Raw genomic sequence first — 62,555 nt, 5'->3', positions numbered from 1 at the left:
GCTGGATCTCATCAATATCAGGGTCTAGTGCTGTATATTATAAAGACATTTCAGAGGGCTGGATCTCATCAATATCAGGGTCTAGTGCTGTATATTATAAAGACATTTCAGAGGGCTGGATCTCATCAATATCAGGGTCTAGTGCTGTATATTATAAAGACATTTCAGAGGGCTGGATCTCATCAATATCAGGGTCATCATTTCAGAGGGCTGGATATCAGGGTCTAGTGCTGTATATTATAAAGACATTTCAGTGAGGGACATTTCAGTGGATCTCATCAATATCAGGGTCTAGTGCTGTATATTATAAAGACATTTCAGAGGGCTGGATCTCATCAGGGGTCTAGTGCTGTATATTATAAAGGCATTTCAGAGGGCTGTATCTCATCAATATCAGGGTCTAGTGCTATATATTATAAAGACATTTCAGAGGGCTGGATCTCATCAATATCAGGGTCTAGTGCTGTATATTATAAAGACATTTCAGAGGGCCATATCGCATCAATATCAGGGTCTAGTGCTGTATATTATAAAGATATTTCAGGGGGCTGGATCTCATCAGTATCAGGGTCTAGTGCTATATATTATAAAGACATTTCAGAGGGCTGGATCAGGGTCTAGTGCTGTATATTATAAAGACATTTCAGAGGGCATCTCATCAATATCAGGGTCTAGTGCTGTATATTATAAAGACATTTCAGAGGGCTGGATCTCATCAATATCAGGGTCTAGTGCTGTATATTATAAAGACATTTCAGAGGGCTGTATCTCATCAATATCAGGGTCTAGTGCTGTATATTATAAAGACATTTCAGAGGGCTGGATCTCATCAATATCAGGGTCTAGTGCTGTATATTATAAAGACATTTCAGAGGGCTGTGATCTCATCAATATCAGGGTCTAGTGCTGTGTATTATAAAGACATTTCAGAGGGCTGTATCTCATCAATATCAGGGTCTAGTGCTGTATATTATAAAGACATTTCAGAGGGCTGTATATCATCAATATCAGGGTCTAGTGCTGTATATTATAAAGACATTTCAGAGGGCTGTATCTCATCAATATCAGGGTCTAGTGCTGTATATTATAAAGACATTTCAGAGGGCTGGATCTCATCAATATCAGGGTCTAGTGCTATATATTATAAAGACATTTCAGAGGGCTGTATCTCATCAATATCAGGGTCTAGTGCTGTATATTATAAAGACATTTCAGAGGGCTGGATCTCATCAATATCAGGGTCTAGTGCTGTATATTATAAAGACATTTCAGAGGGCTGTATCTCATCAATATCAGGGTCTAGTGCTGTATATTATAAAGATATTTCAGGGGGCTGGATCTCCTCAGTATCAGGGTCTAGTGCTATATATTATAAAGACATTTCAGAGGGCCGTATCGCATCAATATCAGGGTCTAGTTCTATGTATTATAAAGACATTTCAGAGGGCTGTACCTCATCAATATCAGGGTCTAGTGCTGTATATTATAAAGATATTTCAGAGGGCCGTATCGCATCAATATCAGGGTCTAGTGCTGTATATTATAAAGACATTTCAGAGGGCTGTATCTCATCAATATCAGGGTCTAGTGCTGTATATTATAAAGACATTTCAGGGGGCCGTATCTCATCAATATCAGGGTCTAGTGCTGTATATTATAAAGACATTTCAGAGGGCTGGATCTCATCAATATCAGGGTCTAGTGCTGTATATTATAAAGATATTTCAGAGGGCCGTATCGCATCAATATCAGGGTCTAGTGCTGTATATTATAAAGACATTTCAGAGGGCGGTATCACATCAATATCAGGGTTGGACTGCTATATATATATTATACAAAAAGGCGGACTCACTAATGTATCATACGGTCAGTTAAAAAGCCTGGCTACTAAGCACCTTTGAAACTCAAGGGTCGATTCAAGCAAGCTCTGGTATAGTTGGAGCTCAATAAAGCTGCAGGTATTTCTCCGTTCCACTAGGTGGCGCCCCAGAAAATGTCCTCTCACTTTAGTACAAGCTGGTTGTTGATGTAGTGACGTATGTCAAAGGCGCCGAGTTCTGCACAGCCCCAGTGAGACAAGAGGCACGGAAAGCGGATACAAGAGTATTGTTAATTGTTTTGTTTTTAAAGTAAACTTTTAGCGTGTTATAACAATGGAAGAAGACTATTATCACAGCTCGGCAGAGTGGAACGGGCAAGACGGATCTCTGGTGAGAGATAGGCACTCGTGTTTAATGAATACGAAGTCGACTTTTTGTTTAGTTTCTGTTTTGTTGTTCGTATGACGTTGTCCCTGTGTTTGTACACGCGCGGACTACATCAACGAGACATTTTATTGCTGTTCTGATGACGTGACACATCAAAAGTGGCAGTTTATTGTATTTTGTAATCATAACAACAATATGCTTATAGCCGGATTTAAAAAACAACTCGAGTAAAGTAACTCGTATTATTTTACTCTTATTGTAACCTTTACTGAGTTTTAATTTAGCCCCTTGCAAAAGTTTCTAAAGTGAATTTTTCTAGAGTTTTACCAAACTCTGCAGATTACTGTAGGGACGCTTGAGTACAGTGCATAGCAGCGCCAGTGAAGACACGCGAGCATTGACGGTTCGCTGTCCCTGTGCTTCTGTTAGGACGATGGGTACGTGGACGGGGAGGCTGATGGGAAGATTCAGGACGAATGTATGCAGAAGTTCTCCAGCCGGGATTATATCATGGAACCCAGCATCTTTACCTCCTTAAAGACGTGAGTATGCATCTCAAAGAATGGCTAGTTTCACAGATCCATTACTTTATCTAAATTAGTATGTGTTATTTCAAGATTAGGGCTAAACCTGGGTCTGTGAAACTAGCCTGGCTGAGGATGGAGAGCATAAGCAGCTAGTTTCACAGATGTCGATTACCTCTACTACAGCTAATCGTGGTCTGTGAAACTAGCCGCTTTGTCCTCCCTCCTGGGCCACTGTGAAGAGGCTGTGCTCTAAACCCCATGCTCATGATTGTGTGTTCAATGCTGCACAGATACTTCCAGGCTGGTGGGTCCCCAGAACGTGTTATCCAGCTTCTGTCTGAGAACTACACCGCAGTGGCACAGACTGTCAACCTGCTGGCAGAGTGGCTCATTCAGATGGGTAGGAGGCTTCATTCATCCCCTCTGCCTACAGGATAGAGACTAACTGGCAGCTGCTGTCTCCTGTGCAGTTTAGTGTTTAGCTGATCAGGTGGTTAACCATCAGCACTGTGCTGCGTATCCCCTGCATGTTGGAGTGAGTGTGGAATATCTCCAGGGAGCTTTGGGATTTGTTGATAATGTTTTATGTAAGGGTTGTAGTCTGTATGCAGTTGCACATTTAGATAGAAATACTGTAAATTGAGAACTTGCATAGATTTTCAATTTGAGAAATGCTTGCTTACTGTTCAAGCAGGCTTTTTAGTCACCTCTAATTCGGCAGTCGACTGCAGTATATTGTTTAGGGCTTGCAATATGATTGTCAAGATGAGTCATTCAGGTCTCTTCAATGTACTTTTTGTTGTTATTATTATTATTATTATTTGTGTTTCTTTGGTGTTGCTGAGCGTGTTCTTGTATAAGATCTCCAGAGCTCGCTGCTCTTTCGGTTCTGATGGAGATTCTTTTTGTTTGTTTGTATTCTTTAGGAGTGGAGCCGGCCCAGGTTCAGGAGAGAGTGGAGAACCACCTGAAAACCCTGCTGATAAAACACTTCGACCCTCAGAAGGCTGACTCCATCTTCACAGTGGAGGGAGAGGTGAGGCTCAATTGAATTCCTTATTACAAAACCAAACGCAGAACCATCTGAACAGCGAAGAACTGTTTTCAGAGAGGCCCGAGTTAGGTTGTGTTAATGTGGTTAAAGCAGTTTTCTTCAGCACTGAGAGTGGGGTTTGTTGTATTTTGTGAGTATTTGAAATGCACTGTTTCAATGTTGATAAGCTTAGGTAGAGCCATCGCCCAGTCCATAACATTCCACGTTTTGTTTCCCCCAGACCCCTGCGTGGCTGGAGCAGATGATTGCTCACACGACCTGGCGAGATCTCTTCTACAAGCTAGCTGAAGCTCACCCAGACTGCTTGATGTTAAACTTCACTGTCAAGGTACTTCTGCTTTGAAGAGAACTAACTGTGTTGGCCATTAGCACTGCCATCTTGAAAAGCTTGGAGGAAGACGTTGCATCTCATTATCCTGCCTAATGATGTGATAAAAAAAAACAAAGTGATTTGCATGTTTCCCAGTGTCCAGACATGGCTTTCCACCACAATATGCTGTTTGTGTTCTTCTTAATAAAGTAAGCACGTTGCAGACATGTGAATCTGGAGTTCAGTTACTGAGGCATGCGTTTTGTTGCTGGCAGCTCATCTCAGACGCTGGGTACCAAGGAGAAATAACCAGCGTCTCCACAGCCTGCCAGCAGCTGGAGGTGTTCTCCAGAGTGCTGCGGACTTCGCTGGCCACTCTGCTGGACGGAGGAGAGGAGAACCTGGAAAAGAACCTCCCGGAGTTCACAGTGAGGCACACATCTGTTAGGCGCACTGCAGTCGTCATATTTTAACAGCAGGGATTCCACCCCAAGGAGGTGTTAATGTCGTGCTTACAGAGAGGAGTCACAGAAGAGCTGTAGGATACTTGTTAGTTTGAGGTTCCTAACCCTACCATTGAAGGATTCAGCAGGCAAACCGCATTCGATCCTCACTTCGTTCTGTGTAATTGATTGATTGTAGATTGCAGCTCTGTAGTGTTGTGTGTGTTTCTGCTCTTGTAGAAGATGGTGTGCCACGGGGAACACACCTACCTATTTGCCCAGTCCATGATGTCAATACTGGCCCAGGAGGAACAAGGAGGCTCTGCAGTGCGCAGGATCGCTCAGGAGGTCCAGAAATCTGCTCATGAAAGGTACCCTGGAGCAAACCATCGTCACTTCTAGAGACGTGACAGATTGTTTGCCCTTCGGTTGTCCCCTCGAGGTGCTATTGTGCAAGGGGTAAATAAGAGTAGTTTTAGAAAATAGAAATGATTAGAAGCATCTTTGAGTTCCGCAGTTAACCTCATATACGGGAGAACAGAGTGCGTTTCTGCAACACATGCACTTGGTGAATATACTCCACAGTGTAATTATAACGATATATGAAATGTCCCAGATTGGGTTGTCCTCTGCTAAACTGAGCGGCGGGAGCTGTTTCTCGATGCCACGGGTGATAGCGTTTGTGGTAATGATGGCACGGATGGTGACGGTGCTGCTGTTACTTGCAGGGGGCATGATGCCAGCCAGATCACTCTGGCTCTAGGAACAGCCGCTGCCTACCCTCGTGCGTGCCAGGCACTCGGAGCCATGCTGTCCAAAGGAGCCCTGAACCCGGCTGACATCACCGTCCTCTTCAAGATGTTCACCAGCATGGACCCTCCCCCCGTGGAGCTGGTGAGAGCTCAGTGAGCAGTCTTGCAGTCCTGTTGCATTTAGAACTATAGGAACATAATTAGATCTTTTATTTAACATCATGTGTTCCATAGAAACTATAAAATGATATCAAAGTGTCTACCGGAAGCCATAATAGTAGTACAGTGTTTCATGATAGATTCCAGAAATGTCACATTTTTTTTCAGTTTGTTAGTTTTTTGTTATGGAAATCTACAAAGCGGTGTGTAATTCAATATGTTACATTATAGCTGTACAATGATGTAGATATAATAATCTGAGGTCACTTTAAAACTATCTGCAATTTTAATTTAACTACAGTTCTGTTTTCTAGAGCCCTTAATTCCGAGCCCTTGGCTGTGTTTCTCCTGTCTGTCTGTCTGTCTCCCCTTCCTCCACAGATCCGGGTCCCAGCCTTCCTCGATCTCTTCATGCAGTCCCTCTTCAAACCAGGTGCGAAAATCAACCAGGACCACAAGCACAAGTACATCCACATCCTCGCCTACGCAGCCAGTGTGGTGGAGACCTGGAAGAAGGTATGAGAGAGAGAGAGAGGCAGAGAGAGAACACCCTCCTCTACAAACCACTCCATACTACAGGGAAAATTGCACCTTTTTGTTTTCAGAAAGCACAGTAACTTAAATAAGATTCGATTGTTTAAGATAAGAGTTGTTTGTTACTACAGGACGTTTGAAACAGTAACAGCTTGCAGCTTGACTTGAAGACTTTGATCAATAGGGGCCCATTGTCTTTTTAATATTTCTGTTGGTGAAAATTGGATTTTGAGCGCTCTTAATAAATCTGGCCCATTAAGTTGTATGTGATCAAGATAAGAGACTACTTAAATTCCCATGTGTTGCAGTTGGCTGTGGATTTGAACCCTGTCTGTTTTTTTTGTCTGTTTTATTTTTTTTCTCAAAGAACAAACGAATGAACATCAACAAGGACGAGCTGAAGTCCACCTCGAAGGCCATTGAGACAGTCCATAACCTGTGCTGCAATGAGAACAAGGGGGCCACAGAGCTGGTGGCTGAGCTCAGCACACTGTACCAGTGCATCAGGTGAGCCGGGCTGTGCCTTCACCTGCAAGGACCCTGCACTGCCTGGGTCAGAGCCCTGTACCAGAGCATCAGCTGGGCTGTGCCTTCACCTGCAGGGACCCTGCACTGCCTGGGTCAGAGCCCTGTACCAGCGCATCCAGTGAACCAGGCTATGCTTCACCTGCAGGGACCCTGCACTGCCTGGGTCAGAGTCCTGTACCAGAGCATCAGCTGGGCTGTGCCTTCACCTGCAGGGACCCTGCACTGCCTGGGTCAGAGTCCTGTACCAGAGCATCAGCTGGGCTGTGCCTTCACCTGCAGGGACCCTGCACTGCCTGGGTCAGAGGCATGTACCAGTGCATCAGGTGAACCAGGCTGTTCCTTCACCTGCAGGGACCCTACACTGCCTGGGTCAGAGCCCTGTATCAGTGCATCAGGTGAGCTGGGCTGTGCCTTCACCTGCAGGGACCCTACACTGCCTGGGTCAGAGCCCTGTATCAGTGCATCAGGTGAGCCGGGCTGTGCCTTCACCTGCAGGGACCCTGCACTGCCTGGGTCAGAGGCATGGAGAGTCACAGCTCCGCTTACCACCTGTGCAGCTTTACTTTTTACTGAAAGCAGGTCTTTTACTTTTTAACAACTGAAGTTTGGCGTCAGAGTTCTTGCTCATGGGCAAAGCAACTTGCTTTCCACCGTCTGATCAGAAGCTGCTTCAAACTCTGTCTGCTTTAGAGGAGTAATAATCTTTGAAGACATTCTACAATATAGTATTGGGTGTCTTGTACACAGTCTTATCAATACACAGTTGATTGATTGAATACAGCATTAACTGTCTCTCTATCGGCAATGCTGTGGTTTTAGGTTCCCAGTGGTGGCGATGGGCGTGTTGAAGTGGGTTGACTGGACAGTTTCCGAGCCTCGCTATTTCCAGCTCCAGACAGACCACACTCCTGTACACTTGGCCTTGTTGGATGAGGTACATCTCCACCGTTTCTTACACATGGGTCATATGTATACATAAATGGCACGCAATAGGAAAGCATCATTAGAATATATCTCCTTCACACCTGCCTGCATGTTGCCCGGCCTATTGGACAGGTTGCAGAGAGTGGCCCTTCCTGCTCGCTGGGCTTGATGCCCTTGGGCTGCTAATCAAAATGCTGAGCCAGGCCCATGGCGGTGCTCTTGGACGTGTTCTGGAATGTTTTCTCACGCTGCGTTGTTTACAGCCCGCCCTGTGATTTTATGTTTAACAATCGGGAATCCCTTCTTCTTCCTCAGATCAGTACCTGTCACCAGCTCCTGCACCCCCAGGTCCTGCAGCTCCTCATCAAGCTCTTTGAGACGGAGCACTCGCAGCTCGACGTCATGGAGCAGGTAAGGACCCTCGGGGTACACACAGTACCGCTCCACAGGGACTCCTCCCGCTCCAGTAAGGGCTCAGCTTGCATAGCAGACTGGTGTACCAATAACCTGGCAAAACAGAGTGTAGACACTGCAAACATCATAATAATAATGACCATAGTAATGTCATTATTCCTCATTGAGGCTCATTATAACCTGCAGAACAGAGAGTAGACACTGCAAATATAGTAATGACCAGAGTGATGTCATTATTTTTCATTGAGGCCTGTTCTGTTGTTGCCAGTGTGGTGATTGGTAAGCAGCAGTGAGGTTACAAGCTGCTCTGCCTGTGTAGTAAAACTGCTCAAGAGAAGCAAATCCCCCAGGAGGCTCGTTATATATGGCACGTGCTGGAAACCTTGTGTTTGTGCAGATGGAGCTGAAGAAGACCCTGCTGGACAGGATGGTTCATTTGCTGAGCAGAGGCTACGTTCTGCCGGTGGTCGGCTATATCCGCAAGTGCCTGGAGAAACTGAACACGGACATCTCTCTCATCAGATACTTTGTGACTGAGGTGGGTGCTTCTTCCAGACTCTCGTATGAAGGGCAGGGAATCATTTAAAACCCATTGAGTCGCAGTTTGGGCTGTTCCAGGTTTTTCCTGTGAGCCTTCGTTGTTAACTACCTGTGCAAGCCGTGTGCGATTTGTCTGATTCAGCTTGCACTGAAAGCTGTGCTGGCTCAGCCTGCTGTGCAACGGGAGGGAGTCTTAAGTTCTACCCATTTCTGCATTTCTGATGGCTCCATTCGTTTTACTGTTACAAATTGTTTGGTTTGTCACTGGCTTCCTGTTTTTACTCCAGGTACTGGATGTGATCGCTCCTCCTTATACATCAGACTTTGTGCAGCTGTTCCTGCCCATTTTAGAGAACGACAGTATTGCCGGCACCATTAAAACAGAGGGGGAGTGTGATCCTGTCGCAGAGTTTATAGGTAAGAGCTGTACTGCAGTGTGGCTGGAACATTTTACATTACACCTGAGGGGGCTGTCTGCACACCCAGCAACAGAAATACAATGCAGAGGTCTGTACTACACTTACACGTTGAACTGTGTTCCTGACACCTGCTTATCCACTTACCATGGGACCTGTACTAGCCTGTCTCTATTCAGAATTGCCTGACCAAAACTGAAAGAAACTGTGCAGACACATTTCTGTTACAAGAGGTTATGTGAAATGCTGTGATTATGTACATGTACTTCACAACTAGACTGCATTCCTTCTATTTCAGCACACTGTAAATCTAACTTCATCATGATGAACTGACCTGGATAAAAGAGCCGTGGAGCCAGCCTTGTTTTCTCTCAGTGCGTAACTCACGCTGGAGTAAGTCAGTGATTTTCAAGGTGGAATACAACATGATGACTTTGCTCCAGCCGCCACTGGGACAGGGTGGGTTAAGACAGATCCATGGTCATGCGAGTGGGACTCTTCGTGAGGTCAATGTGAGTGGGAGAGACTCTTCCTAGACCAAAACACACTGAGAGCTTTGGAATGCACAAGGAAAGAATGTGCAACAGCAAGTCCTTTCTTTTTTATTTGTTTCAGATGTCAATTTAGATGTAAATTGATTTATGCCTGTAATATAAATGTGGGCCCGTTCTGTACAGTTGGAGGGGGAATAAAAAAAAAAAAAAAAAAAAAACACTTCCTCATTGGTTCGTCTGGGGTCCTTTCTTAGTCACAAAAACGGTCACTTGTTTTTATAAAGAAAGACTCTTCCGCAGTAATATTTTTAGATTTTACTCAGATGCAATTGTCTTATAATCAAACATAATTCAGATATATTCTTTACAAAATATATATATATATATTGCATAATTTCATTTTGTAATCAGTGCACCAGGGGGAGAGCCCCCATTGTAGTTTCATCCTTCGTTGTTATTCCATTAACTAGACCTGGATGTCCTGTTCCTGAAGTCTATTTGATTTTATAATACAAGCAGCATAGCGATTGTCACTTTACCTGTCCGTCATTCCAGGGGCTTCCAGTACATTTTTCTGATCCAAATGAGACTGGAGGTAACCCATAGCTAACAGCACGCTGTAAATGCTCATTGGTTTACAGAATTGTAATTCAGTGCTTATTGGAATCTGTTAACAGTGAGATGTGATACAAACAGTATAATTTCCATGAAAGCAGTTGTGTAGAGTCTCTAAGACAGCAGAGCTACTGCATGGAAATGTAACAAGACAACAATTAACATGTTACATGATGAGAAATACATGTATTATTATAGCAAATTATAAAGAAAAAACCTTCTGTGGAAAAGCACTTTGACATTTCATTAAAAAAAAAAAAAAAGCTTAGCAACTGACCACTGCCATTCAGAAACTTCAAAGGAGCACACTAGTCCCCTAGTGATACAGTGCACACACTGTTCTGAGTGGAGTTCCCTTTCATTACTGCACTGCATGGCTGTCCTTAGAAGTCATTAAAAAAAAAAACACCTTAAAAAGATATGTTTTAATTATGTACCTGCATAATCATTTCTAAAATCTTAGCAAGTGTTTCTAAATGTAATTGGCAGGCACTACAGGATCCCCATAGGCGCAGTCTTCCTCGATAGCCAGGTTATACTCATTCCCTTTGCCATCTTTGTAAGCACTGGTGACGATTCTCAGCCAGCCTTTCTCACCCTGCAGAGAGAGAGATTGTTAAAGTGGGGTCTCACTTTAACTCGACAGGATAAACCCTTGTAAGATGCAGTATATTGCTCCAGTCACATCTGTGCAGGGTGGCTTCAGTTAAGTGTGAATTATTGCTGTGCCACTAAGTTTTAAAGTACAACAACAGCATTGACAGAAAGATTTCATTGAATTCAGGTAGGAGAGTGAAACCTCTCATGGACACGGTCCTGCTTCCTAGCTCCACTGACTATGAATTGTTTTAGCGGGGAATTCAGACATACCCACGGCTCGCCCCAGGAATTGCGGACAATCCAAAATTCATCTCCGTTTTCATCCAGCCCCCAGCCTGCCACTGACACAATGTGGGTGATGAAGGGATGAGGGTTGTACTCTGTGTAAAGCCCTCCTGTGTAGGCATCCAGCTGCTTCGTTGCCATAATACCACAGCTAAAAATAAAGGCATGAAAAAGACAGGAGGGGCTTACTTACATGACGGGAGACTGCTTTACTAAGCTCTGTGCTGTGGCGAGAGTATGCAATGACATGTTTACTGCAGCCGCTTCAAAACCAACGAGATGAATAACCCTGGGATCAAGCCGAGAGCAGGAACATGCATTCTTTTCTTGCGGTCATGTGGTTTGTGCATGCGTACACTGAGCCATCGAGAGTGGAAAGCAACACTTGAAACACTAACAACACAACGCTGCAGAAAAGCATTCACTACTGACCTACTTGGGTGGGAACATTTGTTCATTAAAGTTCATGAATGCCAGCCAGCCTGTCGCTGCTACCTGATGGGGCCCCTGGCGTAGATCTCTGCCATCATCTTGTCCCTGCCGCTCACAGCTCCGTAGTCGTCCACCTTCCACAGGGTGTAGTTCTTGATGACATTGCACACTCCGAAGGTAGTGCACGTACCACACTGATTGAAGGGGGTGCAGTCTAAGAACAGATAAGCAGGTTTCTCTCATTTTCCTTCATTATTTCATTGTGTCTTACCTCTTTTCTAGCTCTCCAATTAGTTCAAATATATTAACTCTTTCATGTGTGAAATACTGAAAATAGCTACAAAACACCAAACATTTGAAGTGATTCTGGATGCCTTGTTTGACTCCCCCCCCCCCACTGTTTTAAAGGGAAAATATGGCATCCTTCTATGAAGTCAGAGTGCATTTGCATCATCCATAAAGACTTACCCATCCCCACATGAAGACCCGTGCATGAAAGAATTAAAGACGGTTATATAATTAGTTTGCTGCAGTGCGTCGTGGAGGTGCTGCACTAGGTAAACACCACAAAAACAGAAAGGAAGATCTGATTTAACCAGCATAGGGCTTTTAAAAATCTGAGCTAAACTTTGAATTGCCTGTGATCACACACACACACACACACACACACACAGATGGGTTGCATCACTCATTCTGTACAGATTCAGATGTGTAACACGCATGCACACACACACACACATTCCCGTTTCCTAAACAGGTTGTTGGTGTCCTGTGGAAAGCACGTGACTCGCACCCTGGTCTTTGGCCTGGTAGTTGTTGCAGGTCTCGTCTGGGATCCCATGGCTGTGTGCGTACTCCCACACCCCCGAGTGATCGCCCCCCTCACACGAGCCTGCCTGTCCACAGTCAATGACGTTCTGCACAGAGATGTACGCAGAGGGCCAAGCACCTTTCCGCTTGATGTTGATACGGTCTGGTAGGGAGAGGAATGAAAGAGAGTTAGTTACAGGGCCACAAGCAACTGCCATTTACCGGCTGCAGTGTAACATTTTAGGTGGCTGTAAATTACCATCAGACACAATGTGCATATAAAGGTATTGCTAGCACGCTAACATGCATGCATTTAGTATGTGCAATTGCAGTAGGACAGCCACAGGGAGGCGCTACCTGCTAAGGCGCTGGTGCTGCCGTGGGCCCAGCAGGATCCGCAGTACTGGGGGATGTGCTGGTTCCGGGTGGTGCTGACGTAATTCTTGCCGTCGATGTTCCTCCAGTCCCAGGCTTTGGGCAGCTCGTCCATATTGAGATACTCATGAGGGCGGGGGGCAGTGCTGAGTTTCAGGAGTAAAGAACACTGTATTTAGTACAAAGCGATAAGCAGTACAGTTAGGCAGTTTGCTGTAGTGGGATAAGCTTCAGGAAAAAGCCATACAGCCACACTCACTTTTACAAGGGCTCAATAAATGTATTTAACAGTAACCCTAATGTAACGCTTCTTGGTTTATGTATTTTTAGGTGACATCCCCCCCCCCCCCCCCCCCCGCTCAATATGAAATACCCTTGTGAGCAGTCCACTCATGTTAATGTAGTGTTTTTGGGAAGTCCCGTTCTTATTGTTTGCATAGGGGTCTATGTTTGGGAACACTTGTGATGCTACGGGATTGTTTGTGGCATTAAGCTGTGTGGAATTGCTGTACTGCAGTGTGCCAGTCTGACAGCCTCTTGTAACTGAAGGCGGTTTGTGTTACATCAGAAGATCAGGTCAAGTGAAATGCATTTCCTCAGCAGACAAGCTCGAACTTATAAATAAGAATAAAAGACAGTTACTGGAATGGAAGGTGCATAACCGTGAAAGGCACACCTGAAGCCTTTTTGTCATGAGACTGACATCATGTGACAGACAGGGCTGCACTGGCATGATATAAAACAAACGGATGAACTGAAACCCGCTTTCCTTGAACTGGGGTCACAGCGCCTTCTGAGCCTGGATCCAAAATAAAACGTTGCAGTCCAGCGTTGAAAGGCAGCCGCGGACTGTCCCAGCCCCTTGTTCTGCACGCCTCGGCTTTCACCAGCACTGTTACACCCGCACAGTGCCCCACGGATTCGTGCAGATCGCAAGCAAGCTGTATGAAACCTTTACCATAGCCGAAGGCGGCCTCTTCCCAGATGGTATTGATTACACCTCACACGCCCAAACTTGTTTTTAAAATTATATATATGACAATTTCTAAAACTACTGGCCTGTATTTAGTCAATACTATTTAAGAAAGCTACCGCTACTTGTGTTGTCGGCTCATAGATAAACTAAATCTTTAAATAATTAAATTCAGCGCCCATTCCGGTCCCCGAGGCACGAAAGTCATACCAACAATGATCTTTATAGCGCTTTCCTGTTTAATGATCGTGAACTGCTGTACTTGTGTAACTAACCACGGCACATACCTGACTCCAAACGGGTTTTTTCTTACTGTTGGCTTGTAGCAGGGTCGGTCCTCGTTGAAATACCGGCCGCCAGAAACACAGGAGACGAGACACAACGCTAACAGCAACAGCAGCCTCGCCATGTTGCAGATCATGCAATCATATGAGCGATCAGCAGATCGAGCTGACATTTAACTACTTACTAGAGGACATGATTCATAATTACCACAGCAACTTCCTCTTAAAGGTACATGCTTCCTTTTTTTTTTTCAGAAGACAAACATTTTCAGCTTTTTTTTTTTTTTCCCACAATGCTGTTCTTTCTAGTTATTGGCGGCGGTGACACAAGCAGTCCGAAATGTAAACGTTTGATTGAATCTGTTTCTAAGGCAGTAGTACACTACCCTTTGAGTTGTTCGGTTATTTCTGAAAGTCACTTAATGAAGGTACAAATGCAATGTTTTTTTTTTTTCTTTAAAATCCTATTTAAAACAATTCTGCATTGGAAGATCCACATGTCACGCAAGAGGAGACACTATGATTTCCAAACATGAGGAATCTGGATACCAGCTATAATAATTATCATAATAATAATAATAATAATAATAATAATAATACCCAGAACACCATAACCTTAGTTAATAACGTGACCCAAGCTTGTTTAAACACTGGTGAGGGATGTTCACAGGTATAGTTCATCATAATTGTGTGTGCAGGATACCTGAATTCCTATAAGGAAACGTGTATGCTATTATCAGATACCCTCACCCACAGCTAAAGTCTGACATGCAAGTCTCATCATTACAATTGGAGAAGCACTTCTTTCTGTGGTTGTGTGCAAGTCCCTGAAGGGGTGTGTACAGAGGGGTCAGGAACAGATTGCTACAGCACAGCTGTTCACTGCTAATAGTATCTAGACGCACACAAGGTTGCTAAAGTCAGTTTAGAAGGGAAGTGGAAGCAATCTTCTGGAAATCCTGCAACAGCAACAAGAAGATAACATGAACAAATAACTACAATACAGATGAGCCCGGTGCTTCATGGCATTTATTCCCTGCAAGGTCAGTTCAAACATTCAACTGTGGACTTGGCAGACTTCACTCAACTGCTCCTTCCAGCATTCTAGCTATTGTTTGTCCTTTTGCTCCATTAAGGTTTCCAGCTTGAATTATACAGTTAAAAAAAAAAAAACTATTCTCCATACCAGATGACTTGGCAAGTGTAAAGCCTGACTAAGTCAGCAAAAAGGAATGATTTGGTAAATGACAAACCTCTACTAATGTCTCAGACCTGTGCCGAGCTTTATTACACCAACCCTCCTTGTTTATTTCATTTTTATAGTTATACAACTTTCTCTGGTTAAACAGCCACAGCTAAAATGTTTTTTCCCCCTGCTTAGAGATTAACGATCCCCCCACGGTTTAAAAATCTTCCTATGCTCCTTTTACAGGTCTTCCACTTCCAGAAGTGACACACGTGCATCAGCATTGCTCTCTTTTTTCTTAACCCTTATAATAAAGGACCCAGATCACATGAAAAACTGCTTTTTATTTTTGATCTAGTTGTATAAATGTAGGATGAAGGTCTGATCAGTGCATTTCAATACAGAGAAGATGATCACAGACGTGTGAAGAGCGGCTAGACCAGTCTCCTGCGCTTGGAATCGCGCTCCATCGTCTCACACTGAGCGTCTGCTTCGTGTCCCAGTGGAGACACCAGGTTCAGCATGGGGTCCTCCGATGCACGGCCAAACAGAGCCAAGAGAAATGCCACCCCGAAGCCTGTGGCTCGCTCCCCCTGGGGCGATAGAGGAAGACAAGCGAGAGGCGCTCAGGATACAGGCACGAAACACGAGCATGGCAAGGGAACTCTCATCACAGCAATATAAAAAGAACACAAGCACAACGAAACAGTGATGTTGCAGCGGCTTGCTGGAAATACTTACAGTGTGCACTGGGGATGCGATGTCAACATGCACCCACACGCCAGGCCAATCAAAACCAATGTGGGAGGCAATGAACAGGCCGGCACAGGAGCTCTGAGCATTCTCCCGGTCCTGTGAAATACAAATGGAAAACACATTACAACAACACAGACAAAACAGCGTGGGGTTACTGAAAACCACATTGCAACAACACACACAAAGCAGCGTCGGGTTACTGGGAAACACATTGCAACAACACACACAAAGCAGCGTCGGGTTACTGGGAAACACATTGCAACAACACACACAAAGCAGCGTCGGGTTACTGGGAAACACATTGCAACAACACACACAAAGCAGCGTCGGGTTACTGGGAAACACATTGCAACAACACACACAAAGCAGCGTCGGGTTACTGGGAAACACATTGCAACAACACACACAAAGCAGCGCCGGGTTACTGGGAAACACATTGCAACAACACACACAAAGCAGCGTCGGGTTACTTGCATCAAAGCAGGCAGAAGAAATACAAATAAAAACAGCCCTTTGTTACCGCTCTGCATGTGGAACCAGGAATGCATTGCACTATTTGATGCGGTACTGAAAACTTGCCACAAAACTTGTGAGAAATCGGGTCATTTGTTTAGGAATGAGATTTCCCCCTGGTTAAATGTTACAAGAACTAACATGTAATAATAAACCTACAGCCACAGAGTTCTTCATGTCCGCGACAGCGGAGGTGAACTCGCTGAAGTGCAGTTCAGGACAGTAGACCAGCGGGTGAGCCAGGTCTCCACTGCTGCGGCCGGCTTTGACACAGGCTGCTTCCCACTCCTCACTGTTAGTCATCACGGCTGCGTGGTACTTTCCAGTGGAGATACCCTGGAAACACAGAACAAACCCCATTCAACGTGTTCCTTCAATTCTAATGCAAACAGCTTTCTTTGCAACAAACCCAACCCGTGAAGTGGGACTGTCAGGACTGGAGCCAGTGTAAACTCCAAAAGGGCAAACATTACAGAATGGAACCGAGCGAGGATACAGAGTTTTTAGAAACTGGACAAAAAATAAATTCTGCAGTCATTATTAAAGGAGCTGAGAAAGTATAGCTGACAAGAGCACATGTAGGATCACATGACATTTACAGACAATGCACTCGTGACAGCAGCCCCGCCCCTCTCCACTCTCTCTATGCTGTATGGACTCTGCCTCTATGCAGCTTCCAATACCTGAGCTCCTGTGAGTGTAGCTATGTCCAGGATGATATCAGCACAGAGGTCCTTGCTGGAATAGGCGACCCCATCAGACAGCACCAGACGCCCCTCAGCATCTGTGTTGTTAATCTCCACAGTCCTGAGCAGGAGAGGGAACAAACAGTAAGCCCCCGAGTGCTACAGAAATAGAGTGAGGGATTAAAACCTATTTCTGTAGACCTGGGTGAGAGAGTGAGGGATTAAAACCTCTCACCCAGGTCTACAGAAATAGGTTTTAATCCCTCACCCTCTCACCCAGGTCTACAGAAATAGGTTTTAATCCCTCACTCTCTAACCCAGGTCTACAGAAATAGGTTTTAATCCCTCATCCTCTCACCCAGGTCTACAGAAATTGCATACAAGTTCCTTTGAGAAGCATCATCTCAAATTACCAGGCTGTGCATTTTTTTCTTACCCAGGTACAATCCTGAAGGCTTCATTGCTATTTATATTATTTTTGTATTGCTTACTTTCCTGAGTAGAGACGGTGGATATCATCAGGACGTGTTGCATTAGGGCCCACGGCATTCTCTGCCAAGCAGAACACAGCATGGAGATTGTCTTTGAAGCCCTGGAGGAGGGAGAGAAAACAGCACAGCTACTGCTAGCCCATATACAACTACCTAATGCATGAAATAGCATCTCACAGCAATCACAATGCTGTGGTCTGGTACACACCGGGTACAATTCCTCAACCACAATACTCCCTCAAACGCACAAATCTCTCTGTACCACTGAATCATAGACATGACAAATTGTGATGCTCCAGGCTGCGACTAAAATGGCTGCAAATGCGACACCAGAAACAGTTTTTTCAGGGTTAGGCACAACACCGATGCCTCTCCCTTTAAAAGCATGTGTCAACACTGATGAATGAGACACAACGTCTGTCTGAATATAACAAAATGCACACGACAAGTTTTAATACACTGAAGTGCGAGAAGGATGGGAACAATTTGATCGAATACAAATGCTCGTAATTGCAGAAAGGTGCTAAACCCATCAGAATACAAGAAGCCCAGCTTCAACAGCTGTGATGGGGACCAAGCGTGTGTCAGCACACCTGTGTAAAAATGTAGCTTAAAATAAACCAGTTGCATTTAAGAAATGTTGAACAGCAGAAAATAAAAATACACTTCAGGTGCCATTAATGAAATGCCCTGGAAACTTACAATAAAGAAAATAATGAATAAAGGTTTATAATGCTGCAAAAAGCCCAACAATTAAACAAAGGTTACCGTACCAAGTCGAAAAAAAAAACGTCTCTGTGAACTCCAATAAACCAACGTCATCTTTCCCCAGTCAAAATCGTAGACCGCCGAAATAAAGTTCTGAGACAACACAAACTGATTTTTTTCATCTTTTGCATCTTGCATCCCAGATATAATAGATTTAGGTACATTGCTTACCGTCAGGAGTTTGAACGCCATTCACTAAATTTAGCTCTCAGATTGTGCCAATGAAAATATCTCAAATATATGGCAATGTGCTTGCTGTGGTGTATTTAATATTATAAATATAGCAGAACAAACTCACTGCCGTTTAAACTGAAAAATAAACGGACTCCACTAACACCGAGCATGGGAGCTGCAGCATGCTGTCAGATCAGGACTCCACTAACACCGAGCATGGGAGCTGCAGCATGCTGTCAGATCAGGACTCCACTAACACCGAGCATGGGAGCTGCAGCATGCTGTCAGATCAGGACTCCACTAACACCGAGCATGGGAGCTGCAGCATGCTGTCAGATCAGGACTCCACTAACACCGAGCATGGGAGCTGCAGCATGCTGTCAGATCAGGACTCCACTAACACCGAGCATGAGAGCTGCAGCATGCTGTCAGATCAGGACTCCACTAACAATGAGCATGGGAGCTGAAGCATGCTGTCAGATCTGGACTTGCTGTCTCCATATTGGACACAATTAAAGTCGCGGTCACCAATTCCACACACAACACTTACACAACATTTAAAATATAAACATGCAGAGTTAAGTGCAGTCATCAGCTGCATAGATTAACCATTCAGCAGAATGAGGCAACAAACCTGGTTGTAATGGGGCGGGTCTTGGTTTTACAGCAGCCGTTTAAGATTGCACATAGTTACTGGTACAGCTGGTGGTCCCTGCTGGAAACACTGGTACTTGAGATGAAAAGGTTGAAATCCACTGCTTCAGAAGATGTGTGTGATTTTTACTAACACTTACTTGCTTTATGGCAGCTTTGAATGCCCCAAGAACAGCAGCAGCCCCTCCACAGTCTCGCTTCATCCCAGGCATGGATGTCTGTAACCCAGAGTAGACTGAGGGTTACCACTGCCCCAGCAGTACAGGCGTGAAGGCCATAGCAATCAGTTGTTTCATCTCTACCTGACTACAGTGACACCACACCACTACCAACTGTGCTTAACAGGGAACCCTGATATAGGCAAGAGCCATGCCTTCATACCTTCCCTTTAATGCTCAGTCCGCCAGTGTCATAGACGATCCCTTTCCCGACCCAGGCGATCGTCTGTGTGGCGCCCTCTGGTGTGTGGCTGAGAACTGCAAGGGCAGGGGGATGTTCGGCAGCTTTGCCAACGCCATAGATCCCTACAAAGACAGTTATCCATTTGAGAGGAATGCAGTTGTAGGAGTTTCTTATTGAAACATTACGAAAGACCCATTTACGACGGTTTCATTACCTCCAAACCCTTTCTTTTTCAGCTCTTCTCCACGGATTACAGTGGGCACGATTCCCAGCTCGCTCCCGACCGCCTTGATTTCCTTCATTTAAAAAAGAAACAAAAAATGGTACAAGGGAGCCTCGAGACCACCTGCAGATTCACCGGGTATTTAAAATGACGTGTGCTGTGCATGTAAAGCAAGATGGCTCACCTCCAGGAAGTGATCTGTATTCATCTCATTGCAGGGCGTGTCTACGATACGTGCAGCCAGTCTCACGCCATCAGCAGCACTTGCCAGACACTGTGTAGATTATAAAAACAAAAATGACCACTTGCATCTTAAACACATCTGCACTACCACTATCACAACAGAAAATGCTAAATGCTTGCTTTTTTTTTTTTTTCCCCACCTTATGGTATTGTAGTTGTAACCTAGAATTAACAGGGATGGAAATATGACTCCCATTGCATAGCAGTTTGATCTATTTCTGGTTTTACTGCTTTGCACTGATGCAGAGTTTGGGATTTGAGCTGTGTACCTCCAGCGTGGAAGCGTCCACGGGCCCGCCATCCTGCCCCACGATGATAAACTCCACCGCGACGACGCGCTTGTCCGTTTTCTTGGTGGCGCTGGAGCGGCGGGTGAAGAGGGGGAAGGCCCTGGCGATGGCACAGGCCGAGGCAAACACCTCCGAGCGCTCGCAAACCATCTGCAGGACAGTAAGCACAAAGAGCTGAACAAAACCGCAAAGCCTTTCCTGTTTCCAAATCTGAAGCAGGATCATGCCACAGAAAGTGGGTAAGCAAACTGAACGACAGAGACTGCAATCCAGCTCCCAGGACTGAATGACTGGTATGGCACTCACCACGATGCAGCGGCTGGCTCCCCCGGGAAGGCAGTTGCGGATGAGCCTCGTGAGGAACTGTGCCGCCGACGGGCTGTTGTGCCGGCTCACCCGCGAGGGCATGGCTGCCACGGTCGCGTAGTTCAGGTACAGGGAGCAGTTATCCGTAGGGTTTGGGTTCAACGCGCTGAGCGCAGACTGCCATGTCTATAAGAGGAAGATATTAAATGATATATATATATACAGCTCTGGAAAAAAGACCACTGCAAAATTATCAGTTTCTCTGGTTTTACTATTTATAGGTATGTGTTTGGGTAAAATGAACATTTTTGTTTTATTCTATAAACTACTGACAACATTTCTCCCAAATTCCAAATAAAAATATTGTCATTTAGAACATTTATTTGCAGTAAATGACAACTGGTCAAAATAACAAAAAAGATGCAGTGTTGTCAAACCTCGAATAATGTAAAGAAAATAAGTTCAGATTCATTTTTAAACAACACAATACTAATGTTTTAACTTAGGAAGAGTTCAGAAATCAATGTTTGGTGGAATAACCCTGATTTTCAAGTACAGCTTTCATGCGTCTTGGCATGCTCTCCACCAGTCTTTCACATTGATGTTGGCTGACTTTATGCCACTCCTGGTGCAAAAATTCAAGCAGCTTGGCTTTGTTTGATGGCTAATGACCATCCATGTTCCTCTTGATCACATTCCAGAGGTTTTCAATGGGATTCAGGTCTGGAGATTGGGCTTGCCATGACAGGGTCTTGATCTGGTGGTCCTCCATCCACACCTTGATTGACCTGGCTGTGTGGCATGGAGCATTGTCCTGCTGGAAAAACCAATCCTCAGAGCTGGGGAACACTGTCAGAGCAGAAGGAAGCAAGTTTTCTTCCAGGACAACCTTGTACTTGGCTTGATTCATGCGCCCTTCACAAAGACAAATCTGCCCGATTCCAGCCTTGCTGAAGCACCCCCAGATGAGTCCAATTTTCAGCTTTGCCCAACACCTGGTCGTCTAATGGTTAGACGGAGACCTGGAGAGGCCTACAAGCCACAGTGTCTCACACCCACTGTGAAATGTGGTGGAGGATCAGTGATGATCTGGGGGTGCTTCAGCAAGGCTGGAATCGGGCAGCTTTGGCATGAATCAAGCCAAGTACAAGGTTGTCCTGGAAAAAAACTTGCTTCCTTGTGCTCTGACAATGTTCCCCAGCTCTGAGGATTGGTTTTTCCAGCAGGACAATGCTCCATGCCACACAGCCAGGTCAATCAAGGTGTGGATGGAGGACCACCAGATCAAGACCCTGTCATGGCCAGCCCAATCTCCAGACCTGAACCCCACTGAAAACCTCTGGAATGTGATCAAGAGGAACATGGATGGTCATTAGCCATCAAACAAAGCCGAGCTGCTTGAATTTTTGCACCAGGAGTGGCATAAAGTAACCCAACATCAATGTGAAAGACTGGTGGAGAGCATGCCAAGACGCATGAAAGCTGTGCTTGAAAATCAGGGTTATTCCACCAAATATTGATTTCTGAACTCTTCCTAAGTTAAAACATTAGTATTGTGTTGTTTAAAAATGAATCTGAACTTATTTTCTTTGCATTATTCGAGGTCTGACAACACTGCATCTTTTTTGTTATTTTGACCAGTTGTCATTTTCTGCAAATAAATGCTCTAAATGACAATATTTTTATTTGGAATTTGGGAGAAATGTTGTCAGTAGTTTATAGAATAAAACAAAAATGTTCATTTTACCCAAACACATACCTATAAATAGTAAAACCAGAGAAACTGATAATTTTGCAGTGGTCTCTTAATTTTTTCCAGAGCTGTATATATATATATATATATATATATATATATATATATATATATATATATATATATATATATTAGTGCCTTGCAAAAGTATTCAGACCCCTGACCAATTCTCTCATATTACTGAATTACAAATTGTACATTGAAATTTCATTCTGTTTGATATTTTATTTTTAAACATTGAAACTCAGAATCAATTATTTGAGAATCAATTATTGTAAGGTGACATTGGTTTTATGTTGGGAAATATTTTTAAGAAAAATAAAAAACTGAAATATCTTGCTTGCATAATTATTCAGCCCGTGCTGTGGAAGCTCCCAGTTTGCACGATGAAAGAAATTGCCCTTACGAGGACACAATTACCTTACCATTGGCCTCCACCTGTGAACCATTAAAAGTTGCTGTCACATTTTCTGGATAAAAACCCCACTGTTGAAGGACCATTGGTAAAGCTGTGAATCTGAAGGAAAATGATGACCAATGAGCATTCTACAGAAGTTAGAGATAAAGTAATACAAATGCATAGATTAGGGAAAGGGTACAAAATAATATCCAAGTGTTTGGATATCCCAGTGAGCACAGTTGGATCAATAATCAGGAAGTGGAATCAGGAAGTGGAAGCTGCATCACACCACCCACGCACTGCCAAGAAAAGGCTGTCCCTCAAAACTCAGCGCTCAAACAAGAAGGAGACTTGTGAGAGAAGCCACAGAGAGGCCAACAATCACTTTGAAGGAGCTACAGAGTTCAGTGGCTGGGAGTGGAGTAATGGTGCACCAGTCAACCATATCAAGAGCTCTGCATAACACTGGCCTGTATGGGAGGGTGGGAAAAAAGAAGCTGTTACTCAAAAAGCACCATCTGAAAGCATGTCTGGAGTTTGCCAGAAAGCATGAGAGTGACCGAGCTGCGATGTGGGAAAAGGTTTTGTGGTCAGATGAGACCAAGATAGAGCTTTTTGGCCAAAACTCAAAGCGCTACGTGTGGCGCAAACCTAACACTGCCCACGCCTCAAGACACACCATCCCTACAGTGAGGTATGGTGGTGGCAGCATCATGCTGTGTGGATGCTTCTCATCAGCAGGGACTGGGCATCTTGTTACAAATGAAGGAAGAATGGATGGAGCAAAATACAAGAAAATACTGCAAGAGAATCTGCTTCAGTCCGCTAAAAAACTGAAGCTTGGGAGGAAATTCACCTTTCAGCAGGACAATGATCCCAAGCACAAGGCCAAAGCAACATTGGAGTGGCTCAAGAACAAAAATGTGAATGTCCTACAGTGGCCCAGTCAAAGTCCTGATCTCAATCCCATTGCGAATCTGTGGCACTATTTGAAAATTGCGGTCCACAAGCGTCGTCCAACCAACCTGAACAACCTGGAGCAAATCTGCCATGAAGAATGGGCCAAAATCACTCGAACACTGTGTGCAAAGCTGGTACATACTTACCCCAAAAGACTTAAAGCTGTTATTGCAGCGCAAGGTGGCTCTACCAAATATTAATGTGTGGGGGCTGAATACTTTTGCAAGCAAGATATTTCAGTTTTTTATTTTTCTTAAAAATATTTCCCAACATAAAACCAATATCACCTTACAAAAATTGATTTTGAGTTTAAGTGTTTTAAAATAAAATATTGAACAGAACGAAATTTCAATGTACCATTTGTAATTCAGTAATATGAGAGAATTGGTCAGGGGTCTGAATACTTTTGCAAGGCACTGTATATTATAGGTGGTTGTTGTGTACTGTAGGGATGGAAGCAGGACTCCTATTGCACAGCAGTTTCACCCATTCCATGTTTTAATATGAGCTTGATTATCTCCAGCGTATAGGTAACAAGCTCAGGTGCGTCTTATTAAACTCATAATAAAACCAGGAATGGATCTAACTGCTATGCAATGGGAGTCTTATATCCATCCCAGTTACTGTACATGTTAAAAGCACTAATCTTGCTTCAGCTAAAGTCGTAATCATCGTCTGTTTCATTAGGAATGATTGTCTACAAACAAATGCAACACCATTAGGTGGGTCAAACGTATATATAATCTACCACAACAGTGATAACAAGTGATTGAATCCTCCGCTGAGCTGATGTTACACTGCAGTTTACAACTCTGTGTAAAGTACAAAGCGATATGCACTTTGCTGAGTGGCTTCTCCCACACCCTGCAACCAATTGTCAATTTGTGTCAGCAAAAGCCTCTTTGAATGTTTCACAGCAGCAATAAAGTTTCCACACAAACATAACTAAAATATATTGCACTGACTTTCAAGAGAAACATTAACTGCACTGAAGGAGCTCTGCACTGAACACTCAGCTCCACCTGGGGGTGCACTGAAGGAGCTCTGCACTGAACACTCAGCTCCACCTGGGGGTGCACTGAAGGAGCTCTGCACTGAACACTCAGCTCCACCTGGGGGTGCACTGAAGGAGCTCTGCACTGAACACTCAGCTCCACCTGGGGGTGCACTGAAGGAGCTCTGCACTCAACACTCAGCTCCACCTGGGGGTGCACTGAAGGAGCTCTGCACTCAACACTCAGCTCCACCTGGGGGTGCACTGAAGGAGCTCTGCACTCAACACTCAGCTCCACCTGGGGATGCACTGAAGGATCTCTGCACTGAACACTCAGCTCCACCTGGGGGTGCACTGAAGGAGCTCTGCACTCAACACTCAGCTCCACCTGGGGGTGCACTGAAGGAGCTCTGCACTCAACACTCAGCTCCACCTGGGGGTGCACTGAAGGAGCTCTGCACTCAACACTCACCTCCACCTGGATGCGTCCTGTTTGTGTAAAGCCTTAATTTTAATGAAAGCTAGGCTTGTTCACAGCTCAATACAAATCTATGACAAAAAAATCATAAATCATAGAGCAATTCCCTTTGCTGAAACAGACTTGCAACAGGGAGATGCAGCTTCTACAGATCACATGCCAGGGCTTCCTATTCCTGTCACATATATCAGCATGGTGTAAGTTTGCAGGTGCTGCTGTTACCTGCATTGACAAAACAGCTCACACAGGCAACAGCATGCTCCCACACCCAGTGTGTAACAGTCAGACGATAAGAAGGGAATACTAGGAATCTGGTGCACTGCAGAAATAAACTAGAACGCTAAATAATAGATGTGAAAATAATACCACAATGAGGAGGCGTGGTTTTGTTCTAGTTTTAAATGATCAGTTCCTGGTGTAAGATTACTGTAATCCCTAAATACAAAAAGAAATAAAACGCACACTGTACAGTAATCCTGGCAACTGTACGCATTAATAATAATGATCAGCACCATATTCAAGAACCAAATGGGAATATTTATACAGTGGAATCAGACAAATGTATTTACTATATCGGGAATATATCGACACAGGTTAATATTTATAAAGCCGTGCAATTAAAAAAAACAAAAAACAAAACAAAACACGCAAACTGGTTCTTTTCAAACAATACTTCCCCTCTTTCCAAAACATACAAATAAACAAACACACGACACCAAGCTATAATGCACCCGAAAGCATGCCCTCCTATCCACTGTATTTAACGGGGGGCGGGTCTTTTCTGTTCTGTAATGATGTATGTAGGCAGAGGCAGCCCCGGTCTGTTTTCGTTTGCAATATCAATATGTGTCCACCGCCCCTCTTACCTCTTGAGAGACTGCAGGCTGTAGCTTTCCCTTCACCTGCGCCCAGGTGACCCGCTGCAGATTCGGCAGCTGGCCCAAGATTAGGACGAAGCGGTTTTGGGGCTCCGAGTCTCCGGCACTGGCACGAAACTCCAACGATACATTCGCCATCTTCACGCCGCCAGGCAGCGCAGAGCCTTCCAGTCACTCACTGTCAATCACACTCACGGAAACACAAGCACAGCGCAGTCTCTATCGCGGGAAGTGGCGCGCTGCGCGTCTCCTCCTCTCTGCCAAAAGAAGAGGGCGAAGTGTCTCGCAATTTTAGCCGCAGGCAAGCGTGTAGATAAAAGTACCATGTGACTTATTATTAATTACTTTTTTCCCCCCGTAAAAGAAAGTTGCTAGCCTGGGGTTGGTCGCACCTGTTAAACTGGGTTGCTTTGCAAAAAATAGGTTTACTGTCTGTAATGTGGGAGGTCCAGGCATTCTGAGGCACTCCCTGTCAAACAGTTTATTATGCTTGGGTGTTTAGTCTCACTAAACATGTCACAACAGACTCTCGTGCAATTGGTAAAAAAAATATCAGAACCACAACATTGCCTTGGTAAAATATTTCAGATGCTATGAATATGCCTAATTAAATCATACAAAATCATTGATGCCGGTCCAGTACAGCGCTGATAAGTTTTATCAGTCAGGGTCCGTAGGAACAAACCCAGTTTGCAAGTGCTTGCAGGAGCAACACAAGAGTTTCCCCCACTCTGCTGTTCCAGTTATCTTTATCATAATTGTTTGGAAATTTTGGTTCAGGTATATATTCAGATTTAATCCCAGGCTGTGTGCTTAAAGAGATTATATTATAGATTAACAGTATTGTTAGCATGTGCGCACACACACACACATTGTGTTCAGTCATGTCGACGGTTAGTAAAATATCTGCTGTGCTTGGATTTCAATCTGGATTTAAAATCTTTACAACACCGGGCATTGCTGTCTTTAGTGCATGAAAACTGCACATCTTACTATTTTAAATAAACCCTTTTTAATCACATTGTTTTTAAAAAAACAAAAGTATGTTGTAATGTATTGGTGTCAGTCCAATGAAATGAACCCTACAGGTACTAGGTGCCGTCCACCACAACAAGCTGGAACCGTGAGCATTTATCATTTGCACTTACACTGGTTCAGCAAAATCAGTCTATAGAAGACAGTTCATATAAATAATCTATACAGTGAATGGGAACATCAGACACAGAGTGCATGTGTGGAACATATTATTTTGAAATAGCGGTACAGCACACTTCACACACATGAACCATGCATATGTGACTGGAGATCAGACACAAGGAACATGGGGCCCAGACGGTCAATACAATGGACTGCAGTCTGAACTTGTTACTTCATTATACAGTAAGTGAATGAGACACATTATTCATGCTGTGCTTGTTCAAAGCATTTATTCATGCTGCACTATCCCCTTGGTCAGTACTGTCATACAAAATTTGTTTTAAATAAACACACAGGAATTCAAAGGGGTTTTTAACATTATGCTTTGTTACGAATCTTTAACAGCATTTGGAAAAAAGATAGTGCACTTTTATACATGATAGATTTACAGGATAATCGAGAATAAATCATTCTAACATCATTATTATTATTATTATTATTATTATTATTATTATTATTATATATATTTTATTTTTAGAGATCCCAATTTTTTTCTGTTGAAGACAGAAGCAAAGCTTTTCATTTTTTAAAAACAGGCCCACAAAAACAACAACACTACATAAATATACAGGGAAGACAATCAACACACACACACACACACACACACACATCTAAATGTGTCCTCATACTGTCCTTTATAGCTCAGTGGAATATGTGTATTAAGTTCAACATGATTCAGTTAGGTGTTCAATAGACTCCTGATTTATAATCACTCAGATATTTTCAAATATCTCTACCTAGCACACTTCAACATCCACTGAACACAGTATTCTATCCTTCTAAAAACCAGTAGCCCCCACTCCTGTTGCTCTCGTAAGAGCACACCTGGGTCCCTTAAAAACCGTTCAGAGAAACACCAAGGGGCTCCAGATAAAGCATTATGACTTCGCCCATCTGACACCAGTGAAACACCCACACCATACAGTCTGAGATTAACACGACACACAACGGTGCTGTAGAAACACACACAGCACTGTGCTTCACAAACAAATCTACATTAATTGCACAGATGATGGCTGTCTTGTTACAAAACATGCATTTGCTAGATACAGTTCTCAGATTTGTAAGTTTTGTTAAACAGAGTACTGGGCTAGATTCTCAAAGCTCTTTACTTTGCAACAAACAACATTCCAGTAGTTCTTGTTTGTTTTAGAATTGCAAGTGGAGTTTTTTCCGTTAGAAACATTATGGCAATTTTTCTTTTTTTGGAGTAAATAGCTTTGAGAACTTGTGTCCACTACAAACTCGTGATACACCAGCTGCTGCTGACAGAATGTGCTTTTGCTGCACCACGCACAGCGAGACTCGCAAGGATGCATTGAATGGAACCCTGCTTTGACTGAACCAAACGACAAGCGCATTCGGCAGACTAGGGTCACAGCACCAGAGCATCAAAACACATGCTTTCAGATAGGAGTGATCATTTAATAATAACAACATCCCACTACTTTCAAACTTCTAAAGTACTTTCTATTAAAATAAATTAAATATTACAAGTAAGTTGCAGGCTTTATAAATCAGTTTATTTTACTGCAGAATTACCCTTTGAAGGATAGGCACTTCTGAGAAGGAGCCTCTTAATAACCCACCCAGCGGGCGACCATATTGTGGGTGCATTCCAAGACAATGGAAGCGACTGGTGTTGAGACCCTTATTGGACACAATCCTATTCCCCCACTCCCATTCCCCAACAAATGCGGGTTTGAAACGGTCAAACGCTGAAGTGGAACTCTGAATAGATTAGAGCAGGAGTTCACTATCCAATCCGTTACAGTGGCCTGCAGTATGGTACTGTACATTGAACAGGCAGTGTTAATCTTGGGTACCCTTCAATACTGTGTAGTGCTTCTATTCAAATCCCTGGAATGGGCTCCAGTAACTCAGATGAATGTCATTGTATCTGTGCAGTGCGCTCGCCAATTCATTCGTTCACTCAAACCTGTTTTCCATTACATTGGGGGCAGTGTTTCTATGGATGGGCTTGCAGCCTGTGATTCTGATAAATCAAACAGTGTTTAGGCAAAGCATTGTTTTTATGGCTACGTACTTGGAAATGCCCCAGGTTTCATGCACTAGAGTTTCCAGAGTCTATAGGTTCATTGCACAGACCAACGACGCAAACAGTATGGGTTAGATAAATTCAATCAAGGCAGCTTTAGGGAAGGGTAGGGGGAGGGGGTCAGGCTCGTCACTAGCGACGCATGCCAAGGGATATACACGATTACCTAAATTTCACTCCAATTAGCACAACAATAAGAACGATCACGATAACGAACAGGATTAAAATGACCAGCATCTTGCGGTTCTTCTTCTGGTATTGCTCTGCCTGTAAAGAAAAGAAAACAGAAATAGTGTTTTCATACAGGCACGTTGCATTATTTTCAGGTCTAGGGTACGTTGAAAACACACAAACACACAGATCTCTCATACTCTTTATACCTTCTGTAACTGTTTGAAACCCTCTTCTGTTTTGACGCATGCCTGCTCAACATTGAAGTCAATTCTGTCCAGGACGGTCCCCTATGAAAAAGCAGTAAAGTATTAAGTATTTATTTATACATTTTAATTCCAGGGTAGATACAAAAAGTGCCCATAAATGAAAAAAAAAAAAAAAAAAAAAAAAAAAAAACAATGTAAGGTGTAACACTTTGGGCAAGTCATAAAAAAAATATACGACTGCTGGCAAGCCCAAAACGTTTTGATGATCAAACCTCTGCTATCGATTGATTACTCGTATCAGCTTGACAAGCGGACGATCATAATGGATGGCTGTACTGGATCTAGTTCAGTCCTGGTGTGTGTTCCAACCCTGTTGTAAATGGTTTAATGAATCCCCCCCCCCCCCTGCCCCCGGGACCCTGGAGTAGCTCATTACATCACGTTACAGCTGGAGTGAAATAGCCTGATCTAACACTTACTTGTTCAACCACCATTCCAGCCAGGTCCCTGAAGATCTCGTTGAGGTCGGAGATGGACTGCACTATCTGCCTGATCTCTCGTTCCCGCTCCTCCACCATCACTGTGTTTTGCTTCACTTGGACAAGCTGTTCATCTGTGAACCCCTGGTCAACACAACAGATTAAACACAGGTTACGAGTTTCATAGGTAAGTTACACAATGTCATCAGCTGCAACGTGCAAAATATCACCTTTGATTAGACTAGGTCACTACAAGATGAACTGTGTGTTTTATCACATTCCTTAAGTTGCTCCTGCAAACATATATAATTCCTTTAGTCTAAATCATTTGGCAATTTAGTATTTATTTTCAAGATTTTAAGTTACAAAACTGGAAATAAACCTTAAGTAAAATAATCATGTTTATTTTAAATTCATATCTAGGAAAAGTTAAAAGTTAAAACAGGTTCAATACACTCTGTCTTTTTAAAGTTTCAATCCCCAGAGCAGCTCACCCGGTCATAAACAGCAGTGTCTTCTGCGTCATCCATCAGCGGTACTGAAGTATCGAAGAAATGCTTTGACCTCTCCTCCCGATTCTTCATACCTGGAAACAACAAACAAACACGATCTAGACCCCCACTGACCATTTCAGGGATGGAAATTACATTGCATAGCGGTTTCATCCATTCCTGATTTTACTATGAGTTTAATAAGGCACACCTGAGCTTGTCACCTATACACTGTGGCTAACCAAGCTCGTTGTAATACCAGGAATGTGCAAAACTGCTACACAATAGGAATCGTCTTTCGATCCCTGCAGTTCTGCAAGATTTGCAGCAGGTTGAGAGTACAAGACTTAAAAATGTAAGATGACAGAAATCCAGCCGAGATAACCAGTTCAGCCTCCGTTTTGCTGGCCTCCTCACGAGACACTCACGTTTCAGGTAGTTGGACTGCGTGTGCCTGAAGTTGATGGAGAGATCCTGCAGGGACTGGGCGAGGGACGAGACCACATTGCGAAGTAGGCGCTCCTCTTGCTCTGTGCAGTGCCTGGAGCGGCTCTGGATACCCGTCACGGCGCGCTGGCAGCGGTGAAACATCTACCACAGAGAGATCGACTTACATTAGCAGCTGTCATACGCTGCAGTCTAATATAGTCTATGCTGGAAACAGTGGAATGCTGTGAGAAAATGCACGGCAACAAGTCGTATTGAGGAAGCTGTTTAATAGTTCTGGGAATAAATGTTTTCCCTGGGTTTTGCACTAAATAGGTACTGTTGTCATTTCATGAAACCGGAGGGATGTGTCCTCAATATATATATTATATACCATTTAATTTACAAAGCTGGGCTTTTTACTAGGCATGGCAACCAGTTTGTTTCTATGGAACTGCAATATAAACTCAGTCGAAGAGTTCAAGGCACATTGTTTTAATTTGACCCTCTACTGTTCAACACTGAGAAGCTTTTGCATAAACACTTACTTACAACGGCCGGTTTCACAGACCCCGATTAACAACAGCCTTGAACCACCTTACCTACCGGGGCGCTGTGACACCAGCCTTGCAAGATGCCTGCTGACAGACTGATCTGCGCAGTACCTGCGTGATCTCCTGTGTGGTGATCTCGATGGCGTGCTCCGCCTCGCTGCTGTCGTCCAGGGTGGGGCGGTTCATGTGCTTGTCGTGAAGGCTGGCCAGCTCCTTCATCTTCTGCTTTATCCTGGTGACGTCATACTGGATCTAACAGGGCGTTTAAGAACAAGCAGACAGATTCGTACCAGAGACGCTTTATTCTACAACAAAACAAAAACCACCCCCCCAAACCCCTTTAAAAAGTGTCGTCGTTTGTCGTATACTGTCTGCATAGTAAACAATTTACAATAACGACAGGAAGAGGATATTGCAAGGCAATTCATTGTTTTCCCCGAATAACTCATGATGATGATGACACTAATAATAACTCTTACAGAAACTGCTTATAAAATGGGAACGGCATGGTATAAAGAATTTATTACAGGAGTGACATGTTTTTTATTTGATGGTTCTTTATGCTTGATATCCTACCTCGTCCACCCCATCCACCCACTTGGGAGGCAGGCGCTTCGTGACCCCAATCGCAGCCTCGGGGTCCAAGCTAATCCCAGACACCAGAGCCATCCGGTCATCGGCAAGCTGCAAACACAACAGGGGGAGAGACACAAGGCATTGGCAGGAAGGGTGGCTTCAAAAAAACCTGCCTGTCATCCTAGTATACTTGACATGGTTTTACATTTTACACAGCACAGCGTTGCCACACTAAACGGGGAAAAGAAGCAAAAAGGATCATGAAAGGAAAGGAATCTGCAGCCCCTGTAAGAAGCTATTTCAATACATGACGAGACATGGGAAATGACACATGATATCGCTGTAGAAAACACCTAAAGCTGGCTCTTTCAAAAGGTGAAGTGAAGTGGTAATCCCAAACACAGCTGATGAATGCAGCCAGCATGGCAACAGCAATATTAAATACAGGTTAAGATGAGAAAAAGGAGAAGAAATGAAGACTGTTTTAAATCAAGGGAGAGCTTGCAGTAAACAATGCAGTCTGGATACAGGAGAATGCAAAGGTTAAAGATGATTGGCCAGTACCTCATCCAGCTCCTGCAAGGTGATTGGTGGAATCCAGCAGCCCCATCCAGGTGAAAAAGCAAGAGAGAAAAGGGACAGTGCAGTGAGATCAGTGCAAGCAGGGTCAAGTGTACCACAAGTATAATACAACTGTGGAGGTGAACATCATGTAAAATAAGAGTGGCAGAAAACCACACTGAAACACTATACAGCACAAGCACACATTCAAACTACCAGTTAACAGCACTGAGAACACATTCAGAACCGGCAGGGTTATAGTCAACAGTAACAGCAGGTACCGCTCATCAATACTGAAAACCTGATCCTCTTTACATCAAATTGCAAATGCAAATTCTGCTCCAGTATGACAATCTCATGCAAAGGACTGACAGCACTGCAGGTGTATAACACAGCTGAAACACAAGCAACACAACCATGCACATAAAGAACACAGATATACTAAATAACCAACCATGCACATTAAGCACACAGACATAACCATGCACATAAAGAACACAGATATAACACATAACCAACCGTGCACATAAAGAACACTGAACACGCCCTGTGCTCTGTTCTTGTAGCGATTCCTTTGTCAAATTATATCTATCTATCTATCTATCTATATATATATATATATATATATATATATATATATATATATATATATATATTGTACATGTGTTCTACAGTAGTAAATGGTTATATAACACACACGCACTGCAAGTCAAAGTATTTAAATGCAACAGATTAAAAAAATAATAATAATGAAATCAATCAAACAAACAAACGGTTGTGAATGATGCTGATTATATTAGACTCACCGCAGCATTGCTACGTAAACTCAGAGGATTGGCGGAGTAACTACTCACTTGCTCAACCAACATCTGGCGGTTTTGGATGGCATTGTTCCGCATTAACAAGAACTCGTCGGTCAGACGCCGGGTTGCCATGATCCCCCTGTACTGTACAGTACTTACAATGCGCCACTGCCGTTTATACTCGCAACAAGCAGCTATGCACCGCCCGGACAAACTACACAAACCGGCCGGCAACCCTAGGCAGTCTGCACTGGAAATGTCTTTTTATATTGTCTCTAGAAAGAAAAGCATCGCGGAGTCATGCTGTTCTTAAACATTGAAAAAAAACAACACCACGTAAACACAGAACGAAACGAAGCACTGCTTCCTCCCAGCTGCGGTCATTCCGGATGTATCTGGCGCTATGTTCGGAACATATCCGCGCTGTGCGTCTGGATAAGACGTCGTCTTGTCTTTTTTTTATTTTTTATTCAGCGCTGATGAATCAATCGTTCCGCGACGCTCTTGTCCAAAAATAAGTGAACTGTAGCGTAGATCTGACCTTTCTTTCTTTTTTTAACTTTATTCAGAAAATACACTATAAAAAAAACGGCTTTTTATTGATACAAGCTATGCTTATTTATTTATTTATTTGCATTCCATTTTACATTTGAAATAGCGTGCTCCTGTAAAAAGTGGGTCCTTATTTTAGATTTATTCCTAAGTGTAACACGAATACAAACTGGATATGAACAGGTAAGATTTATATCAGGGAGTTTGCAAACATTTCGCGAAGGCTACACTAAACTGGTCCTCAAACTGGTCTATTATTCAGATTGCAAAGTACATTGTTCAGGTGTTTAGTTTTTTCAGGAAATGAGAGAAGCAAAGGTTCATTAAAAAAAGAAAAGAAAACGTGTATCATTTGATTAACAGCTAGTTCAGCCGTTACGAACATAAAAAATTAAAAATAAAACTGATAAAACTACTGTACGGCAATCTCATAAACATATATCTTATCACGTATTGCCTGTAGGGGGTGATCGTTTGCTTTCAATGGTAATAATACCGGCAGTTCCCCACACGGCCTCGGGTGTCAGAAGAGGACACCAAAACCTGTTTGTTTTCACTAACTCATGCATGTGAGGTTATCTTACATGTTTGCCTGCCTGCAATGGATCAGCAAGTAATTGGGCGAGATTCAATTTGCACAGTAATTTTGCAACCCTCCCACGCTTTTTCAATGGCTACAGTATGTATTTACCATAGTTTACTGTGGTTTGCCATTTTGTCTAAATCCATTACCATATACAGTATATACACTCACACACACACACACTGAACCAAGTAAATACAGTATAATCATAAATCTCGAAAAACTACTCACTTCTAAATCTTTTGTAGTCATTTTTGTATTACTTTAGTATAAATACATGTTAATTTGGATTCATATGTTGTTTTTTTCTGACTTTATGTGAACGAAAAGACACATTTGCCCGTTTTCCCACTGGAAATAGTGATATTTTGAAATATCACTGTCCTGGTCACAAAAGCAAAGTCTGTGGGGAATAATAGCCATTTGCTATACTTTTGAGGCATAAGCAATTAGGAAATAACACTTACTACCCAGGAACAAAAATTGTGTTACATAGTGTTATCATTAATGAGTTCATGGATCCCTGTACCCCTCCCTGCAATTCAAACACACCTGCCACGAGAAGCCTTCGCTCGCAGATAACACTTCTGAATATTGACACCCCTGTCTTCCCTTTGACTAATGGGATCACAAATCATTTAAATTGCAGCTGACCCTGGAGGTTGCAGTAGGAATCCGATAAGGCGAGCATGAGAAAGCCCAGGTAGATGCACACCACAGTGAGGGGAGTGTTTATTAACACCAGTGTTATTTTAAAAGTACAGGTGAAACCCGAGCTGAGTGACATCATGGGACCCCTGCACTGCACAGGAGCCCCCGAGCAATGTGGAGGCCTGTCATTCGCACAGGTGCTGGGGACCGCTGCGCTGTGGCAGCTACACACTGCTGTCCATGGCAGGAGCCATCAGCCGCATGCACTTTCCAATTTGAAGCATTCCATTTTCCCACTAAAATATGAAGCTGGTTGTGGCAGAGCAAAGCTCTGCCCTTTTTAAATTGGCAAGGATGGGGTTAATTTCCCCTACCTGCCTGGGTTTATTATGTTCAGGTGGCTGGGGTTGATTAGTTGATTAGGTTAATTAACGATCAATCAGCGCCCAGCCACCTGACAAAAGGAGGCCTCTGCTTCTCATTTGGGAGGAGGAAGCTGAGGAAGCAGGTTTGGGTTTGGGTTTGGGTTTGGGTTTGGGTTTGGGTAATTTGAATCCAGTGAAGGCATTGCCCAGCCTGGAAACCTTGTTTTTGTAAGCTTGTTTTTGAATTGGGTTTTTTTTGTGTTTAAATCCCTTTATTTTGCCATTGTGCACTTTAATTTTGTGTTATTTATAATAAAATTAGTATTTTTTTGAACTGCAGACTGTCTCTGGGCCTCTATCCACTCGGCAGCCTGCCACACTGGTGCACACTTATATACAGTCTGGCTGGTTTCACAGACCCTGATTAGCTCCATCCTAATGTTACATTAAGGAAGGGGGTTCAAGATTAATCTGGTTCAGTGAAATCAGCCATTAGAATAAGAGATTGTTTTTAAGTAAAGATAATCAGTCTGCAATAAAATGAATTCACGCATTTCAATGTGAAGTTCGATACATTATTCATATTCTATAGACACACACACACATTCATGTTATTGTATGCAGATATACGTACGTACGCCAATGTTAAGAAACATCCCTTTAGTTTTATACAATTATACAGTCATAAATCTGCACAACTGCCCCTCACACACACAAGAAGAGTAGTGCAGATGCAGTGCTGCAGCCAAAGCACTATGCTTACCCTTAAGGGTCTATAATATCAATGAAATGCAGCAGCAGTTGGGAAGTTAAGACTTTCTAGAGGGTGTGTAGAGTCGTAGACGAGGCGGTGAGGTTGCAGAATTCACAAAAGGAGTAGTTAATATAAGATGCTGTGATTGCCCCGCTGGCAGTCCAGTAGACTTGAGGTCATGTCATGTCTGTGGGACCCGCCTCCCCTCAGTTCAGAAGCTTTGCATTTCTTCTTTTGAACAGTAAGTCATTCTCCTGGGCAATCCTGAGGCTGTCAGAAATGCACCTGTGAAAACAGTGAACAGCGGGATTGAGCCCAGTGAATGGTGCAGTTTAATCTCTCTGTTTCATCAACACAGCGGTTTGCTCTGCTCCCTCTCCACACGCCCAGGATCTGTCGAAACCCCATGAGCAGAGTGCAGCTCAAAACGAGACAGAATCCTCTGTCACACTGTCACGACGTGCTACCGCTGCCTCCTGTGCACTGCGCAGTGCTGGAAACACAGCAGCAGTTTGCTCTCTGAAGGTCATGTCTCTAAAGACACGGGTCATTTTGGTAGTTAGTAACCAAAGTGTATACAGTGACCCAGAATATGTTCATAAACAGATCAGAATAAATGTGGTTGTGTTCAAATAAATTGCTTTTGCAAAAGGAAGCAGCGAGTGTGCTGTAGACGTTTGGTTGCAGGATGCTCCTGTGGCTTTTCGTTAGTCTACTGTACCATTAAATGGTTTTAGTTATGGAGCAACACATCAAGTCACCCTGAAGCTTGCTAACACCACTTCATCCTTTCTTCTAATTCAACATGTTTTCACATGGAGTATAATGCAAACGGAAATGAAGCTTCTGTTTGCAATAAGCACAGATTTCAGCTGTGTTTATTAAACCAGGACAGAACCCTCAAAATACACATCTCATTTCAGGAGGGTCCTGGCAGAAAGGATTGCCTTGTTCCAACTATTGTATTAGTCCTTGGTGTGTGTCTCTTTTAAAAGGTGGTCACCCTACCCTTACCCTTGTACAGAGTAGCTCTGGGTACCAGTGTCACTGTACTTCATCAATACCAGCTCCCTCTCACCTGATAGTATCAGAGCTCCCTGGTCGTTCACCCGTGTTTGTTTTGGAAGCATGATATCCGGGGAATGTCTCTGTTCCCACTTTGCTTAATTTACCTGCATCTTCCAGCCATGCTGGTGTTCCCACAGCATAACACATTTCCCTCTGTGAAGAGAAGATCCGATGAGTTGATCAGGATATGTCGCAGTTATTTGCGCTCCCTGCTGACTTCTGCTTTGAAATGTTTAGCAGTTAACACACTGTCCGTCACTGAATGTGTTGACAGTCTTTTTGGGACCACCCAGGTCCTGTCCATCAGTCTGGACTGTGACATGTTGCGGGACCTTTATCTTTTACCAGGCACGACCCAGACACCGCAGTCTCTGTATGCTGATGCCTTTTAACTCCAGAGACCTGGCTGTAACACAACCTGAAGATGCTGACAATGAGCCAGTACTCTCTGCAGCTGCCCCAGATATGCCAGTGACCTGGGTGGAGAAGCCAGGAGCTGACCATGCAAACTCCCAGTCCCAGGCTAGCTGGGGTGGGGGTGGGGGTCATGTTTAGATATCAGCTTGGGTTTCAGTGTGTAACCTATGACCCTCTGACCCAAACCCTCACCCTTGAGCCCTGAACCTGTGACCCCGACAAACACGCTGCTTGCACACCTGGAGAACAATAATCTTCCTGTGAGCTTATCCACTCCATCCTGCTACACAACCCGAGTGTACATGGGCTCCTGAGAGGAGCAGACCTTTAGAAAGAGGCATAGCCAGGGCAAAGGACAAAGAGAGTGGGAATGAGGACATAACTGGTCCTCATCCAGAACCAAGGAACAGGCATGCTGCTTATTTATTACAACAAAACCTGCAGAGATTGTACACAGTCCCCGAACTTTTGTACTTCCTGCGGTAATATTTACAGGGAGTATTAAAATATTAAAAGCACGCATGCTTTGGTATTTCACCTACCAGCATTTCACTAGTAATACTATCAGTTTCAGTGAGTGGTCTGGTATGTTGAGAAAAGGTAAACCTTGAAAAATCAATAACTCAACATCGTGCTTTTAACTCGACAGTCTTGCCTGGATTAGGAGCACAGTGTCAACACACAGTAACTTAAAACTACATGTAAAGACCCCTGACCCCAAACACCAGGAGAAATGAGCAGAACCTGCCTTTTGAAGGTTTTAACCTGTGCCAGCAGGCTTTGATCTTCTGTGAAGCTGTCTAGTTTTGTTTTGCGTCCTCCACACAGCTGCTTCCCTTGGTTCTGCAGACACTGAGTGACACTGCCCAGCGAGCTAGGAGGGCTAATGCTCTCATCCTCGTTAATCACACTGCTGTGGTACAGTACACTCGCACACCAGCTATTCATTTGGTTTTGTTTTCACAGTAACAGTGTAGCTGGTCTTTTGAATAGTAAATGGATATGGGTTGAAAAACCTGACAGGCTCAATTTGAAGATGATAAAGCGTTCGGGGCAGTCACACGCACTGGAGTGCGTAAAGCCATTGTAACGCAGAAATAAAATCCAGTAATGACAGCGTTTTTTCATTTTTGCCGGCACACAGACTTGCTTCAGGTTATCTCCCATGTTTCTCCGAACAGATCGGAGAAAACTGTTACGTATCTTTTTTTGCCAAGAAGACTTGAGAAAGACAAAGTCGCACATATTCCTCTTGTCGTCTGTTTTGTCCATCAGTCAGTAACACGAACTGAAGAGATCTTAGGGCATACTGAGCCACCCTTTTTATGCTAGGGTTCTATACAGTGTGGCAATAACGAGAAAAAGAACCTAGATTAGGTGAGTAGGTTCTTGGTGGATCATCTGGCGAATCAGAATGTTAGGGGTAGAGTTCAGAACCGACAGGTCAAGGGTTAGGGGTTAAGGCATCTGTCTTTCATTTTGGAATGTTGAGCTGCTTCAGATAATGGTCCCATTAGAATGCAGGGGCGCATACCGTGATATGAAGGGGCTCTAGGGTTAGAGAAACTCTACAGATCTATCAGTAATGACCCCTGCCTATTATTAAAGGTAGAAAGACATTATAACAACAAAGAAAAATGAGGCCAAGTGGACACTCACACTAAAAAATAGACATTTAGTTGAAACCTTGCTGTCTGTACCGGGGTTTAGCTTCTCTGTTTAGGTGGAGGTGATAGACGTGCCAATCAGGAGGTCAAGTCAGCTGATTGTTTTTAATCTGAACCTCCTCCCGACAGCGCCAGAGCCAGGACAAGGGGATCAGTCCAGCACTGTGCACACCCAGCTCACACACAACAGTGCACTGCTTATAAGAGAACAGCAGATACTGGCCTGCCAACAGGATAACACCAACACACACCATTAGAATGCAAGCCCAAGCAAAAGGCTGACTCATCTTGGAAGTATTTTCGCTCAGTTTCAGCCCAAAAGCCTCCGTTTTAGCTAATGGATATTGTGGATTCAAAACATTTTCACAGGCAAGCAGGGGGAGGTAGGGTGCTCCTCTGCCACCCTGTCTCAGGCCAGTTTTGATTGGCACACTGCATTTCACACAGACCCGACCCCTCAGCTGTGATTGATGTCCTTCACTGGGATTTACAGGCTCTGTGCAGCAAGCAAGCGCCTCCATCCTTTTCTCATACCCTGTGATTTATTTGAACAAACCTGGATCCCTGAGCTGTGGGATCGGAACCAAGGTCCCAGAGGCCAGCGCTTTAAACCTACACCCACCTTCTCTAGTGAATCAAAGTCCATTCTCCTCAGACGGCTGGAGTGTAACCCGGGAGAGGGGGGGTGTAAACTGAAAAGCAGCTGGAAAAATCAAGATTTCTGCACAGCCTCTAATAATATACCATGTTGGTACAAATCCAATGTTCTGGAGAAAAGCAGAGCCTTTGTGGGGAGATAGATTACACATAATGTCAGACCACACATGTGCTGCCCAGTACAGTAGTCACCTGGGGGCCCCACAATGAAACGGGCTGACCAGTGCTGTTCTTGGTACGTGAAAGGAGGGATTGCCATATTGCTTGTGGATGGGTGGGTGGTTTCAGGATAAAGTTGTGCTTGTGACTTAATGCCTCGGAACAGACTCAAGGCCCATACTTGAAGCTGGCACGTGGAGCTCTTCTTGAAAGCTGTGATAATGCACGGACAATCAAGGTAGTGAAAGACTGCAAGCTGAAAGGGGTGCAGCTGTCCTGCGAACGATTAGGGAGAAGATTACTGGAGGACAGTCTGTCAAGAGACCTGTTGAGCAGACTGCCTCCCACGTGGAAAAACGATCTATCTATGTATATATACAGATATATAGCAACTCGAATGAAAGCGGCCTCATTCCCAGTGGTATGGGTTGGGTTATATAGACCCTTTAAATACTGATACCGTATGAAGAGGCAGCATGCTGTATCATGCTATATTGTGTTGAGAGCAGCTTTTGAAGCAGCACTGTAACAGAGCGCTTTCCCAGGTATTTTTTAAAACAAATGCCTGTATTTGAGAATGCGTGCCCAGAGGGAAAGGCATCTCACTCTTATGGGTGTTCGTTGATTTTTGCTTCTGAGTGTGATTTCACTTTTCAAAGGCACCCTGCATATTCCCGGGTTTCCTGAAGCACATCAATCATGTTTGAGAGCTCCATTAATTAAGCGTTCCTCTCTGCGCAAGTTTAGAGAAAGCACAGCCCCCCCCCCTCCCCCCCGCCATTTAGCAGGGTCATGCCAAGTTCCACCATGTTTGTGGTTCAAGCTGGAGGGTACATACGCGGGTAATTTTAGCCCAAAATAAAGTTTCTATTTTTTTTTTTTGTGACTCTGCTGATTCACATCTTGAGCTGTAACATAAAGAGGGCAACAGTCATCAAATACTAATGCCAAGAGAAATTCCAATTTGGGGAATACACTATGCAGAAGAGAAACAAACTAGAGACTGGAAAATAACTGAGCAAAGAGGAAAAAGTTAACAAGCAGAATATCCAGAGCGAGCAGAAACAGAGCTGATAGGGGGGAGACAGATTAGATTAAGAGATGGGATGCTTGTTTTCACAAGGATTTGCTGCAAAGGAGCTGTTGTGCTTGCTTTGGCTCACCAGAAGCTTTGTGATGCTGAACTTGCTGGACACTTTTTCCTTTGTTTTCATGACAATTTTGTGGTATTTGTAAAAATGATGCTGCATTTATTCCCTGTGAGTGCAAAAGCAATAAAACCCAAATCAGAGGGAGAGGGATTCTGGTAATCCCTGATGTGAAGGGTAGGCTTGTTCTAGAATAAGCAATGCCAGTGCCACAGCCTGCATGTTAACAACACGAGGGCTGCAAGGACATCAGAACAACCTTGTGCTCAAACAATCCACCAGATTTAAACACGCTTCCACAGATACATGCATTCTACCAGAAACACTAAAAAAATAAGCTCTATTGAAGCACCCTCTTGCAGAATTGCTGCCTTATCTAAGTCCAGGCTCTGAAGCACTTTAATAAGAGGCCATTAATCAGATGGGGAAGGGGCTGCATGATTAGTAAAGCTGTTCTGGCAGACTCGGAAGAGTGCTTTTCTAGTTGCGGTGCCATTACTGTTCCTTTGTAATCACTAATAGATTACATGGGGTAATTGGTTTCAGTTAATGGGCTGCTCTGGGGGTTGGTAACAGTGCTGAGAAGCAGTGTAACTGAAAGGGGGAGAGATTTGCGATCTCTGCAGCTGTTGCAGAGAAAGCTGGACCTGCACAGGGAGGGACACTCAGCAGTGAGCTCACAGGAAAGCTTGCATTTAGATAAAGACAAGAGTGATATATGGAGGGGGAAGGGGGAAGGGGGAAGGGGGAAGGTAGGGGAAAAACAGGCATCAACATTTGGTGATTCTTTTTTATTTCTTTTTTTAGAAACTTGAAAATGTTAGTGAATATGTGTTGTATTAGAAAATGAATCATCCATAACTTCCATCAGAATTCTAAGGAAAAAAACTCTAAGAAACGTAACAGGGCTAGCGCCTTCTTCAGCGTGCAAAATAAACTCCAGCGAGGGAAACTCAAAGGGGCTTTAAAAGCACCACCCTCTTCATTTACACATACAAGATTCTGAAGCCGCGTTTCACCATGAATGTAATGCTTTGAAATGTTCTGTCTGCTCCGGCACATTTATTTCCACTTTGAGGCGTTTTTTTTTTTTTTTAAATCTGTTTCCTTATCACTCCTTACCTGTCGTCGCTCTCCGCAGACCTTCCCTCACGTTATCACCTGCCTCTCACTAATCCAGCCCCCCCCCCCATTAACCAGCACCAGGGCCTCATTATCTGGAGTTTCCAGGGCTTTGAACTTAATGAGTGTGTGTCTTTCACTTTGGGGTGGTCTACCACAGGCAGAGTTCAGACTGCGATCTGCGTATCTAATCTCACATTCATACTGACTTAAAACCCCACACTGAAGCAGCTTTAACGGTTGAGTGCTTAAAAAGGTTCTGTTTTTATGAATACAATACAGTTGTACATGTATTAAAATTGTTATGCTTTACTGTTGTTAATGTTCTTTCCATTTTTTAAGGAAGCCGCTGAGAAGTAATAACGACACCTGTGTAATTATAGTGTCATCAAATCCCCGATTACAAAGAAGCTATTCACTTGCCCCATCATCGTGCGATTGAGCAATCACCGGGGCGTTACTATTATTATTATTTAACTTAAGAAAGAAAAAATCTCACCTGTTATGTAACTTCTCTCAAAACACACTTCACTTAAATTCAGACACCGTGATCAACAACATAGAGCAGCGCAGCTGTCAGAGAGAGAGAGAGGCTCTACAAACACCTGGATATCTTTTACAGGAACGTGAATGTTTTGCTCAGACTCGCAGATTCCAGTGACAGTCAAAGAGTAGCAGCTTTCAATATACAGAAACAAAAACAAAGCGCCCTCTCGGATTTCATAAACACACTGAGGCAGCATGCTCCCGCTCTCCCTGAACTAGGACAAAGGCAATCCCTCCTGCACACGCTTTTAAAAATAGCACCAAACTGTCATCTTTAACGGCTTCATGTCTTGTATGTTTTAGCTGCTCACCCGCCCTCTAAAACATTGTTAACAATAGCGGTTATTTTCTTTGGCTGGTATCCTGGTATGACCTGACAATGTGAGTAAATGGTTTAAAATGCCAACGTGGACCGCAGCAGGAAGGCTGGGGAATGTTAAACTAACGCTTGCCGATGTGACTCTATACACAGACAGCCAGCAGGAACAATCGGGATTTGCCAAAAAGACCTTATTTTTAAATGGAATTAGATTGTTTGAATGCTCAGGAGCTCTATAGCACGTGCCTCTCTTGCTTCAAGGTTGGGAGCTGCTGATGGTGTTGCAAAGGGACAGACGGCCAGCTCATTGCCAGGTGTGGTGGGTACAGTGCATGCCAGGTCTGGTGGGTACAGTGCATGCCAGGTGTGGTGGGTACAGAGCATGCGCTGGGGAAGAACCTGCCCTGGGGCACTTTTGGACTGCAATGTTTGAGTTCTACACTCGCAGGGCTTTTGAAGCGAGTGATTTATAGTTCCCATGCTCTCAGGGACTCGCTTAATGACGTGGAACAGTGGGCTGTGGCCGTCTCTCGCTGCTGCCTCAGGAAGGGTCCTAAAGGTATAGGTTCCACTGGTCAGGTTCCTTTGACAGGACTGACAGGATAACGGAATTTCAGTGACAGCTTGACCAACCCGTGAATTAAAAACTTGGGTAGACCTTAGCGTTTAACTTGCACAAAAATAGATGAAACTAAATAAACAATCAGAATGAAAGCCCCCTGCCTTTAAGGGGTGTTGGGCAGCGTTGGTGCTAACTGGAGATTCCCGATGCCCTGTTTAGAAAGTTATACCGAGCTGAAAGCTTTGGGTCTTGCTAACAAGGTCCTACTCCCCGCCACACGTGCGGACCACTCAAGCTGCCAGGCCAGCGACAGGAGATTTATGCCAGTATTCACGCTGCCCCTTCCTGCAGCTGTTGGCTTCTCAGTGAGCTTGGCTTGGAAAGCCTCCCCATGTCTGTGGGTGTGCACTGAAACCCTGATACCTGCTTGGGAGACACCAGGGTAACTGATACACCAGCTGGTACACTGAACACTTGTCGTGGAACATTCTTCCTAGTCAAGCAAGCCTGCCCAGCGATACACCACGCTGCTTCGCAACTGTGCCAAACTTATGGAGTCCAGTAAGGTGAACCTGACCAGTCCAGAGACGCCTCTGATTTGACTGAAAGCATTTATTTAGGGCAACCTTGAGAGCCTGCTGCTTGCTTGTCAGCACAGGAGACCTGCTGCAGTACAGGGTGAGGAGAGGAAGAGCGTTTAATGAGACCTCGGGGTCAGATCCCTTAGTCTTTTTAACCCAGAACTTTAAAATAAATAAAGCTCAAGAGACAAATGTTTCAGACAAAAAGCTTCACAGAAATCTGACGCTTTGCTTGACTTATAAAGTTTGGCATGCTGTTTGGGATCTTAAAGTTCTCATACAGGACCCTAGTTTTAGGATCCTTTAATAAAGTAATAATAAAGTTGGTCGACACACACCTAATCGGAGGTTGTGTGGTCCAGTGGTTGAAGAAAAGGGCTTGAAACCAGGAGGTCCTCGGTTCAAATCCCAGCTCAGTCACTGACTGACTCACTGTGTGTGACCCGGAGCAAGTCACTTAACCTCCTTGTGCTCTGTCTTTCAGTGAGACGTTATTGTGAGTGACTCTGCAGCTGGTGCATAGTTCACACACCCTAATCTCTGTAAGTCGCCTTGGATAAAGACGTCTGCTAAATAAACAAATAATAATAAGCATAATTCAAGGTCCTAGAGTATCATTTCCTAGATCATCAGCTCTTCTTCTGAGGTGACAACCTGGACAAAAGTGATTGAGCACGTTGCTCCATTTCTGGCTACACCGTGAAGATTGCAGTGAGGCAATGATACCCATCGTGGACAGATAACTGACCGTGGCAACAGTTAGTGCGCTGAGCCAAAGGCCAGTGCACCTCGGTGCCAGCCTGCCCCCCAGGGGTTCTGCTTTGAGGACTGCAAGGCTGGCTGGCTGCTCTCCCTAGAAGCGTGATTCGATTTGCAGGTGGTCGGGGTTTCAGTTGTTTTTTATGTCCCTCTCGTCTGGAAGCCTTCCGAGAGATATATGGGAGTCTGAAGGCTTAGGGTCTCACCTGTGTTCATTTAAGCCATGGCTGTGCTTCCCAGGGACTGTTAGCATCAAGAAGTTCCCTATTTAAAACAGAGCCCTGTTCACTTAACTAGCCAGCAGAGCTTAGGAGGACTTTCAATAGATGGCGCTGAAGCTTTTTATTGGGTGTGGATTTTTTTTGTTTCAGCTTTATAACACCTAAAAAGTAGCTGACAGTGTTTCGTTACCGTATTCAAACAAGTACTTTTACTAAGCAATTAATCATACTGCGGGAGATCCTTCTGCAGAAGGCAACAGTTATAACAAACCATTGCAATTAACAAGGATGTGCAGTGTAAGACCTCTATTTATAGTGGGATGCGCTCCTGCATGATAACAGCATTGGGGTGCCGGCCGCTCTACGCGATTCAGACTGAGCCATCTCTACTGAGGGCTGAAACTCCTTCAAGCACTGCGGATATTACCAAGACTCTCCAGCAATGTCAGCCAACACTGTGCCCACACAATCTCCAATCTCAACACTCCATCATACTGCAATCGCACAATCTCCAATCTCAACACTCCATCATACTGCAATCACACGATCTCCAATCTCAACACTCCATCATACTGCAATCACACGATCTCCAATCTCAACACTCCATCATACTGCAATCACACGATCTCCAATCTCAACACTCCATCACACTGCAATCACACGATCGCCAATCTCAACACTCCATCACACTGCAATCACACGATCGCCAATCTCAACACTCCATCACACTGGGCCCACATGATCGTCAATCTCAACACTCCATCACACTGGGCCCACATGATCGTCAATCTCAACACTCCATCACACTGCGCCCACACGATCGCCAATCTCAACACTCCATCACACTGCGCCCACAAGATCGCCAGTCTCAACACTCCATCACACTGCGCCCACAAGATCGCCAGTCTCAACACTCCATCACACTGCGCCCACAAGATCGCCAATCTCAACACTCCATCACACTGCGCCCACAAGCCCACAACACTCCATCACACTGATCGCCAGTCTCAACACTCCATCACACTGCGCCCACAAGATCGCCAGTCTCAACACTCCATCACACTGCGCCCACAAGATCGCCAATCTCAACACTCCATCACACTGCGCCCACACGATCGCCAATCTCAACACTCCATCACACTGCGCCCACAAGATCGCCAATCTCAACACTCCATCACACTGCGCCCACAAGATCGCCAATCTCAACACTCCATCACACTGCGCCCACAAGATCGCCAATCTCAACACTCCATCACACTGCGCCCACAAGATCGCCAATCTCAACACTCCATCACACTGCTCCCACACGATCGCCAATCTCAACACTCCATCACACTGCTCCCACAAGATCGCCAATCTCAACACTCCATCACACTGCGCCCACACGATCGCCAATCTCAACACTCCATCACACTGCGCCCACAAGATCGCCAATCTCAACACTCCATCACACTGCGCCCACAAGATCGCCAATCTCAACACTCCATCACACTGTGCCCACACGCCAGTCTCAACACTCCATCACACTGCCCACAAGATCGCCACTCAACACTCCATCACACTGCCCACAAGATCGCCAGTCTCAACACTCCATCACACTGTGCCCACAAGATCGCCAGTCTCAACACTCCATCACACTGAGCCCACAAGATCGCCAATCTCAACACTCCATCACACTGCGCCCACAAGATCGCCAATCTCAACACTCCATCACACTGCGCCCACAAGATCGCCAATCTCAACACTCCATCACACTGCCCACAAGATCGCCAATCTCAACACTCCATCACACTGCGCCCATTAGATCGCCAAACTCAGTCCATGCTCGCTTAGATTAAGGGCTTGATATGAGCCACTAACAGGCTATGCTTGTGTGATTTATAACTTGTTAATACAGTAATTTTTGGGTTATTTTGGTGGCTATAAATAACAGACAGTTGCGAATACTTAGTGTTGTAATTTCTATTAATATTGGAGTAGGAGGCTATGTGGCTGGTGCTGACTTTGTTAGCTTCAAAATGGCTTGTACAGAGTGTCCCAAATAAGAAATGTTCTGGGTTGTAGATCTAACCCTTAAAGACTGTTCTAGAGAGTTAGAAGACTGTTTTTCTGAGTTTGCTAATGCGAGTCACTATCAGCGACTCTAAAGAGACTCTGTATTGATCCATTTTGAGGAGGTACAGCAGTCCGTGGTTAACTATGATTATTACTATATTTTATCATACTCCCATACATGGTAATGCATAGGAGACATAATCCATTCTTTGTGATGGACCATGTTCGCTATGCTTTACCCTCCTTTCGTTAAGCTTTTACTGGGCTCCACTGCACTTGCTTGTGCCAGGGCATACCAGTAACTTTAACTGCAGAAGGGATCATGGACTGTTCCGGTTCTAATATGCAGTAATATAATATGTTAACCTGAGATCCTTCAAGGTTGTGGCACTAGAAATATCCGAACTCTACATGGAATTAGACAGCAAGTGGGTTATGGTAAGAGGGTTTGTTTTTTGTGTGCTTATTTGGAGAAGCAGCTGGTTTGATTTATCTTTCTGTTGCATAAAGGAGAAAGAGAAGGACATTCTTTTTTTTTTAAACAGAGAACAAAGAAACCCTGAATGCCGGAAATGTGTGTAGGCTGCTCTCTAATTCCAGGGAGTGAAGGTAAATCCCCAGTGAAATGATCACATCGTAAACTGGAGCCGGCACTGCATGAGACCCACACTGAACGCATGCCTGGCTGAAAGGAGCAGGGCTGGGTTGTCTGTACGGCTCAGTGGGGGGTTAATAAGAGGGGCTGCCCTGCATACCAACAGTGCTGATGCCAGCACTTCAAACATACTTTCCCCATGATTCTGTGATCCGGCGCCAAGGTTACATTTAACTGGGCTCACAGGTGCAAGACTTGGAGACCTGCAGTGCTGGGCTGCATGGCCAGCATTTTCTGCTCTGGTAGTGTGTGTGAAATTGCAATGCAGTGGCTGTGAAATCCCCACTAGAAAGCTTAGCACCACAGAGAGATTCAACCAGTAAGACCCCCTCCACCCCCACCCAACCCCCAATATCAGGATCAGATGACAGTGTAGAAGTAAACTCCTTGGGTGGAGGTGAGCGGTCATTTCAGAAACAGAAACGTCAGCGTACATTCTGAAGAGCACGTGTTGCATTTTGTAATTGAAGAAAGAACACATCTTCACAAAGTTGCACTTTAAGCCTGGACCTGCTTTTTGGGTCTTCAGCACTCCAGGTGGGAGGCAGATCTGGAGACAATCATCAAGTGAATCAGAGCGATTGTCAGGGGAAACCACTCTGGAACAGAAACGGGGTTTAGCATGAGAGATGACATCATTGCCTCCTTGCGCAGCTCTATCTAACTGCAGAGATTCACCTGCGAGTGAGGCACACGCTGGCTGGAGCTCCTGCTTCATGTTGCTCTTCTATTGTTGCTAAGGTGACGGCAGATGGTCACACGTAAAGGTTTTGTAGCGCTAAGGAATCCTCGATGAAGCTCTTTAATAAAATAATTCCACTCAGCTTCACATCCACACACCTGCAGTGCTTTATTTATGAACACAGTCAGCCTGTGGAGGCTCATAGAGATTCGCTTCAATGTAAGAATACTCACTCAGTTGACGCAGGTCTGTTGTCAGTCGGTGTTCCCTTCTTTCCTCCTCCTCCATCACTTGAGTGCATGCCTGTCTGGTCTCCTGTGTGAAAGTTAAAGGTCCTTCAGAGACTGTAAACACAGATCCAGGTGACTAGCACCAGCATACCCATGAAATCTTCCAGCCCCTGACGTGGGGACAGGCCCTTCTGCAGATCCACAGCCTTGCACAGCTGGGTCAATATCAAACAGTACAGACCCGCCAGAGCGGGTTTCAAAGATAGCTCTCACTTGAACCAAGAAGCAGATTTCAGTGCATCTCCAAGAAGCAAATTTCAGTGCATCTCCAAGAAGCAGATTTCAGTGCATCTCCAAGAAGCAGATTTCAGTGCATCTCCAAGAAGCAGATTTCAGTGCATCTCCAAGAAGCAGATTTCAGTGCATCTCCAAGAAGCAGATTTCAGTGCATCTCTGCATTTCTATTTACAGCAATCAAATAGGTAAATAAAATAGAAATTTAAATGAAAGTTGTTGTTTGTTTTTTGTTACTACCTTGTAGCTCAGGCACCCAGTACCATACCTCAATTGAGTGTCTCCACTTCTCCCCCCACAGTAGCCTGGCTGCAGCCTTTTATAATTGCCTCCCTTACAGGTGACTCTATTAGTTAATTTGCTTAATTGAACAAGAGTTTATTGGCCAGCCAATCAGGGATCGGGATCGGGAATTTCAACCCTCTCCCAGGCAAACCACCACCCAAGCACAACATGAACTGATAATATGACAAGAGATACCAACGATCCCTGCACTCAGCCAGCAAACAGACACTAGCAATGATCCCTACACTCAGCCAGCAATCAGACACTGGCAATGATCCCTACACTCAGCCAGTGATCAGACACTCCCAACGATCCCTGCACTCAGCCAGCAATCAGACACTAGCAATGATCCCTGCACTGAGCCAGCAATCAGACACTAGCAATGATCCCTACACTCAGACAGTGATCAGACACTAGCAATGATCCCTACACTCAGCCAGTGATCAGGCACTCCCAACGATCCCTGCACTCAGGCAGCGCCAGCGATCAGACACTTTGCAATGATCCCTGCACTTAGGCACAGCCAGCGATCAGACACTCTGCAATGATCCCTGCACTCAGGCACAGCCAGCGATCAGACACTCTGCAATGATCCCTGCACTCAGGCACAGCCAGCGATCAGACACTCCCAAGAGAGTCGATCCCTCCCCTGCACGCTGTCATGCTTACATCCCGAGTCTCTTTGATCTCACGTCTGTCTGCAGAGTGTTTTCGTTAACATCCAGTTACAGTAACAAATCACCCTAACATGTTGAATACACAGCATGCCGCTTTGAAGTCTTGACATCTTGCACTGGTTTGCTCAGTTTGTATAGATACGAGATCCTCAGATGAAAAAGGAGGCGGGAAGCAGGATGCGCTGCTGGGCGAGGGGGATCATGATTAATGAAACCGGGCCCTTGGTCTTGTAGGCTGGAGAGCTTCACTCTGATTGATTGAGTAAACTTTTTTAATGAGAAACCACTGCCTGTAGTCAGTGGTGCGGCCCTACTCTATATCCAACAGCACTGAAAATGATTCACACAGTCACTGTTTGTAGCATCCATAATTCAGTGTGTTAAAGTTCAACTGTGTAAAGCTCCCAGTAAAACAAAGTGACTTGAAAATAAAGTAACATTTAAAAACAATATTATACATTAAATACAACTTTAGTATCAATTGAAGTCAATCTATTTATAAGGCAAGTAAAAGGATTGTTTAGTGATAGACTGTAAATATATAGCGTGATCCAGCAAGCAGCAAGACCAGAGGTACTGTCATAAAACTATATGCTGAAGAGGCTCCAAGCTGAAATGAAAACTTGTACAAACTGAACTTTAATATGATATGCTGTACATAAAGGCATGGATAGTAACAATCTGGGATAACTGTCTAATAAAGGTTTGTCCTCACCGTGTCTTTCTTGTGCTGTCTCAGAGGGATCCACTATAAAACCCACCCCGTTAAAAATAACACTGGCTGCTGCTGCTGGAGCCGTCATCGACTGACTCTGAAAACACGAATCCCTGGATTTACAGCCACTCAATAAATAAGACATGAAAGAACAAAGAACGGGATTCCACACCTTTGATGTCCCCCTGTCTAGTGCAGTGTTCAGCAAAGCCCTTTTTTAAATAATGCATGTTAACCATATTTCACTATGTACAGCATGTGTGTCTATGTGTTTGTGCACACATGGATAATGGAGATGTCCATACTGGCACTGCAGCCAGCCCCCTGTTAAGAGAGCAGTGGCTATCTCAAGGGTGAAAGGGTTTCTGAAGACAGTAAGCAGGCCTCCTCGTTAAGGGCACGACCGTTCCTCTTGAACAATAGCTGTTGTTTTTGTTCCTCTAGTCGGTTCAGTCTCAGTGCAGCAGGTAGAGCAGGGCTGCTGATGGTATCTACAGGGCAGGCTGACATGATTGATAAACTCCTTTGAACTGCACAAGTCAGAGAGGAAAGTAACCCAGCCTCACATTAACCTCTCCACCCTGGCCTCCCCGGGGCACTGAGTGCGGAGAGGTCCCGGGTGAGAGGGCTTCAGATTGGCCTCTGGGGAGGTGGGATGGTGGGGGTCTGTACACCTGGCTGCTTCTCACTTTTAATCTCTGAACCTGGGCTGAGCAGATCTGAAGAAAGTGACCAATCTATTTTTTTTTTTACGTGCATGCAGATAAGCGATGAGTAAACTATGGAATAGAAGCTCTCATCAGCTCTGATTCATCACAGCACACATTGACATCATGGGAAGCAAACATTGTGAAAATAAAGGACTGAGTAAAACCCCCTGGAGACTCCAAGCTCAGTGGGTCAGCCTATAGCCCCTCTACACTCCAGGACATTGCAACACAAGCAAGGTAATTTGCTACAAAGATAACCCAGATTCTGCACAGAAAGGGGGGGGTTGAAAAGACTTGATACTAGAACACCTGGATCTTTATTTAGTGTATTTTAAATGAATGCAATTCAAGTTCAAGTTCCTGATAAACTGATATTTCAATACACACCCCTACAAATAAATTCCATTAAGAACACTTTGATTTTGTTTCTAGTAGGATTGCAGCATTTACAATATGCTGACTTGGTAGTGCAGCTCTCTGTGCAAGTTACACAGAAGCCTTTATATCAAATCCTGCTGCACCTTTTCACTTAATTAGGAAGTTGCAAAGTCTGCCTAACTGAGCAAAGTGCAGTTTTCAGCAAACTCGCTTCACACCAACCTGGGGGCTTCACCGAGAGCTGGTACAGGGCAGAAAGCAGTGGAGAAACCTTTGCACTGGATCTCAGTATGAATGACCCTGTAAGTGGTCTTTATATTCCAAGATTGATCTGCTCCTGACTGTATAAAACAGCAGAGCAGCAGCTGAACGGGAACTCCCATTTCTTTTCTCTTTCTTCTATCACTTCAATGATCTTTGGTATGAACGACTCTTTGAAGACCAGCTCGAACTAATGGTTTGTTAGAAAGCCAGTGAACCAGCAAGACCGCCAATGATTTATGTAATTCACTGCCGACCCTTAGATTGGGTTTAAAATAGTGACCTTGCTGCCTAAAGCTATGCATGATCCCTACAGTCTGGAGCCACCATCATTCCACAAACCTTTATATCTGGCAGCCTGGTCTTAAGACTTGTCCCATCAAATTTGCATAACAATCATTGCTGATAATCACAGCCCCATTAACACAATGTCTCTTCTGAACAGCGCTCAGCAGTGGAGATGTCTGATAGGGAGATATGAGTTACCAGGCCATCATGCCAGGGAGACAACATCCTCGAGGGAACATAAGCCTCACTGCCACCCCGATTTGTTTAGTTCACAGGCGGCTGATAACTGCCAGGAGTAATAACACAAGCCCTTCCCAGGATACTGTGTTTCCCTCTTTATTTCAGATGACTCCAGATTTCTCAGAGTTTAGGAAGAGCTTTGGGATTGAAGCTGTAAATTCTTATTTATTGTAGAATTTAATATAATCAACATAAAGCATGCAAAGCAACTGCAGCAGCTGCTCCTGCTGGTAATGTCCATATTATAAAAACAACAGGGCCTCTGCTAGAAATACAAAACGCACAGTAATGTTTGCAGTGTTAACATGCAGCACAGGTATGGTGTTGACTTTGGTGAGAACTGTGTTTTGGATTTATTGTTCACTTGATCTGACCACTCAATTGAAACACAATGCCAGCATTTCAGTGCCTCTTGTTTTTGGTGCGCCCATAACACAGGGCTACAGCAATACCAGGATCTGAAGGGTTTGCAAGCAGACTGGCCCATTTGAGATTGTGCTTCCCTCTCCCTTGCCCATCTCACAGACCTCCCCTATGCAGCGCAGGAAACACAACGCAGCTTCATCCATGGAATGAAGAGAACTGATTTGAAGAAATCAGACTCTTATCAGCTCCAGAGCAGATGAGTGCAGAGTTAGCAGTGGAATGGCGTGACCCCCTTTGATTGCTCAGCAGCCACATTCCACCAAGGGGCTTTACGCAGGCAGTGCCAAGCACCTGCTTCAAGGTATGAGATTGGAAGAGATTATGCATTGCATTTGCTAATTCATTTTTTTCTAAATTGACGGTTTACCCCTTTTTTGCTCTTTCATCTGAGCCAAAGTCAACTCATTCCTGAATTTATGGGATGGATGTTTTTGTTTTTTTAATCTTTTTATTTCTTACAGTCTGGTCAAGTCTCATCTGGAAACTAATGCAAGTGGGAGCTGTCACAGATCCAAGTGTTTTATCTCAGATGCCTTATCTTTCCACAAGATCCGTTAATCCCATTTTTTAAAAAAAATGCAAGCGATTAAAACAGAAGCTGATGAAACATTCACTGAACGAATGACCGCTTGAGTAATTTCCACTGTATTTGTTGCCATCTGATTTGGAAATACAGTGCAAAAAAAAAAAAAGTTAATGCAATTACTTAATTTCCCTTTGAACTTTATCTTAGACTAATAGTGTCCATGTGGGTTAGATTCTGTTGGTATGTTAGTGAGATAAAGAAAGATTGCACCACATACAAACAGCAACCTCAACCCATGCATGAATGTATTATAGTCCGTTCTTCTACAATGTACTATACTTTTACCTAGTTACTGTAAACCCCGGTAGAACTGAGCCTGAGCTAATCAGAAAGTTTGTGTTTTAGACAGATCATTTTTTTTAGATGGCAGACTTCTTTGATAAGATATAGCACAAGCCAAATGCATTTCTGTCTCAGAGAGAAAGTCTCTAGAGGGCCTCTCCCTTATACTAAAACTCATTCATTTCATGTAGAGTCTTGGGAGAATCTTGAGCAGTTTGTTTCTTACTTTCAAATCCTTAAATAAAACGATTGAAGCTGAATAAAAAAAAAAAAAAAAAAAAAACACAGACATGTTTAATGGGTGTTTAACTATAGTTCCGTGTAATTTTTTTTAAAAAAAGTCAACTGAGTGCAATCATTTTCAGAAAGGTGATATCGTTTTGCGAATGAACTCTGCGCGTCCATGTTAATATCAATCTTAATCTAAATGTTCCAAATGAAAAACGCTAAGATAACATAAGAATTACCCTTCGCTCTGGAACAGCCAGATTCCTGCGCCTAGGGTTGAGGAGTCTAGAGTCCCTGGAACGGGCAGTGAATTCCAGAGTTCCGTGGATAAACAAGAGATGGCAACTATGTCAATAACAGGAATACCCCAAATAACTCCCCTGGCCCCGCTGCAGACATACCCAGCCTGCGACGGTGGGAGTCGGTCACATGGGCAGGGAAAGCAAACAATGTGGTGCAGAGGCATGTCCTTGAGGACGCTACCTGAGTATGCAGGCTGGCTTGGGGTTCAGTTCTGTGGTATTTCGTAAAGTGCATATGCAAACATTTACTCTGCATAAGCCTATAATTATGTGGTTTTATAAAGTTACATATATAGCTCGTTTTGTATGTGGATATGTAATAGCTACCAACAACACAAAAACATAATAATAATAATAATAATAATAATAATAATAATAATAATAATAATAATAATAATAATGTTGAAATGACAATGTGGTCAGGTTGTCTTTCTTTGAAGGTATGTGGCATAACCGCAGCGCTGAGTAAAATCGGAACAATATGTTGGGCATGGAGAAAATCTACAAAGATAAAACAACTTTTAAAATGTTTGTCCTGTTCAAGTGTGGTGAGGGATTGTGTTCAAGCAAGGCCCTCAGGGATCGTGTTCAAGCGAGGCCCTCAGGGATTGTGTTCAAGCCTCAGGGATCGTGTTCAAGCGAGGCCCTCAGGGATCGTGTTCAAGCGAGGCTCTCAGGGATCGTGTTCAAGCCTCAGGGATCGTGTTCAAGCAAGGCCCTCAGGGATCGTGTTCAAGCCTCAGGGATTGTGTTCAAGCGAGGCCCTCAGGGATCATGTTCAATCCTCAGGGATCGTGTTCAAGCGAGGCCCTCAGGGATCGTGTTCAAGCGAGGCCCTCAGGGATCGTGTTCAAGCCTCAGGGATCGTGTTCAAGCGAGGCTCTCAGGGATCATGTTCAAGCCTCAGGGATCATGCTCAAGCCTCAGGGATCGTGTTCAAGCGAGGCCCTCGGGGATCGTGTTCAAGCCTCAGGGATTGTGTTCAAGCCTCAGGGATCGTGTTCAAGTGAGGCCCTCAGGGATCGTGTTCAAGCCTCAGGGATCATGTTCAAGCCTCAGGGATCGTGTTCAAGCGAGGCCCTCAGGGATCGTGTTTGGCTCCTGTGTAGGTGTGGTTTCCACTGGTGAAGAAGGCAGTTTTTTGAGGCATGTGCAAAATCTCATGATGGTCCTTCACCAGTGTGAAGTAACAGCTGTAACATGTGCCACGTATTGCTGCACTGCAGCAGCTGGCACTGTGGTGGCCAGGCAGGGCTGTACGCAGACACCTTTCACTGAATAGTAAAGAATGTGCACAAACTGATAAGGGTCTTTGCTGGGAGAGGAACTCCTGCAGCTGCACCACCAGCATGGATGTTTCCACTATGAGTCACTGAATAGAAGACTTTTTTTAAACAAATAAAAAAGGATGAAATGTGATTTCTAGTACTTGTGCAGTGAGTTGGGTTTTCCACAGCCTCTTATTAAGTTGTGGTGAAAATCCCTCTTCATTTTAGTATAGTATTTACAAAAGCAGAATACTCCAAGGACACGGAATGGAAAGTTAAAATAAATGTGAGAGCGATTTATTTTGCTTTTTTAAGAAGACACATGCAATTCATGCTTATTATAGCACAGTGGGGGTATATATATATATATATATCTCTATATATAATATATATTATTATTATATATAATATATATATATCGCCGCGCGTGCACGTCGCCGAAGGGCCACACAGCTCAGAGGAACTGAAGGTTCAGTGGGCGTCCTCCGATCCCACGACGGCAACCAGTAAATGTTGTCACAACCCCTGCCTGATTACACCTTGCATAATAAATTAAAGCATGTAAAAGTGTTTCTGTAGTACAGCAAACCTCTCTTTGTGAGCAACTCTGTATACCTGAAGACCCCTCTTTATTGTGAGATGGCTCTACTCAGTGTCCTTGGAGGTCGGATTATAGAGGGATTCCTCTATGATCTTTATGCGTGTCGGATACGTGGGAATGAATCCCGAGTCTGTATCTTTCCCGTGAGAAGTGCTTTGGATTGAGATGGAAACAGACGTGCACGGGTTCGTGTGTCAAGTCCGGGGTCCCTGTGTGGAAACGAGGCAACACTACACGCATGATTAGGTCTGAATCCATTAATGCAGGCTGTTTTGTGAGCTACTGGTCAAGTTTAAATCTGAACTGGATTAAGCTTCATCTCTGCACCCCTAAACTGAAGCGTTAAATACGAGAATCACAATATGCTTCTAAGTGCCCTGATTTATTATCACCGAAGAGCAGAGTAGGAGATCATGACAACATCCTCCTCCCTGTGCTGTGTGTGTGTGTGTTCTCCTGCAATCCGACTCTGCCACAGGCATCCTGCAGATAGCTGTCCCAGGCTTGTTCTGAGTGACCGCCGCTTGCCTGATACCGTGCTTCGCACTACATAAGCAGTGATTAGAGGAGGCGCTTATCAGATGATTTCATTGCAGCTCCACAGTCATCCACGCTGTCCAGACACGACTTGAAGCCCTGGCACCGACACCCCGAGCCATGTGACGGGACCTGTTTGCAAAACCAACCAACCCTCACAAGCTGTTGGAGGAAGCAACCATTCCTGTCTGGTGCAGCTGATAAGCCCTCTGAAAACATCACGCTTTGATTGCATGCAATCTATTGTCTTCAAGTTAACCACAGCCGATAGATTAAGCTCGAGAGAAAGTGTTTACAGTCTGTGTAGCATTTTAATTCATTTTATGCATTAAAAAAAAAAAATAAAATAAAACATTATCATTCCAGGTGCACGGTATACAAAGTAGATGAGAGAAAAAAAAGAAAGAAAACAGGTTTATACAAGATTATTGGAAGAGGCAGCATAACTACCATCCCCTAACAGAAGGCAGTATTCAGGCTCCCATTCACTGCCATGGAGCACACTGTACTGTGCTGCACAGCCAGCCCTGCTGGGAGAGGTGCCTGGGGTCAGTCCCAGGCTTCCTCTCAGCCAGGGTGCTCCCCCGCAGATCACCGATCTCTTTATCACCCCGGAGAGCTGTGGCAGCCAACCGAGACCGAGATCCGCCGCTCAGGTCAAAAGCCACGGCTGCACAGATCTGACTCGCGTGACTCTGTTTGTAACTCTATAACGAATGATTTGAACAGTTACGGGTGCTTGAACAAGCAGGCGTATCAAACCTTGTTTCACAGCATGTCCAGGTGGTGTCCCTGTCTTGACTGGGTTGACTGAAGCTCCATGTCCATCCTGCTAACGGAACCATCACATTATCTATGTGTCTCTAATGAAAATACACCTGACACAATGGTTTTAATTGATTGCCGCCTTCAATTTGTAGGACTTGTCAACAATGGTATTTTTCAAATGTTACTTGTACACTACATTTGTTCATTTACCTTTTCAGGAATAAAAGCCTGCAATAAGTTACAAAGTGGACAAGCATTCCAGCTAAATGCCTTCGTCATTGTAACAGTAATACAAACACACACCCTGATAGACTGACTGACACACACACACACCCAGACAATATATATGTATATATATGTATATATATATATATATTATATATATATATATATATATATATATATATATATATATATATATATATATATATATGTTATATATATATATTGTTGTAATTGTTCTTTTTTCAGTAACTGGTGCATACAGATAAGCACGGCCCAGGCAGTCTTCCGCTGAGTTTGAGCAGCAGGCAAGCTTCCACTACTCTGCAGCACCTTGCTCTCAATCCTCCTCGAGAGTGAAGTCTGGAAGGGGCTGAGCAGTCTCCTCCTACTCCTCTCTCCTCTCCCACTTCAAACATTTAACAGAGGAGCAGCTCTGGTGCAGGAGCACAGTGAGAGAGGCAGACATAGAGAGAGAGAGAGAGAGAGAGAGAGAGAGAGAGAGACAGAGACAACATCCTGGACCATTGTTTTTTTGCTTTTCTTTCACCCTCGATTCTGTGATATCCTACCAGAAGACTTGGCTCTTGTGTTGCATTTCTGTTAAAAAGTTTGGGGAATTAAGACATCCCAGACAGTCGTTTTGAAGACTTGGTATGGGTTACAACTCCAGAAGGGGCACCAGCTGAAGACAGAGAGAGAGACAGAGGGAGATAGGCTCGTTAGTGGAGTGTACAAGAGACAGACAGAGACTCAGAGAGGTAGAGAGAGACAGAGAGAAATAGAATCGTTTCTGGAGTGTGAAAGAGAGACACAGAGAGAGGTAGATTCATTCTTGGAGTGTACAATTGTTTTCAAAGGGCTGTTGACACGATGTTTGAGCACCTGGTCCAGATTCTGTCAGTGGCGTGGGCTCTGGAGGGTGAGTACAGTGGATGTTTCTGAAGCCTGAGGGTTATGCCCTCTGCCTACACTGGGTGGCTGCTTGACTTCAGTTCTCATGTGAGTTGCTTTAAACCCACAAATGGGCTCTACTGCTCCCCAATAATAAATGCTTTCAAAGTCTCTATAACGTAGACAGCACAGTACAGTACTTCACTTGTCAGTAGAAAAGCGAAATGCCAGTCACATTTTAAAAACTCCTTTAAAAATAATACTGGAGTATTTCTTATTTTAAGCAGTTTCTTGTGGAAGAAAAATATCCTCTTAATAACTGTAATGATGCCTATTTCAAAGTAGTAAATATGTTTTTATTAGAGGGGAGAAGTGAGGCTTGATTTATAGAATATTTGTACATAGGTTTGAAATTAATACATTAAAACAGAATATAGCCTTCGAAATGTCTTGTTTTAAACGAAACCTGGATTCTCAATAATTGTATTGCTCTGACTAATGAGATGTGATTTAAAAAAATAAATGCTTCATCGATTTCATAATATTTTAGTATTTGTGAAATGTTTCTAAACTTTTCTGTTAAATAGATTCATTTTGGTCGCATCAATTAAAAAAAAAAAAAAGTTTTAAAAAGTTTTAAAATAAATAAGTATTTAAATATCTTCCAAGCAAAAGCTTTGCACATTGGTCCCAGGAGCCCCAAGCAGAGAAAGGCTGTAATCTTTACATGTAATTCCATATGTAGCTGTGAAGGGTATATAGGCTTGTGCTGCATTGTAGACTCCTAAAACTTGCAGGACTGGCCGCTCCCTTTGGAAACCGGGTTACAAATCTCACTTTCTGTTCCTTAATTGGGTTCTGGCAGCCGTCAGCTGCAGGTGCTGAGATTCCTGACAGATACTCAGCTCGGATACATTATGACAAGGGCTGGCTTCAGAGTCTGTGCCTCTGTCTGAGAGCAGTGAGGTGCTCTTGATGAGCTGCGTCTCTGGGCTCCTGTGCCTCTGTCTGAGAGCAGTGAGGTGCTCTTGATGAGTTGCGTCTCTGGGCTCCTGTGCCTGTCTGAGAGCAGTGAGGTGCTCTTGATGAGCTGCGTCTCTGGGCTCCTGTGCCTCTGTCTGAGAGCAGTGAGGTGTTCTTGATGAGCTGTGTCTCTGGGCTCTGTCAGCTCCCTTCCCTGTGCTCCTGTGCCTGTCTGAGAGCAGTGAGGTGCTCTTGATGAGTTGTGTCTCTGGGCTCCTGTGCCTGTCTGAGAGCAGTGAGGTGCTCTTGATGAGCTGCGTCTCTGGGCTCCTGTGCCTCTGTCTGAGAGCAGTGAGGTGCTCTTGATGAGCTGTGTCTCTGGGCTCTGTCAGCTCCCTTCCCTGTGCTCCTGTGCCTGTCTGAGAGCAGTGAGGTGCTCTTGATGAGCTGCGTCTCTGGGCTCCTGTGCCTCTGTCTGAGAGCAGTGAGGTGCTCTTGATGAGCTGCGTCTCTGGGCTCCTGTGCCTCTGTCTGAGAGCAGTGAGGTGCTCTTGATGAGCTGCGTCTCTGGGCTCCTGTGCCTCTGTCTGAGAGCAGTGAGGTGCTCTTGATGAGCTGCGTCTCTGGGCTCCTGTGCCTCTGTCTGAGAGCAGTGAGGTGCTCTTGATGAGCTGCGTCTCTGGGCTCCTGTGCCTCTGTCTGAGAGCAGTGAGGTGCTCTTGATGAGCTGCGTCTCTGGGCTCCTGTGCCTCTGTCTGAGAGCAGTGAGGTGCTCTTGATGAGCTGTGTCTCTGGGCTCTGTCAGCTCCCTTCCCTGTGCTCCTGTGCCTCTGTCTGAGAGCAGTGAGGTGCTCTTGATGAGTTGCGTCTCTGGGCTCCTGTGCCTCTGTCTGAGAGCAGTGAGGTGCTCTTGATGAGCTGCGTCTCTGGGCTCCTGTGCCTCTGTCTGAGAGCAGTGAGGTGCTCTTGATGAGCTGCGTCTCTGGGCTCCTGTGCCTGTCTGAGAGCAGTGAGGTGCTCTTGATGAGCTGCGTCTCTGGGCTCCTGTGCCTCTGTCTGAGAGCAGTGAGGTGCTCTTGATGAGCTGCGTCTCTGGGCTCCTGTGCCTCTGTCTGAGAGCAGTGAGGTGCTCTTGATGAGCTGCGTCTCTGGGCTCCTGTGCCTCTGTTTGAGAGCAGTGAGGTGCTCTTGGTGAGTTGCATCTCTGGGCTCCTGTGCCTCTGTCTGAGAGCAGTGAGGTGCTCTTGATGAGCTGCGTCTCTGCGCTCCTGTGCCTCTGTCTGAGAGCAGTGAGGTGCTCTTGATGAGCTGCGTCTCTGCGCTCCTGTGCCTCTGTCTGAGAGCAGTGAGGTGCTCTTGATGAGCTGCGTCTCTGGGCTCTGTCAGCTCCCTTCCCTGTGCTCTTGTGCCTCTGTCTGAGAGCAGTGAGGTGCTCTTGATGAGCTGCGTCTCTGGGCTCCTGTGCCTCTGTCTGAGAGCAGTGAAGTGCTCTTGATGAGCTGCGTCTCTGGGCTCCTGTGCCTCTGTCTGAGAGCAGTGAGGTGCTCTTGATGAGCTGCGTCTCTGGGCTCCTGTGCCTCTGTCTGAGAGCAGTGAGGTGCTCTTGATGAGCTGCGTCTCTGGGCTCCTGTGCCTCTGTCTGAGAGCAGTGAGGTGCTCTTGATGAGCTGCATCTCTGGGCTCCTGTGCCTCTGTCTGAGAGCAGTGAGGTGCTCTTGATGAGCTTTGTCTCTGGGCTCTGTCAGCTCCCTTCCCTGTGCTCCTGTGCCTCTGTCTGAGAGCAGTGAGGTGCTCTTGATGAGCTGCGTCTCTGGGCTCCTGTGCCTGTCTGAGAGCAGTGAGGTGCTCTTGATGAGCTTTGTCTCTGGGCTCTGTCAGCTCCCTTCCCTGTGCTCCTGTGCCTCTGTCTGAGAGCAGTGAGGTGCTCTTGATGAGCTGCGTCTCTGGGCTCCTGTGCCTCTGTCTGAGAGCAGTGAGGTGCTCTTGATGAGCTGCGTCTCTGGGCTCCTGTGCCTCTGTCTGAGAGCAGTGAGGTGCTCTTGATGAGCTGCGTCTCTGGGCTCCTGTGCCTCTGTCTGAGAGCAGTGAGGTGCTCTTGATGAGCTGCGTCTCTGGGCTCCTGTGCCTCTGTCTGAGAGCAGTGAGGTGCTCTTGATGAGCTGCGTCTCTGGGCTCCTGTGCCTCTGTCTGAGAGCAGTGAGGTGCTCTTGATGAGCTGCGTCTCTGGGCTCTCTGGGCTCCTGTGCCTCTGTCTGAGAGCAGTGAGGTGCTCTTGATGAGCTGCGTCTCTGGGCTCCTGTGCCTCTGTCTGAGAGCAGTGAGGTGCTCTTGATGAGCGTGCGTCTCTGTCTGAGCTCCTGTGCCTCTGTCTGAGAGCAGTGAGGTGCTCTTGATGAGCTGCGTCTCTGGGCTCCTGTGCCTCTGTCTGAGAGCAGTGAGGTGCTCTTGATGAGCTGCATCTCTGGGCTCCTGTGCCTCTGTCTGAGGTGCTCTTGATGCAGTGAGGTGCTCTTGATGAGC

General features: G+C 44.6%; 5 protein-coding genes across 9 annotated transcripts in view; 2 read left to right on the top strand and 3 right to left on the bottom strand.

Annotated features, from left to right (window-relative positions):
• The first annotated feature begins 2,033 nt into the window (after positions 1-2,033).
• On the top strand, positions 2,034-9,147 carry nelfcd (negative elongation factor complex member C/D). 2 transcript variants are annotated; one of them, XM_041256893.1, is made up of 15 exons: positions 2,035-2,210; positions 2,637-2,749; positions 3,025-3,134; positions 3,661-3,770; positions 4,009-4,116; positions 4,374-4,526; positions 4,782-4,912; positions 5,270-5,435; positions 5,834-5,968; positions 6,354-6,493; positions 7,334-7,448; positions 7,754-7,849; positions 8,250-8,390; positions 8,680-8,809; positions 9,107-9,147. In XM_041256893.1, the coding sequence occupies exons 1-15, from the start codon at positions 2,154-2,156 to the stop codon at positions 9,139-9,141; spliced, it is 1,740 nt and encodes a 579-aa protein (XP_041112827.1). In that variant the 5' UTR covers positions 2,035-2,153; the 3' UTR covers positions 9,142-9,147. The 2 variants fall into 2 exon arrangements, with proteins under 2 accessions (XP_041112828.1, XP_041112827.1); XM_041256894.1 differs by lacking the exon at positions 8,250-8,390 and having other exon boundaries at positions 2,034-2,210.
• Positions 9,148-9,602: 455 nt separating this feature from the next.
• On the bottom strand, positions 9,603-13,905 carry ctsz (cathepsin Z). The gene is made up of 6 exons (XM_041256897.1): positions 13,680-13,905; positions 12,402-12,565; positions 12,028-12,207; positions 11,298-11,448; positions 10,788-10,953; positions 9,603-10,515 (listed from the first exon to the last, which is right to left on the bottom strand). Exons 1-6 carry the CDS (start codon positions 13,847-13,849, stop codon positions 10,390-10,392), a joined length of 957 nt encoding a protein of 318 aa, XP_041112831.1. The 5' UTR covers positions 13,850-13,905; the 3' UTR covers positions 9,603-10,389.
• Positions 13,906-15,186: 1,281 nt separating this feature from the next.
• Positions 15,187-26,031, bottom strand: npepl1 (aminopeptidase like 1). Its single transcript, XM_041256895.1, has 12 exons — positions 25,820-26,031; positions 20,369-20,554; positions 20,042-20,212; positions 19,714-19,803; positions 19,521-19,602; positions 19,286-19,428; positions 19,045-19,122; positions 17,309-17,409; positions 16,815-16,938; positions 16,291-16,467; positions 15,604-15,714; positions 15,187-15,455 (listed from the first exon to the last, which is right to left on the bottom strand). The coding sequence occupies exons 1-12, from the start codon at positions 25,967-25,969 to the stop codon at positions 15,297-15,299; spliced, it is 1,572 nt and encodes a 523-aa protein (XP_041112829.1). The 5' UTR covers positions 25,970-26,031; the 3' UTR covers positions 15,187-15,296.
• A 2,171-nt stretch (positions 26,032-28,202) lies between these two features.
• stx16 (syntaxin 16) lies at positions 28,203-33,760 on the bottom strand. Of its 4 annotated transcripts, none has more exons than XM_041256889.1 (9): positions 33,361-33,760; positions 32,558-32,569; positions 31,994-32,101; positions 31,529-31,669; positions 30,866-31,028; positions 30,441-30,532; positions 29,947-30,090; positions 29,468-29,548; positions 28,203-29,354 (listed from the first exon to the last, which is right to left on the bottom strand). In XM_041256889.1, the coding sequence occupies exons 1-9, from the start codon at positions 33,487-33,489 to the stop codon at positions 29,250-29,252; spliced, it is 975 nt and encodes a 324-aa protein (XP_041112823.1). In that variant the 5' UTR covers positions 33,490-33,760; the 3' UTR covers positions 28,203-29,249. The 4 variants fall into 4 exon arrangements, with proteins under 4 accessions (XP_041112823.1, XP_041112825.1, XP_041112824.1 ...); XM_041256891.1 differs by having other exon boundaries at positions 33,409-33,759; XM_041256890.1 differs by lacking the exon at positions 32,558-32,569.
• A 24,904-nt stretch (positions 33,761-58,664) lies between these two features.
• Positions 58,665-62,555, top strand: part of apcdd1l (adenomatosis polyposis coli down-regulated 1-like) — a 14,327-nt gene continuing 10,436 nt past the window's right edge. The window contains exon 1 of the mRNA XM_041256888.1: positions 58,665-59,100. Within this exon, the coding sequence (XP_041112822.1) occupies positions 59,052-59,100 (49 nt within the window). The 5' untranslated portion in view covers positions 58,665-59,051. The remainder of the gene's footprint in view (positions 59,101-62,555) is intronic.

The sequence above is a fragment of the Polyodon spathula genome, chromosome 8, assembly GCF_017654505.1.
Source record: "Polyodon spathula isolate WHYD16114869_AA chromosome 8, ASM1765450v1, whole genome shotgun sequence".
In the NCBI taxonomy this organism is placed as follows: Eukaryota; Metazoa; Chordata; class Actinopteri; order Acipenseriformes; family Polyodontidae; genus Polyodon; species Polyodon spathula.
Note: the sequence above shows the minus strand (reverse complement) of the source record. Positions and strands in the feature narration are given on the sequence as shown.

Bases quoted from the DNA above. Each gene is read 5' to 3' on its own strand.
- nelfcd (XM_041256893.1), top strand. From the start codon at position 2,154: ATGGAAGAAGACTATTATCACAGCTCGGCAGAGTGGAACGGGCAAGAC. The intron at 5,969-6,353 runs GTATGAGAGAGA...TTTTTCTCAAAG, and splicing joins TGGTGGAGACCTGGAAGAAG to AACAAACGAATGAACATCAA. The intron at 8,810-9,106 runs GTAAGAGCTGTA...CTTCTATTTCAG, and splicing joins TCCTGTCGCAGAGTTTATAG to CACACTGTAAATCTAACTTC.
- ctsz (XM_041256897.1), bottom strand. From the start codon at position 13,849: ATGTCAGCTCGATCTGCTGATCGCTCATATGATTGCATGATCTGCAAC. The intron at 12,208-12,401 runs GTAGCGCCTCCC...TCTCCCTACCAG, and splicing joins CAGCACCAGCGCCTTAGCAG to ACCGTATCAACATCAAGCGG. The intron at 10,516-10,787 runs GTATGTCTGAAT...CTCTCTCTGCAG, and splicing joins ATTCCTGGGGCGAGCCGTGG to GGTGAGAAAGGCTGGCTGAG.
- npepl1 (XM_041256895.1), bottom strand. From the start codon at position 25,969: ATGGCGAATGTATCGTTGGAGTTTCGTGCCAGTGCCGGAGACTCGGAG. The intron at 20,555-25,819 runs GTAAGAGGGGCG...TTCCTCTTATAG, and splicing joins AGCCTGCAGTCTCTCAAGAG to ACATGGCAGTCTGCGCTCAG. The intron at 16,939-17,308 runs GTAAGCAATACA...TCTCCTGCTCAG, and splicing joins CACCGTCTCTACTCAGGAAA to GACTGTGGAGATTAACAACA.
- stx16 (XM_041256889.1), bottom strand. From the start codon at position 33,489: ATGGCAACCCGGCGTCTGACCGACGAGTTCTTGTTAATGCGGAACAAT. The intron at 31,670-31,993 runs GTAGGATATCAA...ACGCCCTGTTAG, and splicing joins GGGTGGATGGGGTGGACGAG to ATCCAGTATGACGTCACCAG. The intron at 29,355-29,467 runs GTATAAAGAGTA...TTTTCTTTACAG, and splicing joins GTTTCAAACAGTTACAGAAG to GCAGAGCAATACCAGAAGAA.